Raw genomic sequence first — 71,911 nt, forward strand, 5'->3', positions numbered from 1 at the left:
CGGGTTCAAGCCATTCTCCTGCCTCAGCCTCCCAAGTAGCTGGGACTACAGGTGCCACCACCATGCCTGGCTAATTTTTTTTGTATTTTTAGTAGAGACGGGGTTTCACCATGTTAGCCAGGATGGTCTCAATCTCTTGATGTCTTGATCTGCCCTCCTCGGCCTCCCAAAGTGCTGGGATTACAGGCGTGAGCCACTGCACCTGGCCCATCCTTTCTATTTTCAAAACTTCACAGTTTTTCAGGAGTTGAGGGCAGCCTATAACATAGTGATAAAGACACAGTTACATGAAGAACATACTCCCCTCTCAGACTGCCCACGTTCATTGATTCATTCAACAAACTTTACTGATCACCTACAGAGTGTTAGGTGCTCTGTTAGGTATAGGATTCAACTGTGAAAAAGACATATTAATCTCTGCCCTTGTGCAGACTACATTCTCTCTCTTTTTTTTTTTTTTTTTTAAGGCGGAGCTTTGATCTTGTTACCCAGGTTGGAGTGCAATGGTGTGATCTCAGCTCACTGCAACCTCTGCCTCCTGGGTTCAAGCGATTCTCCTGCCTCAGCCTCCTGAGTTGCTGGGATTACAGGCATGTGCCACCATATCCAGCTAATTTTGTATTTTTAGTAGAGATGGGGTTTCTCCATGTTGGTCAGGCTGGTCTTGAACTCCCAACCTCAGGTGATCCACCCACCTCAGCCTCCCAAACTGCTGGAGTTACAGGCAGGGGCCACCGCACCTGGCCTTGTGGACTACATTCTAGTAGATAGATCAATATATATTATTCAAACTGAAAAACAAAGAATAAAGAAAAATGAACAGAGCCTCAGAGACCTTTGGGGCACCGTCAAGCAGAACAACATCTGCATTAGAGTCACAGAGGGAAAGAACAGAGAGAAAGAGGCAAAAAAAAGTGTTTGAAGAAATGATGGCTAAAACTTTCCAAATTTGATTAAAAACATTAATCCACTCATTTAAGAAACCTAACAAATGTTATCACGACATGTAAGCTCTTCTCAGAGTTAAGCCAAAAAGTAGATTATAATTACTTTTCCTTTCTGCACAACTTTTTATGGTATTAGTAACATTCTTTTTCATTTGCCTAGAATATTCTATATACTTATTATTAATTCAACTCCAAACTCTCTGGTCTTTGTTTAAATATATTCTTTTTTTTTTTTTTTTTGAGACAGAGTTTTGCTCTTCTGCCAAGGCTGGAGTGCAGTGGCGTGATCTCGGCTCACTGCAACCTCCACCTTCCAGTTTCAAGCAATTCTGTCTTAGCCCCGCCGAGTAGCTGGGATTACAGGCACCTGCCACCATGCCCAGTTAATTTTTGTATTTTTAGTACAGACGCGGTTTCACCATGTTGGCCAGGCTGGTCTTGAGCTCCTGACCTCAGGTGATCCACCAGCCTCTGCCTCCCAAAGTGCTGGGATTACAGGCGTGAGCCACCGTGCCAGGCCTAAATCTATTCTCAAGATGTTCAGTTGTCGAAGTGGCTTACAAACATCATTTTGAAAAACCCTGCTAGGTCTGCCCTGCTGCAATATGAAGTGGCTGCTCTGCAGGCCTGGTGTACAGCTATCATCCTGAGGCCTTTCTTTTTATCATTTCCCTGAGTCCCTTCCCCTTTTTCTTTTCTTTCTTTCTTTCTGTCCTTTTTTTTTTTTTTTTTTTTTTTTTTTTTTTTTTTTTTTTTTTTTGACACAGGACCTTGCTCTGTCATCCAAGCTGGAGCGCAGTGATGTGTTCATAGCTCACTACAGCCTCAAGCTCCTGGGTTCAAGTGATCCTCCCACCTCAGCCTCCAGAGTAGCTGGGACTACAGGTATGCACCACCATGCCCAGCTACACATACACACACACACACAGAGACAGAGAGAGAGAGAGAGAGAAAGAGAGAGAGAGAGAGAGAGGGTCTCTCTATGTTGCCCAGGTTGGCCTTGAACTGCTAACACCTCAGCCTCTCCAAGCTCTGGGATTACAGGTGTGAGCCACTGCATCCAGCACCTTTCTTTCACTTTTTTTAATGTTACATGTTCTGTTCCTGTATCCCATTATGTACCTTTTACTTGGCTTACTCTCTTATTTTGGTGGAGCACATTCTTCTCGTTGCCCAAGGAAGGATGCATAAGATGGAAAAATTCTGAGATCTGGAATATCGGAAAATTCCTTTATTCTGCCCTCACACTTGATTGAGAGCTTGTTTGGGTATAGAATTCTAGGTTGGAAATGTTTTTTTTCTGGTCTTGTTCCATGTTTACAGTATTTCCTACAGTCTCTTTGAGGGCATTAATTGTATTTTTGAAGTTTTTGGCTCCTACACAGTTCCTATATCCCCAAGGTCTGGTCTTTCATTTTTCTTTTCTGTCTGTGTGTTTTGGTCTCTTTTTTCATTTAGATGCCTTTCCTCAGCACTGTGATAGTTTGCTTATTTGCTTATATTTAACAGTAGAAGTAAAAAGCCAATTAGAATCTCTGAGCATAAGGTTGAAGGTTGTCAGGTCTGAGTTTCCCATGCTGGGCTGTTCTGTCAGCACCTTTAGGTCTCTCATGCTGGTCAGATTCCCTAGAAAACACTCTTCAGGCTGGGTGCAGTGGCTCATACCTGTAATCCTAACACTTTGGGAAGCCGAGGTGGACAGATCACTTGAGGTCAGGAGTTCAAGACCAACCTGGGCTACATGGTGAAACCCCCTCTCAACAAAAAATACAAATTAGCCAGAGTAGTGACACCTGTAGTCTCAGCTCCTCAGGACGTTGAGGCAGAAGGATTGCTTGAGCCCAGGAAACAGGTTACAGGGAGCTGAGATCGCATCACTTCACTCCAGCCTGGGTGATAGAACAAGCCGAGTACAATGGTGTGATCTCTGCTCACTGCAACCTACACCTCCCGGGATCAAGTGATTCTACCTCCTCAGCCTCCCAGGTAGCTGGGACTACAGGCGCATACCACCATACTTGGCTAATTTTGTATTTTTAGTAGAGACTGGGTTTCACCATGTTGGCCAGGCTGATCTTGAACTCCTGACCTCAAGTGATCTGCCAGCCTTGGCCTTGCAAAGTGCTGGGATTACAGGCAAGAGTCACCCCATCCGGCCTAAAAAGATCCTTTAAATATTCTGCTGGAAGGTCAAATCCTGGTTACATGTATTCTGACATTTCATCTGGTTTCAAGTTAGTACGCATGACTTTGGGTGGACATATTGCCCTCCATCTATACATGTTCCAGATAACAGGCCTCCAGCATCTGCTAGGATTGGGGAGAGGAAGTCCTTGACTCATAGATATGAAGGGAATCAGGTGCTTTGCAGACAGCTTTCAGCAAATCCTTCTTTGTTTAGCACCCCCTTCACTCCCACTTGAAGGCACACCTGGCCCCCCTGGTTGCTGAGATTTGGGGATTCAACTATGTCAGGTGGGCTATTTCTTGGCTTCCCCCATGAGTGGTTGGAGATTCAGCTTCCTTCAGTTGCTAAGTCACCTCTAACTAAATCCTTGGTAAATCCTCCTGATTTGTACTTCCCCAAATTTTGTTGTTCCATCTCCTCTTCCACATTCCCCATCCTTATGAAAAAATCCTTTGCTGTCTTTTTAGAGGGATTTTTAGCAGAGACTGGAATTAGAGTAAATGTTCAGTCAATTTTATTTTCCAAAGTATCTGAATGGTAACCCCAAACTAAAATCAAGCAAGTCACTCAGATATGTAAACCTAGGTATCACGTTCTAGAACCTACCAGGCCTTTAGGAGAGTAGTCACTGTCTTTGTCTGGGGTTTTAAATAAAACAAACTATGGAGAAATACAGAAAATCCTAAAGATACAGAATAAAAATAAGAAGAACTAGAGTGTCTGAGAAGAAGCCTAACACAAATAAGGTTACTTAATAGCAAGGGAGGAGCTTGAAAAAAAAGTTTCAGTCTTTTACAGGCATGAGGTTCTCATGGTAGGAGAGTAGGAATGTGAAGACATGACATTAGCTTGGAAATAGCACTTCAATTTTCTCTGTGCTTAATTTTCAGCATTTGTAAAATAGAGGTGCTACCAGTTCCCTCTTCTTGCTCTGAGTGTTCAATGAGAAAATACATCTCAGGGATTGGCCCCAAAGCAACCTCCAGGACCCCTAAAATTCCTGCCAACCCTCACAGTCAATGATTCAATGACCCCATTAATAGATTTTAATGCAGCATGAAAATTTAGATGGGCTGGTAGAAATGTCCTTTTAAAACTTGTCAAGTCAATAGACAGTATCCTTTTAAGACAATCAGAGTATTTTTTTCCCCTGTATCGGGGGTAATGGAATACATAATTATACAAACCTAAACATAATATTTCAAAACATCGCTCAAGGATATGACTAGAATTTGGGAAACTAAAACACTAAATTCAGATTTCATTCTTCTTTAAATTTATTTTCATGACCACAGTGAAGACTGTCCCTTCCATCATTGTCAGAGGCTTTTGTTCAAATGTTCCAAAGAAGCCATAAGTGGAATTTAACAACTCTTGTCAAATGATGCTACTGCCTCGATCCACACCGTGAATTCAGCAGGAGTTGTTCCTACAGAGTATCAGCAGAGGGGGTTTCATGTGGAGAGCCGGTGGGAGCATATATCAAATGATGAGTTGTGATAAACCCTTTTCTTTTTTTCAGATAGGGTCTCACTCTGTCATGCAGGCTGGTGTGCTGTGGTGCAATCTCAGCTCACGGCAACCTTCACCTCCCAGGCTCAAGTGATCCTCCCACCTCAGCCTCCCGAGTAGCTGGGACTACAGGAACATGCCACCACACCTGACTAATGTTTGTACTTTTTGTAGAGATGAGGTCTCACCATGTTGCACAGGCTGGTCTTGAACTCCTGGGCTCAAGGGATCCACCTGCCTCGGCCTCCCAAAGCACTGCGATTACAAGCATGAGCCACTGCTCCTGGCTGACAAACGATTTTTTAAAAATAAGTCTGGAAATGGTACTGTCTCCATGTCAAAGACAAATTGGAAGTTAGGCATCAGATAAATCAATATTAGGGGAATCTTGAAACAGCTGTTATGATGTTGTCCTCAAATAATACAACATAGTTCATAGTGGAGGTGTTTGATTTGGAATCTCACCTCCCTCCCTTTCTTTTTTTTTCTTTCTCTCTCTCTTTTTTTTTTTTTTTTTTTTTTTTTTTTTTTTTTTTTTTTTTTTTTTTTTTGAGACGGAGTCTTGCTCTGTCGCCCAGGCTGGAGTGCAGTGGCCGGATCTCAGCTCACTGCAAGCTCCGCCTCCCGGGTTTACGCCATTCTCCTGCCTCAGCCTCCCGAGTAACTGGGACTACAGGCGCCCGCCACCTCGCCCGGCTAGTTTTTTGTATTTTTTTAGTAGAGACGGGGTTTCACCATGTTAGCCAGGTCTCGATCTCCTGACCTCGTGATCCGCCCGTCTCGGCCTCCCAAAGTGCTGGGATTACAGGCTTGAGCCACCGCGCCCGGCCTTTTTTTTTTTTTTTTTTTTTTTTGAGACAGGGTCTCACTCTGTTCCCCAAGCTGGAGTGAAGTGGTGGGGTCTCAGCTCACTGCAACCTCTGCCTCCCAGGTTCAAGCAGTTCTCCTGCCTCAGCCTCCTGAGTAGCTGGGATTACAGGCACGTGCCACCATGCCGGCTAATTTTTGTATTTTTAGTAGAGATGGGGTTTCACCATGTTGACCAGGCTGGTCTTGAACTCCTGACCTCAGGTGATCCACCCACCTCAGCCTCCCAAAGTGCTGGGATTACAGATGCGAGCCACCGCGCCTGGTCCTTCCTCCCTTTCTTCAGGTTATTAACCTGTGTCTTATTGCAATAGGGTAGAAAGAGCATAACTTGTATTAGAGTCAGACAGATTTGAGTTGAAATTCCAACTCTGCCACCTCTTATGTGGAAAACCTTGGAAAAATTATTTAATCCCTCAGAAGTCACTTAAATTCTAGACAAATTCCTCCCAGAACTTAAAATAAATAAATAAATAAATAAATAAATAAATAAATAAATAAATAAATAAATAAAGCTTTCTGAAATGTAAGAATTTCTAGGTTGTTTTCAGGGGTTTTTTTTTTGTTCTTGTTTTTGTTTTTCTTTTTTACCATCACCAACCACAAACAGTCCTACTGCCAAAATCCGTGTACAGGTATCCGTGTGCTAACTAGTTTGTGTATTTCTGTAGAATAATAGAAAGTGAACTGCTGAGTCACATATTTTGAACTGCAAAAGAAGACATAAAAATTTTTCTCCAAAAATTCATTTCAGGTTATTTACCTATTAATTTTGGTTCAGATGCCTTTCTTTCTTTCTTTCTTTCTTTCTTTCTTTCTTTCTTTCTTTCTTTCTTTCTTTCTTTCTTTCTTTCTTTCTTTCTTTCTTTCTTTCTTTCTTTCTTTCTTTCTTTCTTTCTTTCTTTCTTTCTTTCTTTTTTTTTTTTTTTTTTTTTTTTTTTTTTTTGAGACGGAGTCTCGCTCTGTCGCCCAGGCTGGAGTGCAGTGGCCGGATCTCAGCTCACTGCAAGCTCCGCCTCCCGGGTTTACACCATTCTCCTGCCTCAGCCTTCCCAGTAGCTGGGACTACAGGCGCCCACCACCTCGCCCGGCGAGTTTTTTGTATTTTTTAGTAGAGACAGGGTTTCACCGTGTTAGCCAGGATGGTCTCTATCTCCTGACCTCGTGATCTGCCCGCCTCGGCCTCCCAAAGTGCTGGGATTACAGGCTTGAGCCACCTCGCCCGGCCTTTTTTTTTTTTTTTTTTTTTGAGACAGCGTCTCACTCTGTTGCCCAGGCTGGAGTGCAGTGGCGTGATCTCGGCTCACTGCAACCTCCATCTCCCAGGTTCAAGAGATTCTCCTGCCTTAGTATCCTGAGTAGCTGGGACTACAGGCATGCACCACAACGCCCGGCTAATTTTTGTACTTTTAGTAGAGACAGGGATTTCACCATATTGGCCAGGCTGGTCTCGAACTCCTGACCTCGTGATCTGCCCACCTCGGACTCCCAAAGTGCTGGGATTACATGCATGAGCCACTGCACCTGGCCGAGATGCTTTTCATATATAGACATTTTAAACATTTGTGAAATCAGCTGTCACTCTTCTGATAGAATGTTTCTGCCTCTTGTGGCCCACTTAGACCTCCATTAGCAAGATCGCAGACCTATTTACCTATTATGTTTTCTTTTAGCAGTAAGCTGGGTGTTGAAGGATGTTTAAGGATTGCCTTCCTTGCCAGGAAGACAAATGGATACTACTAGACCAGAATGGAACCAGCAATGACTTGGTTCGAATATTCCCTGACTTGACACATTAAGGTTGCAAAATTGATAAGCTCAACAGTTATGTGAGCCAATTTTTGCCCTCTGAGGAGGCACCATGAGAGTCCTCTCTGGAAATACTGTGAAGTGCCTCCTATCTCCCCACCATCTCCACTTCCCTCCCTACTCCCATTTATTTGTTAAATAAATACATTTTAAAACTAAATGAATCAAGATTGATATAATTGACACTTTTTGTGTCTAAATTACGATAGCCTAGTTAATCCTTTTAAAATAGCACAAAAATAAACTCAGATTATGACCTTGTAAAAAGTATAAAAATCTGAGTAGAGTTGTAATTAGTAAAGAACTAATACTGTGGCTAGAAAATTACTACAAACTCAGTCACTTAAAACGACACACATTTACTCTCTTTCAGTTCTAGAGGTCAGAAGTCAAGGTGTCGGCTGGGCCAGTGGCTCACGCCTGTAATCCCAACCCCTTGGGAGGCCGAGGCGGGCGGATCACTTGAGGTCAGCAGTTCAAGACCAGCCTGTCCAACATGGTGAAACTCCGTCTCCACTTAAAATATAAAAATTAGCCAGGCATGGTGGTGGGTGCCTGTAATCCCAGCTACTCGGGAGGCTGAGGTATGAGAATCCCTGGAACCTGAGAGGCGGAGGTTGCAGTGAGCTGAGATCAAGCCACTGGACTCCAGCCTAGGTATCATCAGCATGAGATTCTGTCTCAAAAAAAAAAAAAAATTCAAGGTGTCGGCAGGGCTGGTTCCTCCTGGAGGCTCTGGAAAAATCCATCTCCTTGCTTTTTCCAGCTTTTAGAGGCCCCTGCATTCTGTGGCTCCTTCTTCCCACGATTCCAACTTTTTGCTTCCTTGGCTGCTTCTCCTGCTACCGACCCTGACCCACCTGCTGCTTTCTCATAAGGACCCTTGCAGTTACACTGAATCTGCCTGAATAATCCAGAACAATCTCCCCATCATAAGATTCTCAACTCGATCATATCCACAGTGTCCCTTTTACCACGTTAAGGTAACATATTCACAGGAATTAGGACATGGACATCTTTGCAGGGTCACTGTTCAACCCACTACAACCATGAATGGCGCTTTTCTCTAGGAAGTGGGATTGGGACTGTAACTGTCATGTCTGGAGGGGCACAAAGGCACAAGCCATTAGGAAGAAAATAAGGGTTGTCATTAACCAATCAAAGCACACGTGACATCCAGAGGATAGCACCAAACATATCCTGAGCTTCCCTTCAGGCTATATATACAGCTTGTCGCAAATGGATGTTTGGCAGCCCTTCCTCTCCTTGAACCCCCTACCTCTGACCTCCTCCACACAAGTTCCCCTGATCTCTCCCACTCCTCTGCCCATCCCCATTATGCCATCTGAAAGTTGTTCTTGTCTTCATTCTGAATCTGCTAAAACTGACCACTTTTCAAAGCATAATTTTGATATGTTACACTAAATTTACTATGACTAACGGGAAGGAAAGAAAGGGAAAAGGAGGGGAAAAGAACATTACAATTCATCCTTCCATGCAGGGGATTTTCACTATGTTTTACATTTGTCTTTTTTCTTATAATGTTTTTTGTTTTTTGTTTTTGAGACAGAGTCTTGCTCTGTCACCCAGGCTGAAGTGCAATGGTGTGGGCTTAGCTCACTGCAACCTCTGCCTCCCAGGTTCAAGAGATTCTCCTGCCTCAGCCTCTTGACTAGCTGGGACTACAGGCACGTGCCACCACACCCAGCTAATTTTTCTGTTTTTAGTAGAGACAGGGTTTCACTATGTTGGCCAGGCTGGTCTTGAACTTCTGACCTTGTGATCCGCCAGCCTCAGCCTCCCAAAGTGCTGGGATTACAGATGTGAGCCACCGCACCCAGCCTATAATTTTTTTATAAAAGGTTTTAGTGCAAATGATAGTAGTAAAGAACACTTGCAATAAATGGTTAACGTTCTTTCAAATCTAAAGGATTGATATCTGTAATAAGTAAAGAAGAAACATAATTACCAATAAACACACAAAAGTATTCAATCACTGTAGTAGTCAAAGAAATCCAGGCTGGGCACAGTGGCACACATCTGTAATCCCAGTACTTGGGGAGGCTGGGGTGGGAGGATCACTTGAGCCCAGGAGTTGGAGAGCCTGGGCAACATAGTGAGAGACTCCATTTCTACAAAAAAAAATTTTACAAATTAGCCAAGTGTAGTGGCATTTCCTGTAGTCCCAGTGACTCGGGGGGCTGAGGTGGGAAGATCACCTGAGCCTGGGAGGTCACTGGAGGCTGCGGTGAGCCATGATCATGCCATTGCACTTACACTTGGGCAACAGAGTGAGACCCTGTCTCAAAAAACAAAACAAAACAAAACAAAGAAATTCAATACCTAACAATAGTAAGATACACTCTTTAGCTGTTGCTTACAACAGTATAATTATCAGAACAGATTAAGCAAACAGGCAAGCATACAGAGCTGGTGGGAATTAAATCACTACAAGCTTCTGAAAAGGAATACATATTAAATGCCTCAAAATGTATGTATGCATTCACCTGGAAATTCCATTTCTATGAGTATTAGTCTTTAAAACATCATTACAAATTCAAAGAGTCAGAGTCAAGGTGTTTCATTGCAGTCATGTTTGTAATAGTAAAAGTACTGTGGGCAGTCCTATCTATCTGTTCAGGCCGCTATAACAAAATACGGTAAACTGGGTAGTTTATAGACAGTACAACTTGTTTCTCACAATTATGGAGGCTGGGAAGTCCCAGATCCAGGCACTAAGAGATTCTGTGTCTGGTGAAGGCCACTTTCTAATTCGTAGACGACACCTTCTTGCTGTGTCCTCACATGGTGGGAGTGGTGAATGAGCTCCCTTGGGCTTAACTTATAAGGCTCTAATTTCATTCATGAGATCTCTGCTTTCACCATCTAATAAACTTTCAAAAGCCTCCACCTTCTAGTACATCATTCTGGGAGCTATGATTCCAACATATGTATTTTGGGGAACATAAACATTCAAACCGGCCGGGCGCGGTGGCTCAAGCCTGTAATCCCAGCACTTTGGGAGGCCGAGACGGGCGGATCACGAGGTCAGGAGATCGAGACCATCCTGGCTAACACGGTGAAACCCCGTCTCTACTAAAAATACAAAAAAAAAAAAAAATTGCTGGGCGAGGTGGCGGGCGCCTGTAGTCCCAGCTGCTCGGGAGGCTGAGGCAGGAGAATGGTGTGAACCCGGGAGGCAGAGCTTGCAGTGAGCTGAGATCCGGCCACTGCACTCCAGCCTGGGTGACAGAGCGAGACTCCGTCTCAAAAAAAAAAAAAAAAAAAAAACATTCAAACCATAGCAAATCTATATGCCAAAAGACAAGGAATTGGTTAAATCATTTATGGTACATCTATACAATGGAATATTAACCAGACATTAAAGCGCTGTTGTAGAAGTATATTTAATTATATAGGACAAACTCTTTAAAAAAGATTATAAAAGCATGTGTGTGTGTGTATCTGTATGTGCACAAGGGCTAGAACGATACAAACTATACATATACATATATATACATATATATATATATTTTTTTTTTTTTTTTGAGAAGGAGTATCGCTTTTGTTGTCCAGACTGCAGTGCAATAGCGCTATCTCAGCTCACCGCAACCTCTGCCTCCCGGATTCAAGCAATTCTCCTGCCTCAGCCTCCCGAGTAGCTGTGATTACAGGCATGTGCCACCACACCCAGCTAATTTTGTATTTTTATTAGAGACGGGTTTCTCCATGTTGGTCAGGCTGGTCTCGAACTCCCAACCTCAGGTGATCCACCCACCTCGGCCTCTCAAAGTGCTGGATTACAGGCATGAGCTACCGTGCCCAGCCTACAAACAATATTTTAAATGGGAGTTTCCCCTAAGAATGAAATTGGGGATTAGGAGTGGTAGGTAAAGTGATGGTAACTTTACTGTATTATTTGAATTTTTCTAATAAGAATGTATTCATAAATCTATTATTAAAATAATTAAGACAATTAAAGAAAACAAAAATATCCTTATAGTATATAATTCCATTTGTTTGAAAATATTTGAAGAAAAAAATGTGGATAATTTGTCTTTTTCCTTATTTATATATTCTAAATTTTTAGTCTACTTTTTTCTACTCTGTATTTTTAAACTTTTCTACTCTTTATTATTTTTCATTTTTCTACTCTATTTACTACTTCCAGCAATTTAAAAATATTTTTAAAAGACTCAGTTTGTCACCTCTCCTGCGAAGCATGAAGTACATACGTATCCTAACATCTACCACTTTCCACTGGGTGATGCCTAAGGAATTATGTAGCTGCTTAAAGACAGAGACGGTCTTATTCATTTTGAGGGGGCAGAGACGGGGGTCTCACTATGTTGTCCAAGCTGGTCTTGAACTCCTGGCCTCAAGTGAACCTTGCACCTCAGCCTTCCCAAATTCTGGGATTACAGGTGTGAACCACCATGCACAGATGTCTTATTCATTTGTGACTTTCAGGGCTTAGATGTCAGTAACTGACATCTAGTAGGTACATGATGCCTATTTTTGAAAGAAAGAGTAAGAAGCACCAAGTACATGTGTAGTCTAACATCTATGCCTTTCCACTGGGACGAGGTATTATAGAAGGAATAATGTACCTGCTTAAGGACAGAGATTCATTTATTTATCTTTGAATCCTCAGGGCTTAGAACAGTATCTGACACTTAGTAGGTACATGATGCCTATTTTGACAGAAAAAGTAAGAAGAACAAGGGGGTAGAAAGGGTGGAGAGAGAAGTCCATGTCCTGTGCCCTTCCAGCAGCGTAAGGTCCAATCAGGGGGTCTTAGGTGAGTGATGAGAAGTTTCTAGCCCTCAACCTCCTTATCTGCATAATGTGAAGAACAGTACTAATGTGATAAGGTTGTTGTGAGGAAGACAAGAGCCCCTGCCTAGTAGACACTCATTGAGTGTGTAAGTGGTGGTGAGGTGGGTCGTGAAGGCAATTTAATAATGATCTGGCACCAAAGTCCAAGAGAGAGAGTGAGGAGCTCCTTCCAGCCTCTTTTGCAACGGTAAATCTGGGAAACGTGGTTTCTTGTGCAACAAGGAATGACTCTACCAACCGAGCAGGTGAAGAAACCATCATAATGGAATCATTTTAGGGGTCTCACCCTCAGAAGTAGTCAGAGGCTGAAACCATCTCTGTTGACTGGACATTTCAAATCTATCTTGATCTTAGACCTGCCTGGCATCCCCTAGTTGACTCTTCTGATGATTATTTCAAAACTATTCTCAGCCACACTCATCGAGTCAGAGGCTGGAAGTGGGGGTGGGTCAGAAAAAAAAAACAACCCTGCTTGAGCTCTCCCTTAATAATACCTGCTGTCTCCTTTGGACAGTTGATGTCAAATACGGGTTCTCTGAAATTTAGAGTCTAAAATGCTATCGGCAGGTCCTTTTCCAACAGGGAATTATCTCCCAAATTCTCCTCACCGTGTAACAACGAGGAGGAGAGACCAATGAGTTCTGAATTTACCAATGGACTTGCACATGATATGAGCAGAAAAAGTAACCTTTGGGTACTCATTTTTTCTAGACAATGGCCCTTGCCTTGACCTTGTGGCTCCTCTATGAAGAAAACTAACTTCGCACAGGGGGACTGGTTCAGCAGAGGCTAGAACGGCCAGATGCCCTTTCTCCCTGCCTCACAGGTCCTGCAGATCCCAAGCTGGCATCTGTCTCCATCTGTTCTCAGATGAAAGGCCATCTTAAGATGTGTTGGGGACTTTGGGCTTGTGGAGGCAGGACTGAGACCCCCCACCCAGTCTTGGAGATGGTGGGTGGGGGACCTGTGTAGAGTGAACTACAGGGCAAGGGGCCTTCCATTTCATGCTGGGAACTCCTGTTTGTGATCACTGCGTGTGGGTTCCTTAGAGATGACATCTGATTGGAATATGAAATACCTATTTTATGGAAGCTCTCAAGGCAGTGCAGCTCTGAGAGAAGGGCTTATGATTCTATCCTTTTAGCCACAAGAACATGCTATGTGGAACCCCTTTCCTACCCTATCTGTCAGGAAGCAAGTTCAGATGCCAGGAGCTGCCAGACAGAGTGGGAAAGTGAGTTGGGGCATTTGTCTCACTTGGACCCCCGCACCCATTCAAGGGGGGCTGAACCTGGGTCAGCTGCCCCGGCGGGTGCAGGTTCCTGACTAGGAGCACTTTAAACAAGTCATCAAAATGGAAAATTGCTCCCCGTTTATATGGATTAAACTTTTAAAATGTGGCCATGTGACCGGGGACCAGAAGATGTGGCACTCTCCTCTCCATGACTGTGTGTTGGAGCTTAGGTGGCCCACAAGCCTGGCCCTGAGCTCTGCCATCCTGCAAATGAGACCGTGAATACCACTTACTATTTTCAGACATCTATGGAACATTTACTCTCTGTCAGTCATGGCCCAAGAATCTTATAAGCATCATTTCATTTTATCAGTCAATAGATAGTGATTGAGAGCTCGTTCATATCAAGCACTGGTATCTAATCCTCACAACAAACAGGTGAGGTGAAAATGATTCCTCCCATTTTACCAACCATGAAACTGAGGTGGCTTGGAGAGAGGTTAACTGATTTGCTCGATGGCCCACAGCCAGTAGGTGGCAGAGCTGCAATTCAAACAACGTCTGTCTCTCTTCAAGGCTGTGCTTATAAGCACTTACCTACCCCTCTCACAGAATCTTTGACACTGAGTTCCTTCATGGACCAGGGAAAGACTGCGCAGGCTTGTCCCAAAACGAGCTGCTCCATCCGCGAGGGATGAGACCAGGAGTCAGGGAGGAGAGGATCACAGGGCCGGTCCTAACTCACTCTGACCTGGCAAATGGCTTCCCAAAAACCTCAGAGAATTTTTATTTGATGGACAAGATCAGCATTGGTTCCCCCGATGTTTACCAACATCATCCACTTTCCAAACATTCTTTCTTCTTCCGATCTTGGTGCCACCTGGTTGAGAGTATTGCCCAATATTCTTGTAAGCCTCAGGCCCAACCACATTCTGGGTCCACCTCTCCCACTCCCCAAACCAGTCCCCAACAGCACATGGCATCTGGAGTTGGCTTTGCTGCCCTCTCTGTAACAGGTGAGCCCTGGGGAGATGAGGAGGACCCACCCTATTAATCTGCACCTCTCCTCCCACTTCACACCTTGGCCAGCTCAGTCCTTGGGGCCAGGTTTCTGCCTCGCTTTCCTGGGTATAGTCAGATAGCTCTGCCGGTACTGGAAGCCATCTGTGGCTTACCTCCCAATTAATCAGCTCTTGTCCGGGGTCTCAGTCCTACCCCAGTGTCTTCAGCTGCAGGTGGGGATCTTGCTCCAGATGTGATGGGCCACTCGGAATCACCACATTTCCACCCACCCAACTTAGTCTCCACTGGCCTCTCTTTCGAAGGTGTTTGGAAATAAAGAATAAGATTGCCAGACAGGTAAGCTATGCAATTCACACACGGTAGATGCAGACAGAGACCAGGAAACCTCAATGGATCCCAGGCCTGCAGAACCCATGCTAACCTGATTGAATGTGAATTTTAACTTAAGAAAGAAAAGGCCAATGAGAAGACAGGTGGGTTTACAATAAAAGGTTAGAGAAAGAAAATCCCAAGACAAATCCTGGCAGTGCCCATCCAATCTGTGTCTAGGAATAGGGCCATTTGATCAAGAACTTGATGCAGCCACGGCCTTGTAGTAAGGTTATCTTCTAGGAAAAAGTTTGCGTCTGTCCATCTTAGCCTGCTACCATTGTTAACCCATCTAACCAACTTCCTTGCTCCAATTCCAAGCTTGCTAAATAACTTTCTAATAGGAATACTGATAATTCTGGCAAATCTACTTTTTGCATAGCTTAACTAATATGAAACCATGTGTTTATCAGGTCAACTGGACCACTACATTCTAGTTGTATATCAGTGAGCAGCCATTCTAGTTTTATACATCAGCCTGTCGTGATCTTGTTAAGATGAGTCAGAATACCTAAGTTGGATTAACTCGGGAGGAAAATAAAATTCCTGATTCTTCAAAGCAGAAGACCAGCTACATCCTGGTCACGGGTAGACTCACTTTGGTGGCAATTGCCTTGTAGAAGTTGGTCAGGCTTCCCGTCTGTGAGCTCGTACCACTTATGCCACAAACCTGGACCCTTTAAAGACCGCTAGCCACTGGTTCCAGCCCAAAAGGTCCCCCAGAGCCCTTGGCCATGGTGACTGGGCTACTGGCCACCCTAAAATGGATTTGCCTGCACGTCTCAGGACGTCACCAACCTGGTGCAGAGGTCACCCAACAGGGCAAAGTGTATCTGTTGAGCCCAGACAGGGTGCTCTCTGGGCACTGGTGCAGCTACTGAGGGTCTTTCCAGGCCCAGCCCTCAGGCTTCCTCATCAGGGCTCGTGTCATGAATTATGAACAGTCAGTCCCTCATGGAACAAATAATAATCCCGGAATTACACATTGGTTCAGAGACTCTACTAAGCGTTTTCACATCCTTTCATCTGAGTTTTGTAACAACCCCATGTGAAAGGCTGGTAAGTATTTTTAGATTTGCTTTACAGTGGAGAATACTTAGGCTTAGAGAGGATAAATGACTTGCTCAAGGTCACACTGGTAATAAGTGTCAGGACATGCTCCCGACCACGTATCTGAACAACTGTAACCCCCAGTTTCTTCACCACACCAGAGCAGCTGCTCACACCAGACGGGCCCATGAGAAGGGCATGAGAGCATCATTGGGTCAGCCCCAAAGGCATGGCAGCCCCTCAGAACAAGTTACAGACACATGTGGCTGCTGCGGGTGCACCAAGGGACCCAGCTGTGTCAACAGCTCTGCACTGCACCCCCAGCTGATGTGGGAACTTACTTGCTTCTGTCCTCCACCCACAAGCACTCCTGTAAACACATTGTCTCCAAGATTTCCTTCAGACAGAATTTCGTATTCAGGCAAGGCTTCCTTAGGCTTCATTTAGCTTGAGTGTCTGGGGCACTCGTGGGGCACTGAGACTTGAGGATAACAATGCTTCCAACAAGTAAAGTGATGATCACTGATTCCACCCAACTCGAGGACAGAACAAAGGAAGATGGCCAGGAACACAGCAAAGCAGCTTTCTAATCACCCTTCACTCACTAAGATCCACAAATACATAAGTGGCCAACCACTGAGTTTCCACTTCCAGTCTCTCCCTCCCTCAGACCTGCAGCCCTTTCACCTTCTCCTAAACCACCACCCCCTAGCCCCACGCCAGCTGCAACTTGGATGTTCTCGTGGGACAGTACAGGCCTCGAGAGATTTTCTCCAGTGATTTGTAATAAACAAAGAGTTTTCACCTGCTGAAACAGGTGACTGCCAGAAGTCACCTAGTGTGACTTGGCGAGTGTTCCAATAGCCCTGGAGGAGCTCATTTGCAGAGGAGAGAATTGAGGCTGGAAAACTGGGGCAGGGACAGAGGACCAGATTCCACAAACAAGGAGAAAGGGCAGGAAGTGGCAAAACTGGGAAGGGAAAGGAAGGGAACAGAAGAGCGGCCCAGTTCCAGATCACCAGCCAACACCTGCACAGCAGTCCCTGCGTCACTTCACAGCCACCGTGCTGTGACTAAATGGAGGAGGGGCACCAGCGTTGTGGGGCCTGGCCAGCTCTGAGGTGCTGGAAGGGAGCAGGTGCTGACCTCATGCTACTGATGCCAGGGTTCCGATCCAGGAGTTTTTCTATTTTGTCCCGGGGAGTCCTCCCAACAGTCCAATCAGAGGAGTATAAGATGTCCATCTTGAAGATAAGGAAACCAAGGCTCAGAGAAATTGCTCAGGGCCACACATGCGTAAGTGACTGGGAAAACACAGATGCAGCCATCTTTTCCGAAGTGCAGGCTGTTTCTGCTCCATGCCTCCATCACAGCTCGTCCCTCAGCCTGAGATGCGTTTCCCATCGTCCACCCAAACACCTTCTCATTGCTTGAGTCTTAGCTCAAGAATCACCTCCCCAAGAAGCTTCTCACATCCTCTTTTGGCCCCCACAGTCCCATGTGGGGACTGCGTGCGTTTCTTTCTTACACACATGCAAGCCTCGCTGTCGGCAGAGATGGTGTCCTACGCAACTCTGCCTTACCTTGGCTTCTAGCACAATGCCAAATGGCTGGCTGGTGAATGAATGATGAAGGTAGTGGTGTGTGAATCTACGCCTCCCAGCTCTAGCTCCCCTGCTAGTACCACGGTCCCTCCAGCCCCGCCTCTTCCCGGTGAGTCTCAAGCACCTGCATCTGGCAGTCCCTTGGAGGAAACAAGTGCCTTTTCACAGCCCCAGCTTCTGAAGGACACCCCACCCCACCCCATGCCAGATAACTAGGCCTCGGGACTTAGATGATCTGGCCTAGAGAGGAGCAACTTTTTGGTCCCCAAGGCTAGCCTCATGCTTGCAACTTCAAGTTTTCTCTTTTAAGGGGCTCAGTGGAAGCCATAGCTGCACCAGTGGACGTGGAAGTAAAAGCATTCGGGGCTGTGTTTCCAGCTGCCCAGGACGAGTTCCCCACTGCCTTAGGGGTACTTCCACAGAAGGGAAGCAGCTTTATTTTCATTCAAACGCCTTACCAAATCCCTTCGCCACTTCCCTTGCGGATCTACAACCACCCCCTCTACATTCCCAGTGTCTCATGGGGGAAGCCCTTTGTAGGATATTTGGAGCAAGAGAGACCCGTGTTCAAACCCCGGTTTTACCGTTTCCTAGCACTGTGGCCACGCGCAAGAGAACTCACTGAGCCTCTGTGCTCTCATCTGTAAAACGGGGACAATGCTGCCTCCCTCTGGGTCATAGTCTGTCCTGTGCTGCTATGACAGAGTACCACAGACTGGATAATTTATAATGAAGGGGGATTTATTGGCTCATGGTTCTAGAGACTGGGAAGTTTCAAGATTATGGGGCTGGCATCTGGCGAGCACCTTCCTGATGCATCATAACATGATGGAAGGCATCCCATAGGGGAGAGAGAGACTAGTGGAGGCCAAACTGACCCTTTTATAACAAACCCACTCCCGCAAGAATGGCATTAATTCATTAATGAGGATGGTGTCCCCATGGCCCAAAAACTTCCCTTTAGAGACCTCATCTCCCCTCCCAACATCACCACACTGGGGCTCAAGTTTCCAACACCTGAACTGTAGTGAACACGGTTAAGCCATAGCACGCTCTGCAAGGGGCAATTTCACCTTTAAACATGGATTTAAATGTGGGTAACACCCCAAGCCTGCGGTGGTAGTCAGGCCCTTCCCGCTTCTTGATGGCCCAGTTCTGGGGTGACTTGGGCCTCCTTCCAGCATCAGAGGGCCTCTGACATCAGTAACAACGTGGGCAAGTGAGCGTTTTACCCTGCAAGTGAGCGTTTAAACCTGATGGGCTCCCTCAGTCTGAGGTGATTTCTGTGGTCCTGAGTACACGTGGGGATGAATCAGGCAACCCCTCACAGTTTTTAAATTTTTTCACTTATGTATTTAGTTTCACAATCAGAAACACCAACCTACAAACCTCTATAGGAAAAGGAAAAAAAAAAAAAAAAGATCTCAAGGTGAAAAAGAAGACTCTGCTCAGCTTCATTGCTGAGGATCCGCTTTCCCCATCAGAGCCCTGAGGGGACAGCATCAGCGTCTTCTTCCAGTGACTTTTCCCCCAATACCCGAAGCAGGAAACATCCGAGCCCCAGAGCAAGCCCAGCCTGACTCTGAAGGTCTCTCTGACTGCCCGGCTTGGCCTGTCCAGGGAGCTCCGACCTATGACCTGTGCTCACCGAAAGCATGTGTCAGCGGCAGCTTCCAGTTCTGCCCAATATAGAAACAGTGCCGGGTTTTCCAGCGAGCTGTGAAGTGACTGTTGAGAACGCTTAGCCCCTGGCAGGCGCAGCAGGCCTGCTTCATTCATCGCAGCTCAGACCTTCAAACTGGAGCTCCATCCATCACTGCCTCCTGCCATGCCAAAGTCGAAAACCTGAGCTCCAGGCCCGGCGTTTCCCGGAGTCACATGGACTGCAATCAGCAGGTCCCTTTGTCCCGCGGCCTTTGCAGGAAATGTGGCTTACTCCAACATTTCATTCCCAAATAGAAGTCTAGACTAGGGGGAAAAACTCCATATCTCTATTGATTGTGCCTAATGAAGGGAGGTTAATTTGTGGTCTTTGGCCTTAGCTGTTACTAAAGAAAATGGAGATGGTTCTTTTTCATATTTTGTGATGGATGGCAAAATAAAACATTGACTTCTTTTTTCTTAGGAAATATGACTGCTGAGTCTTAGAATGGCTGGGTGGAATGTGCGAGACTAATTAGTGCTCACTTATGTATTTAGTTCACAATCAGAAACACCAACCTACAAACCTCTATAGGAAAAGGAAAAAAAAAAAGATCTCAAGGTGAAAAAGAAGACTCTGCTCTGAAAAGCCCTTGAGAATTAGATTATAGATGAAAAAAGGCCGATTGTCCCTTGGGAAACGTTCCTTAAAAATTCAACTCACCATTGTGAGCAGGATTTTATCCTAAAGAGTGTTTCATTCCTTTGCTGAGAAGTTGATTAAAGTAAATGCTGGCTAACTGAAATGAATGCAAGAGCTACGTGGACTCCTGGTTTTTGATGAATTGGTCACTGTGATTGAGTTGCAATGAAAACATCATACCATGCCCTGTGTTGATGGTATTTTGGGAGAATAAAGGAGGAGGGACAGAATTGAGAGCATGGGGGACATTTTGTGGGGAGAAGAGGACTTCGGTGGAAGCAGAAGCAGGTGCAGGTTTCCCCAGATATCTTGGAGGGCATTGAACTTCCCACAGTTCCTGAGATGGGGTGAACAGGCAAGCCATTTCAATCAAGTATTAAAAGAAAGGGTGAGCCTGTAGGCTGCAGGGTTTCAGCATCCTACAATTCCCATCATTCCTGATCATGGTTTCCATTCCAGAGGTGGCCCCCTCGTTCTCTATTGTGTGGTCATTGCTCTCAGTACACATGGCAGACACCACTGGTTGGCCAATTTGACCCCCAGCCCCGATTCCCTTTCCCTGAGCCCCTTCCAGCAAGGGTGGCATGTGACAGAAATCTAGAGGGTGGAGCACCAAATTTAAGTCTGCCCTTTGAGAACTGCTTTCAAACAGATAATTTTTAAACTGTTTCACACCGGGAGAAAAAGACTTGTATTCAGTCACTAATGCTATTTACAAAATCTCAGGCAGAATGATTTTGTACTCATCTATCTCACTTTATACTTTAAAGAGAATAAGTACCCTTCCCCCCAAACCTCCGTGAAACTCCAGCACATTTCCATCTATGTGTTGACGACTAGGATGAATACATTTCCTTCCACATGGATGGAGTTAAATCTCTAGCCCTTATTTTTAACCCAGCACCGTTTCTGAATCAATTTCTATGGTGAGAGAATACCTGGACATTTAAATCTATCAAAAAGGAGTAAATGAGCATTTCAGATACATCTATCAAGAAGAAATGCCCCTTCTCCCCCATCATTGTGGGGCTTTGTCAGTCGCCTGTCAGATGAATGTCCGCGTAAGTGTTTATTAATCACTCCTGCGCTCACTGATGGGCCTGAACACTTTGCTCCTCTATGTCTCTGACACGCACCAAGTATGCAATGGGTTTCTTCTGTCTGTCTCTTGAGCACAGTTGCTTACTTTGTTAAAGTTAATTTCCACTCATTTCTGGCTTTGATGGGAAGATTCCTTTATCAATTCAATTCATGTGTGTTGTCTGCAATCAAGGCAATATTGTCTGCTAATGTGAGGTATATTCCATGCTCTCTCTCTATTTTATGCTAACACCGTTCCTCTGCTGGTCCTGCTGGAGAACTGGGAGAAGAGGCTGCCTCCCTGGCTCCATGAGTGACTGAGCCAGCAGCCATTTCCCCCTCTGAGTTCCCTGGCTAGAGAAATGGTGAGCTGCTCTTTTTTCTGGGAGTCATCTGGGTTGGAAAACAAGTCAGTGGGAAAAAGAAGGTAATGGGGCCGTATCATGGATTTGCTATTCCCATTGCTATCTGTAGGAGCAAGCCTTATTCTGAAATCCAACAGCCTTTACACCAGGTCCTTACAGGGGCTCTCCGCCTACTCTTCCTATGTTATCTCTCTGTTTCCACAAAATTCCTATTCTATCCCCAACACAGACTTGTGTGCATCTTCTCACATCGTCCTGTCCAGCTTCTTTCTCTTCCCCACCTTACCCATGCATTGCATCCCAGAGCCCAAGCTCTGCCCTTCCTGAAGGACCATCAAGCCTCCCTCCTCAGAAGCACTCCTCTCTGTCCTGAGGCTGCGAGAGCTCCTCTCTGATGCTCCTGGAAATAAAACATTCATCAAGATGTGTCACTCTCTGTGCTACACTGCCACGGCAGCATCCAGGAGCAGACAGAGCCAAGCAGTGGAACCAGGCAGACCCAAAAGTGTGAATATGGCTCAGAAACAGAACTACATGGTCCTGGGCAGACACTAAATCTCTGTGGATGCTTCTTCATAAGTAAAATGAGTCAAATAATCTCTATCTTGTAGAGCTATTGTCAGCATTCACAATAATGTATGTAACCCAATTACTACAGTTCTCAGATAATGTGGGAGCCCAGTAAGTGGTAGCCATTGTTGTAAATCTCAGCTAGATAGCAAGCCTCTACAGGGAGTATGGTGGGGATGATGCTTTTCTGTACTATGGAGGATGGAAAGCTAAACCTGCAAGTCTCAGACTCCCTTGCAAGTAAAGTTCAGATTATACATAAGGTTCTAATAGTTAGATGTATTTGCACAATATCTGAAAGACAGAAGTGAGGGAAGATATATCAAGAACTGTGAATGGTCTGAGGTTTTACTCTACATGCAAACTCACAATTACTTGGCCACAGCATAATAGATACTGGTAGAAGACACAAGATTCCTGGGTTAGAGACAAAGGACTTTATTACTGACAGCAATGGCAACATCCCCATTTTCTTTTGCTGGTCCCACAGGGCAAAGTGAAGACGGCCAGCTGAGACCTGCACACAGTGGGTTACATCAAAAAAGAGGAACCCTGAGCTTAGAAAAAGCAAATATTTTAAAATGAACAGTGGGTGTACCCGTCTTTTGTTCTGGAGGGAGACACTGTGGCTGTCTCTATAGCCAAGGCTCTTTGGTACACAAGCATCTTTGAAAACACAGTCCAGAACAAAAGCAGCCAGGGCCTTTGCAAGCTATACAGAAACACAAAAGACCCATGGAAAACTGTCTCCCAACAAGGTCCTCTTCCTGCAGCCAGCTGTTGCTTCTGGCAAGGATAGTCGTGGTGATTTTAGGTTTTCTACAGCCACATTTCAGAGGTCAATCACCAGCTTCATCATGTCAAAGGAAATTATAGAAACTTAAATTCCTAATTCCACAGCCCAGCTATAACTTTCATTTTGAGCTCAATTGTTCCAACTCTCCTCTTTCTTGATTGTGTAGGCTAGTTAGGTGTTACCAAACTTCCTGAAGGCCCAGCCTAGAGTCAGCTGACCCACCCAGAGTTTCTGCTTCCCTACTGACAAATTTAGATAGAGACTAAATACCATCTTCCTTCAAAGCTCCAATATCTTCCACTATAAACTTCTGATGATGGTGAAGATGACAATAATGATGGGGATGAGTAGGAGATAGCAAAAGAGAAAGGAAGAGAATAAAGATGGCAGAATAAATCAGGAAAAAGAAAAGTAAGAATGAGAAGACAATCATTATTTTTCTCATTCTTTCCCCCCAAATTACCACATGTTCTCCAAAGCTCTTGGAGTCTCTATTTACCATATTTATTAAAAGGAGAAGCAGATGTCTTCATTTCTAGAACCCCAGAATCCTCAACCAGAGCTTTTGTTTTTTCTTTGATTCACATTTTGCTCTCATTTCTCTGAGACACAGTGGAGTTTCTTAGCTGCTCTTACATGGGGCTGGTCACATCCTTTGCTGGACTAGAGGAAAGTGGAAAGTTTCCCAGTGGAAAGTTACACAGTACCAAAGCTATTCTCATACCTGCCATAGCATCTCACCAAGATAGAAAGGAAGGAAAAGGTCTATGTCTTTAGCCTAAGCCAGGGTCCCTGGGCCCTTTCTGGAATGGGGCTCTGGCTAACTGGACTACTCCCAGTGAACTTTTGTTCAGTGCATCTGGGACCTTCTGCACAGTTCTGGTCCCCTAATAATGAGCCAAAATGTACATCCCCAGTCCTATGTAGTAACTTCCTGAATTGCATCTCTCAGAAATGCCTTCTGAATTCTTCACCCCTCTGTGTTGCACTGTACTGTTTGGGAGTTTAACTCAGGCCCTGGCATGGGACTTTGCCCTTCCTATGCAATGCCAGTGGCTGGGCCCTGGGGCTTGCATGAAATCACCCATATGATATGTGCGTACGATAATAGCTAACATTTAATGAGCACTTACTATGTGACAGACACAGTCCTAAATGCTCTTATAATTCATTTCAGTCTCCCAACAATTCTATGAAGCAGGCACCATTATGCTTCATATTTTATAGATACAGCAACAGAAGCTCAGAGAAGTTAAACAATTTGCCCAATTCAGAGCCAGGATTTCTTCAGAGACCCCCCTTGAACAATTATGCTATCCTGCTCAAAGCAGAAATTCAATTAAAATTTATTGGATGAATTAGAAGAAGAGTGGCAGAAATTTCTGATTTTACCCATTACTCATTCTTCCCTTCATCTTAGTAGCAACAACCACTATCATCTAAGATTCTAGCTGAGCCTCTGCCTACCTGGCTGGGCTCTTCTCTCTGCCTCAGTTGCCACATCTGTAAAATAAAAATAATAACAATACCTCTTTCAAATATTTCTTAAGTACATGAACTCCTGGTTGAGAAGATTACTAACCAAGAACTGTCCCAAACTATAATATATAACAAGAAATACATATTTTAAATCGCTAAATTGTAATTCATTTTGTTGACTGTGAAGATTAAATAAATTAGGATATATGCTTAACATATAAGTAGTAAGTTCTAGTCAGTTGATTGATTTCAACTGAATGCTATTCTATAAATCTCTCTCAAGAGAGGATTGGGAAACTCCAGAGAAACACCCCCTTCAGACTCAGTCATAAAATAGAATGACATCATATTTTAACAATATAATGAGACCAAGTGTGGTGGCTCATGCCTATAATCCTAGCACTCTTGGAGGCAAAGGTGGAAGGATTGCTGGAACCCAAGATTTTGAGACCAGCCTAGGCAAAGTGGTGAGACTCCATCTCTGTTTAAGAAATTTCTTCTATTAACAAATAATTCTTAAAAATAAAAAATAATTTTTAAAAGGACAATAAATGAACCACTGGCTAGAAATATAAAATCTGCATATTATTTGTGAGATATCATAGTTTGGGACAGTTTTTGCTAAGTAATCTACTTGACTTGATTTTTAAATATTTTCAAATTTTCCTCCCACAAACCAATTGCCACCAAAAGAAATATTCACAGGAGAGTATCAGTTCCACCATTGTCTTCCTGAAGTGTTTGTGTTAAACAAATCAACAGGCCATCCCTTTCCTCTGAAGCCAGCTTGACAAAGTTCCTTCCCACGGGACTCAGCCTCTGAGAGCCCTAAGTGTGGTACAAATCTTTGCACCCATCTCAGAAACAAGAAATGAAGAAAAAGAAGCTGAAAAGTTGGAATGGGTAATCTTAGAACCTGCCCCATTACTGACGCCTTAGGTTGCAGTAGTTGGGGGAAGGGGGATAAGACAGTGTCTGCCCCTACAGGGCCACTTAATTTACAAATAGACTCCCTGCCAGAGTGCATATGTGGGAAGTGAATTCCTAGCAGTCAGACTTGTTCAAGAGGTCCCCAAGACAGGACAACAAGTTGGAGAGATCTCAGAGGCTGTTCCCAATGCTTTGATGCTTAATGAGTCATGAAAGCTTAGGAAAGTGCATCTGCTGTACAAACTAGGCAAGGTAGAAATGCTATCTTCTTGCCATCCCAGGATTGAGCCAGCTAAGCTTAGCTCTCAGGCTGTAGCCAATGTCAACTGTCCCGTGATGTTAGTCCTCGCTGGAGAAGTAGAGAAAAGTGACTGTTCATAGGAATTCAGTTTATTCATTAACTCTACATTGTGAGCTAGAAGCGGGACTTCTCTCTGAGGCATGGAGCCTCCTCAGAGCGGATCTGCTGACAAACAATCATCAGTGGATCTCACCGGTTCTATTTTCTTTCCTTCTTACAAGGCCTGCTGTACTAGAGATGTTAGCTTAGTACTCCAAAATGACACAGAGATCTGTGTAGTTACAATTACTCAAGAAATGGTGACAGACTCAATGTTCTTTGTGGGAACCACCAGGGTTTTTGAGAATAAGGAACACTAGTCAAATGGTGAAGACATTATCCTTTGGAATTGCACTTAGCTGCAAGACAACATGGCCCCAGAATCCATTGGTAATGCATCAGCCTGTCTGCATTAACTAGGGGAGAAATACTCAGCTCCCTGCCAGGGTCGTAGGCATGGCCAAGAAAATCCTGGAGCAGCCGCTGTAAGAATCAAGGCATTTTGGCAGTAGCCTTCTCTGCGAACCCCTCGCTTTCTTTCTTCTGAAAATGTAGTGAGGGCACAGCCAGCACTGGTCACTGTGGCTCTGAGAAATTGCAAATTCAAGTACTTTACTGAACAAAATGGGAGCTTGGCTGTGTTAGTTAAAGGTGCGTGTGGAGGTGAGGGCGATGGTCACATAAATCCCCAGGACCTTTTAAACCAGTCCACTCTGCTCTGCTCTGCTCTGTATAACGTACCACAGAATTTCTGCCTGCAACAAGTTCTCAGCAACTTCCGTTCCAGTGGCTTGTCTTTGCTTTCTTTGGTGATTTGGAGCCAAGGCTGTCAGAAAGTACAAAACTAGAGGAGGGGATGTGACTTGGGTCTGCTCCGATAAAAATGGGCAAAGAGGAGTGTGTGTGGAGAGAACAGAGCAGCCACAGGACAGCACCACCGTCTGCGGGTTTATTGCTTTATGCTGCCACCTGGCTGAGCCCTGAGCTTGAGGCTCCTGCTGGCAGAGAAAAGAAAAGGCAGAGAAGAGAGCGAACAATTACACTGTGAGGTCTCAACATCAGGCTTCCTGATGGGAATCCTGTCTGAGGCCACAGACCATCATATCCAGCCTCCTGACTCAAGTGTCACTATCGCTTACTTGTAAGGGGGAAACAGGAACTGTTTCTAAAGGTGGACTTAAAGGGGAGGGGTTCATTCATCAACGGACAACTACTTTAGGTGAGACTGGTTCTGTCTGTCTCTAATCCACCATGTTTTCTTCTTCTTTAAATCCACACATTTGTCGCAGGGAGATCCTTAGTAAGATGTTTCATACTCCTCTTCAAGGTCCCTGAGTGGAATTCCCTCACCCCTGAAGAAATTATCTTTGCTTCCAGTACTGTCAAGGTGGAAGAGAAAATGAAATGGTTTGGGGTGAATAACTTAGGCTGGAACTATGTCCAGAGAAGGCCTCGCCAACGTTTCTGCATCCTGTCACCCAGGAAAGAAAACACAGAGCTAAAATTTACCGAGGCCACACTCGGTCTTGGGCAGCATCTCAGCATTCTACGAATGCATAAGGAATAAACAGTGGTCCCTGGAGCAAGATGTAGAAGGAGGCAGTAGGTCTATCTCAGGCTCAGCTCATGGACTCAGGAGAAACCTCCCTGGAAGGAGAGAATGTCATTGTTGTCAGGGTGGTGCCAGCTGGCAGACTGTCCTGTGGGCACTTGCAAGGCATCTCATGAAGGACTCCCAGGGAACCATATGGGAACGGGAGGAATTTTGCAAGTAAGGCCAGAGGTCCTGCAAACTTCACATAGAAACTCTAGGTTGTTATTAACTTCTTCTACCTAAACCCAATGAATGAGAAACCTGGTACTTACATTCAAGTTACACATACACTAGCCCTAATCCTTTCAAGATAGGTGAACTACCATTCCAATTTTACTCTAAGAAAACTAAAGAGCTGAGCACTTATGAAATCTTATGACGCTCATCTAGATGCAACTATGATCATTGAATAGGTGTGCAGAGATGAGATTCCTCTAATTGCCATCAACACTAACATTAAACATTTATTAAATATATACAATGTGCCAAGTGCTATGATAAAGGTTGGTGACACCTCTGTAAATAGCCTTAATGCCTTCCCTTAAGGGCTTGCAATCCAGTTGGAAGGCAACAAGAGGATAGCCTGGCAACTATGCCATAATTACATTGATTCCTTCATTTGGCTTGATGCTTACTATCTGATTGGATGAGGGGTTGGAGACCATATTAGTTATATTTAGATGCAGATGTAATAGAAAACTTAAATAATAATAAAAAAGATGTTTACCTTTTGCTCACATAAAATAGGTAGGCAGCTCCTTGATCTCTCAGGGACCCTGCTTCTTCTCATCTTTCTCCTCTATTATTCTCATCACAAAGCTCCTATTTTCAAGTCATCTCATGGACCAAGATGGATGCTAAAAAAATGCACCATCCATGCAACAAGAGGAAAGGGAGAGGAAAATAATAAAAACTGCCTGACAGCTGCTGAGGCTTTCCCCAAAGTATCTCCTCGCCACTAAGCTTTCTGCTTCCAACTCATTGGCCATCATTTGTTACAAGGACGGCTCAGATATTTGGTACACACTATTGCCCTAAATAAAACTGGGGTTCTGTTACTAATGAAGAAGGGGAGAACAGATACTGGGTAGACTACTAGCAACTTCTTCCATTGGTGATAAAGAAAATTAAGTAGGAAAACAGAAAATGACCTATTCTCTAAAAATTAGAGATCCAGGAATCCAAAGGGTCTCTCCAAATTATTTGAGCCACCATGTTAGCAATGACCTGTGGTTAGCAATGACGAACCACATAAATGCCTCCACCCTAAAAATAATAAAAGAACTCCAGGATTGGGAGGTTTCAACAATCTTTCTTGCAGCCACCTCTAGAATACTGCTCATCTTTGTGGAAATTTTTTTGCACATTTCTGTTGCAGCCTTTGAGGTAAACAGCAAAACCACATTTTAAAAAAAATTGAACCATTTAAGTTACCAGCTGCCTATAAACACAGCCACAATTCCCTTAGGTGACATGGTCTCCTAGGACCATATTATGTCAATTAAAAAATGTCAATCCTTTCCAGGCAGGGAAGGACTTTACTCTTTGAAACTTTACTCTTTTAATGCCTCTGGGTGAGGATCCAGTTTTATGTCCCAACTTAAAAATGGCTCCTCTTTTGACTTATGTGAGGTATCCAGAGTAGACAAATTTTAGAGACAGGAAATAGAATGGTGGCTACCAGGGGCTGGGAGGAGAGGAGGAAATGGGGAGTTGTTTAATGAGCGCAAAGTTTGGTTTGCACGGTTAAGTTCTGGAGATCTATTGCACAACAATGTAAATGTAATTAGCACTATTGAGCCACATACTTAAAAATAAAGATGGTAAATTTTTTTTTTTTTTTTTTGAGACGGAGTCTCGCTCTGTCGCCCAGGCTGGAGTGCAGTGGCCGGATCTCAGCTCACTGCAAGCTCCGCCTCCCGGGTTTACGCCATTCTCCTGCCTCAGCCTCCCGAGTAGCTGGGATTATAGGCACCAGCCACCTCGCCCGGCTAGCTTTTTGTATTTTTTAGTAGAAACGGGGTTTCACCATGTTAGCCAGGATGGTCTCGAACTCCTGACCTCATGATCCGCCCGTCTCGGCCTCCCAAAGTGCTGGGATTACAGGCTTGAGCCACCGCGCCCGGCCTGGTAAATTTTATGTTATGTTTTTCTTACCACAATTTCAAACTTCTGTCAAATTATTTTTTTAAACTAGAAGAAAATATTTTTTAATGATTCATCTTTTCCAGTACCTTCCCATCCTCCCTGCAACTGACTTAGAAGTCTAGAGGCAGAAGCTGGGTGCAGTGGCTCACACTTACAATCCCAGCACTTTGGGAAGCTGAGGTGAGTGGATTGCTTGAGGTCGGGAGCTCGAGACGAGCCTGGCCCACATGGAGAAACCCTACCTCTCTTAAAAAAATTAAAAGTAAAAAAAATAAGCCAGGTGTTGTGGCAGATGCCTGTAATCTCAGCTACTCGGGAGGCTGAGGCAGGAGAATCGCTTGAACCTGGGAGGTAGGAAGTTGCAGTGAGCTGAGATCACTTCACTGTACTCCAGCCTGGGTGACAGAGCGAGACTCTGTCTCTAAAAAAAAAAGAAAGAAAGAAAGAAAAGAAAAAGTCCAGAGTAGAAGAGGACAAATAAAAGGCATATAATCTGAGGCAAACTCCTACTCCCCCTCCTGCCTTGGCTTAATCCCTTAGAGATGGGTCTTTTAATAATAATCTTATCTAACAATGCTGCCTTCTGGTTTCTGTTCTACTTCCAGTGCTGAGCTTTTGGCTCTAATCAAATGCCATCATCACATGGAACCTTGGACACACTTTTAGAAGAAAGGACCCCAACTTGTGTTCAGAAAACCTGGTCTATTCCACTTAGGCCCTTACCAACTGTGTGATCTTGGATAAGTCACTCTCTTTCCTTGAGTCTCAGTTGCTTCATCTCTAGATGGGGTAATAAGGTGAAAGGCCCAGTCAGTGTAAGTTGTCTCATAGTAACCTGAGTGTAGAATTGCCAAATAAAACACAAGACATTTGAATTTCAGAAAAACAACAAATAATTGTTTAGTATAAGTGTATTCTATACATTTACCCAATATTTGGGCCCTAATAATACTAAAAAGAATTTTTCCATTGTTTATCTGAAATTAAGATTTAACTGCGTATCCTGTATTTTACTTGCTAAATCTGTCAGCTCTACCTGGGTAGATTGCCTTATTTCGTATTTTCTCCTATCTTGTTCACTTCTCTTTTTCCTCTGGCTATCTTGCCTTTCAGAGAGTCCTCCCTTCACCTGCCTTCTTAATATGGGAGTTTCCTAGGGATACATCTACGACCCTCTGGGGTTTTTTTTCTCTATGCTCCCTCCTTGCTCCCATTTTTTCAAGACTAAAGCTACTTTTTTTTTTTTTTTTTTTTTTTTTTTTTTTTTTGAGATGGAGTCTCCCTCTGTCACCCAGGCTGGAGTGCAATGGTGAGATCTTGGCTCACGGCAATCTCCACCTTTGGGGTTCAAGTGATTCTCCTGCTTCAGCCTCCCAAGTAGCTGGAATTACAGGCACCCACCACCATCTCCGGCTTTTTTTTTTTTTTTTTTTGTATTTTTAGTAGAGACAGGATTTCACCATGTTGGCCAGGCTGGTCTCGAACTCCTGGCCTCATGATCCACCCACCTCGGTCTCCCAAAGTGCTGAGATTACAGGTGTGAGCCACCGTGCCTGGCCTAAAGCTACCATTTTTGCGTACCTCGATTCTAGATGCATGTCTCCATCTCTAATCTCTCTGCTCAGCTCTAGACTCACATTTACATCTACTGATGGGACAACCACAGAATGCTCCAAAGGCTAAGGATTAAAATGCAACACATCCCAAATATGACTTAATGCTGCACCCCCAACAAGCAAAAGTGTGTCTCACTCTTGAGACACACTTCCCTATCTCTGCCTTTGATATCTCCACCCAACCATTCCCGTAAACAAGCAACTAAGTTATCATGTGTGTGTGTTTGATCCCTCTCTCTTTCATGCCCTGCTCTTTGACACACACACACACACACACACACACACACACACACACACACACCTAATTGATCCTACTCATTCATCTTTACGTTCTCTCAAATATTTCCTTTTTCTGGTCCTACTGCCCTGCATCTGTTCAGATAGTCATCATCCATCACTTAAACTAATACAATCTCCTCACTATATGTTTCCCTACTTTTGTTTATTCAATAATATTCATTTGCAAGCTGACTCTGCTGGACCCTGCTCTGGATTCATTATGTCCCCACCCATAGAACTTCCTACTGCCTCCAGTTATATTTCTTAAGTTCAAATCTGACTCTGGAGCTGGGCATGGTCGCGCATGCCTGTAATCCCAGCACTTTGGGAGGCCAACATGGGTGGATCACTTGAGGTCAGGAGTTCAAGATCAGCCTGGCCAACATGGTGAAACCTTATCTCTACTAAAAATACAAAAATTAGCCAGGTGGAAGCAGTGTGTGCCTGTAAGCCCAGCTACTTGGGAGGCTGAGGCAAGAGAATCACTTGAGCCTGGGTGGCAGAGGTTGCGGCGAGCCAAGATCACGTCACTGCACTCCAGTCTAGGTGACAGAGTGAGACTCTGTCTCAGAAAAACAAAACAAATAAATTTTTTTAAAAAAAATCTAGCTCTGTCACTCTTCTTGCTGAAAAATCTCAGAACAGACTCAAGTTCAAACCAGTTAGCATGGCCCTTCATGACTTGGCCTGGCCTCCCCTTCTGGTCTACACCCATGTCTGGCCACCACTCCTCACCCCTTCCTTGGCCACTCCCATGCCTGGCTCTCAGCTCCTCATAGCATTTCCCTGCCCCTCTGCTCAATTGAACAACTTGCTCTCTCCTGAAGGAGTTGTCTGAGTCCCTCCTGGTCTGGTCAGGGGAGTAGTCCCTTTCTTTACAATGAGAATTCCCACTCCATTGCCTTCAGCCAAAAAGAGCAAAAATGATCACTGATCGTTCCAGAACATGTACCACATATACCACATCTGGTTCCTTCCCAACCAACCCCTTCTTTTATATACCATGAAAAGATCTGGATGACAACCCCTAGCCTTGAGCTATCAGTGGGTTCATCCAACTTCTTCAGGGTTCATCCACCTCTGCAGAGCAGGACACTGGAACTGCCTTCAGTGGGACCATCTTGTTTCTGAAGGAGCTTGAGAACCATCAGTGGAGGGCTGGGGGCACACAGATTGGCTTACCCATCTGCCATTCACTCAACAAACACTTTAAACTCCTCTGATGACCCAAGCCTAGGGCTGGGAAGTGGGCTGGGGGAGATTCAGACAGCCCTGCCCTGCAGGGCCTACTGAGTGGGTGGCCCCGTCCGTGCCATACTCCTGAGTTCTAGGTGTCTCCAGCGGGCACAACAGAAGCTCCTCCCAGTCATCCCGCTTCCTCGCTCAGCTCTCTTTTATCCACTCATTCATTCTCCAAATATATACCAGCCACCTACTATGTGCCAGGAGCTTTTCTGAGTTGGGATGCAGCAGTGCATAAGATGGACAAAATCCTTGGTCTTCATAGAGCATAAATTTCGGGAATGGGAGATAATAAAACAAATGATCAAAAAACATGGGAAGTTAGAAGGTGCTTATGTAGCAAGGAACCAAACAGGGAGTGTGGTGGAAGTGGGGTGCCATTTCAAATAAGGTCGTTGGCCTCCCTGAGAAGGAAAGTGACATTTGAAGAAAAACATGAAAGAAGGGAACAGGCACCACCACTGCCACCCTCCCTACCCTCCAATTTGTGTAGTTTTTGCTGCAAATATCTTAGAGCTGCAATTCTGGGAGAAAAATAATGTGTTCTTTCTACCCACAGGAAAGGAGACAGAATGAAAGAAGGCAAGCCCGGGACAACAGAAATTCTTTCAATGTTGAACTGTCCCTGATGGACACTTGAAAACCGTCTCCGGCAGCAGACCCGACCCGCCAGGCCCAGAGGCTCCCGGGCCCCTCCTGGGGCTGTCAGGCTAATCCCGCGGCGTCCTCCCACCCCGCCCCGCCCTGGGGGACGTTTGCTCGGGTGACTAAAGTTCAAACCCGGCTGAAGCAAGCCCTGGGAGGCGCTTTAAACAGGAAAGTGGCGCGGCCGCCCGAGAGAGCCCCGGGAGAGGCCCCCGGAAACCAGGCGGCGGGCAGAGGCTGCGGGGTGGGGAGGCCGGATTGGCTGGGTGGGGAGGCCGGGTTGGCTGGGTGGGGAGGCCGGGCTGGCAGGGCGGCCCGGACCTCCCGGCTGCCGCGCCAGCACCTGCCCCGGACTCCGGCCTCTCAGAGGCACGGAGCTTTCTCTGCGGAAATGGCCAGGCTCCTGGGCTCGCAGGCTGCCCTGGACAGCCAAGCAGGGAGCCCCGTCTCCGGCCGCGGCCCGCCGGGCTGAGAGACCGCGGATTAAGTGCGCCTTGGTTCTCTCAGGGATGCTATTTTGCTCCGGCCCTGGTCTCTCCCGCGCCGAGTTGCACAACAAACCATTTAAACATTTCAGCACAAAACCCGATCCATTGTGGGGCCGCACATTAAAAAGTGTTATTCGCTTTGAAGTTTTTGTCTAATGGCTCTAAACTGAAAGAAAATGTTTTCCTATTACTTAATTCAATCATAGCGAAGAGACTTGGTAAAAAGCCCACGGATTTTGCCCCAAAGTGTGACAGAGTTCTCTTTGTGTTTGCTTATCCTTCGCTGTCACACACTTTAATTCGCCTCTCTTTATCTGGCATTCAAAACTTTCTTCAATGACATTCAATAAGGTCCAGAGGCTGGAGGGAGGAAAAAAAAAACCTGGTTATTCCCCCCCCGCCCCACCATATTCTTTCCCAGTAGCTTTGGCCTTGCTCGCATTCAGGGTCTCTTAACCCCTTCCTCCCCGAGCGCGCGGGACATCTCCCAGTGGAGTTCCACACTGGCCACTCGCGGGCTACCAGCTCCGGGTGCAGTGCCCACCCTTTACACCCCTGGGCCCCGCCCGCACTTGCGCCCTTCCATCCTGCCTCTGCCCAGCGGAAAGCCCCCTCTCCCAGCCCGGGTACCGCTCTTGGCTCCCTCTCAGTGTCCCAGCCCAGCTCAAATTTCCCAGAGAGCAATTAGAATGGGAATTAGGCTGCATTGATGCATTCCATCTGATTTGCGGGCACCCCCTAGAGTGGGGGAGCCTTGGCGCTGAGACCCTGGCTCAGGGAGCAGCCTTGCCCCCGACCCCATGCCAAGCAACCAAGAAAACATTGAACCCTTACGCCTGCTAGACTCCATGCCCTCCATGCAGGTTACTTCTCCCATGGCCCCATTCCCTATTACAGAAGCAGTTAGTATCTCCCAAAACAAATTCTCTTTGATTTTTCATTAGTTATAATCTGTTGCTGTTGTTATTGCAAAGATGCTGCCAATGTTAAAAGCCCACGCAGATGCTTCGGGTTTGGGCAGTCTTATTCCTGCGCACTGCTTCCCCAGACCCCCTAAGCTTCCCCCTTCATTTCTCACAATTTCATTCAGGGATCAGAGCAGGTGACTGCAGCGATTTGGTTCCAATAAAATCGAAAGTAAACATCTCCTGTGAAAAGTCCTGGGCTGTAAATTCGAAATGTTTATGCTAATTTCCCATTGTATGGAAAAAGCTCCTGGGAGAAACTGCTTTGAGCCCGAGAACGATTTAAAAAGCTGGAGCTGTGTACATAGCGCCGAGCGTTTGAAGTTGTTTAACCATTGTGTGAACAGAAAGAAGAGAGTGACGCGGCAGGAGGAAGGAGCCGGGTCTTGGGGAGAGCAGAGGTGGGTCAGGGTGGGCAAAGGCGGGTCAGGGTGGGCAAAGGCAGCCGATGCCGGGAATGCAAACTGCCCTTCGCGCAGTTCCAAACTGAGAGAAGACAGTGGTTTCCCAGCGCACTGCTGGAAGTGTGCGCGAGTAGACAGGGTGCGGGCAAGATACGCTGGCAGACAGTCCGCACTCCCCACATGTGGAGTGCCAGACCTAGATGGGCGCCATCTCGGCTTTCATTCCCCATTCCCTGTCTCTGTTCCTAAAGCTCAGCGACTGTTTTTCCTCTTTTACACCCACAGCCCTGTCATTTGAAGGAAAGGGCTGGTTGGCCAGCATCTACAGAACAAAGACTGGGCGTTGTAGGCAGCACCAAAATTAAGACTGTTTGAGAAACTTAGAGAAAACCGGCGATGGGTCTAGGGCTGGATAAGGAATAATGAGACCTTCTCTTCCTTCCCCACAGACACCTCCTTCACGCGGAACCCGGTCCTCCTGCTTCCGACGCAGGAACGATTCCACAGGTGGAAAATCTGAGACCGGCTGGACGGACTTTCGGGGGTGCACGGCACTGAGCTGACAGGGTTGACTGGAGAGAGCATACTTTTGAGGTGTAGGGACGATAATAGAAAGAAGGGGACCAGGACCAAGTGGACAGAGGATATGAGGGTGTGCGCCCATGGGGATCTGTAGAAGCGAGGACGCGGGGGTGCAAAATCAATAAGTTGAAAGGGCTGATCGCCAATGCAAAGCCAAAGGGGAGTAAGAAATAAGGAGAAAGAAAAGAATATTAAATCGCGGGAGAATGAGAAAATAAACCCGCAAAAGGGAGAGGAGGGGGCGAGGGCGCCTGTTACGGCGTGGGTGGGGTTGACAAGAATAGAGTACATTATGCAGTTCATTTAGTTAACAAGTGAAATAATGAGGAAGCGTGCAGAGTGAATGCCAAGAGAAAAGGCACAAAAACCCTATTGAGAGGCCCCGGCCGCTCCTGGCGTAGCCCATCACATGGCAATAGTCCTATTTAAGCTGCGCCGCCGGCGCCTTTCAGCACCACTAGCGCTGGCCAGCACCCCGCGCTCTTTGGGCGGTGCCCGCGGCAGCAGAGGCTGCGGTTTCAGCCTAGGTCTCAGCCGCGCCTTCAGCCTCGTGGGCAGAGGCAGCTGTGGGATACCGCGGCCGGGGAAAGCGCGTGGAGAGCCGGAAGGTGCAGTGGGAGCAGAAGGTGGGCTGGCTGCGGGGCGGCCGCGCGCTGGGGCCATGCCGCGCTCCTTCCTGGTGGACTCGCTAGTGCTGCGAGAGGCTGGCGAGAAGAAGGCTCCCGAGGGCAGCCCGCCGCCGCTCTTCCCCTACGCCGTGCCCCCGCCGCACGCGCTGCACGGTCTCTCGCCTGGTGCCTGCCACGCGCGCAAGGCCGGGCTGCTGTGCGTGTGCCCGCTCTGCGTCACCGCCTCGCAGCTGCATGGGCCCCCCGGGCCGCCCGCGCTGCCTCTGCTCAAGGCGTCTTTCCCACCCTTCGGCTCGCAGTACTGCCACGCGCCCCTGGGCCGCCAGCACTCCACTGTGTCGCCCGGGGTCGCTCACAGCCCGGCCGCCGCTGCCGCCGCCGCCGCCCTCTACCAGACGTCCTATCCGCTGCCTGACCCCAGGCAGTTCCACTGCATCTCTGTGGGTAAGCGGGGCCGCCGCGCAGTGGGACAGGGCAGAGGTGATCCGAAGCAGGATGGAGAGCCAGGGATGGACGAAGAGGGACCCTGGGCTTTCTGGGGGCGGTGAGGGTCATGTTGGGGACTAAGGGGGGCGCTTGGGGTGGAATGCAGATAGAGGGCCAGGACACAACGCCAGGAGGCGGATGAGGGCGGACGTTCAGGTCCTGGAGTGGGGGCCGGGGTTAAGTGAGGGCTGGGATCCGGGGCTCTCCATGAAGGGGAAGGAGTTCCAGGGCTGCATGACTCCGGGAGAATCAGGATCTCGGAGCTGGACAAGGAGGCGCTCACTGTAGCTCTGCTGTGGGTAGTGTTGGGGCGAAGAGGTGGGTAAGAGGTCAAAGTCGTAGGATTCTGGCGGCCGCCTACCTAGGTATTGGGTCCACAGCACAGAGGTCTGATCGCTTCCCTCCCTGCTCTGCCACCTCCAGATAGCAGCTCGAACCAGCTGCCCAGCAGCAAGAGGATGCGCACGGCTTTCACCAGCACGCAGCTGCTGGAGCTGGAGCGCGAGTTCGCCTCTAATATGTACCTGTCCCGCCTACGTCGCATCGAGATCGCGACCTACCTGAATCTGTCCGAGAAGCAGGTGAAGATCTGGTTTCAGAACCGCCGAGTGAAGCACAAGAAGGAGGGCAAGGGCAGCAACCATCGTGGCGGCGGCGGCGGGGGTGCAGGTGGTGGCGGGAGCGCACCGCAAGGCTGCAAGTGCGCATCGCTCTCCTCAGCCAAGTGCTCCGAGGATGACGACGAATTGCCCATGTCTCCGTCCTCCTCAGGGAAGGACGACCGGGATCTTACGGTCACTCCCTAGGCGCGCGTCTCCCTAAGTTCCCCACCCCAAGACCTCCCTGCGCCTCGGTAACTAGTCCTGGGACTCAGCGCTGGTTCCCAGGCACCCGCTGCCAAACCACTGCCTGGCATGGATTTGGCACGGTTTTGCAGAGGTCCCGGGCCTGGGCAGGGCTGAGAGCTTGGCAGAGACTGGACCATGGTGTCCCCGCCCCAGGGCTCGCTCGCGTCCAGAGCCAACTCCAAGCTGTGAACACTGTAAGCGCTTGAGTCCTCCTGGGCAGTGCAGCACCGCGGCCCCAGCCTGCAAGCCTGCTTGGCGCAGCGCCTTGCTGGCAGCCGGCGCCTCCTAGCCCGCCCTCTCTGGGCTGGCTTGGGTTTCCTCGCTTACTCTACTGTCCTCCGCTCTCGGTCAAGGTCGGCGGCCTTGGATGCTCGTTCGCTTCTCTTTTTAAAATCTCTTTTTGTCCCTCCCCACCTCTTTACTGTGATTATTTATTTACTCGGCCCCCGCCCGCCAACACACACATTTATGAACCCCCCTTTTATTTCCTTTTCCTTTTCCCTTCCCCTCCTCAGGGAGCCTCCTCCTTCAGTCAGTCCACGTGTCCCTTGATCTGGCCTTGCTGTCCTCAGTCCCCACTCTTGATATGGCCTTGCTGTCCTCTGGTCCCACTTGATCTGGCCTTGCTGTCCTCAGTCCCCACTCTTGATCTGGCCTTGCTGTCCTCTGGCCCCACTTGATCTGGCCTTGCTGTCCTCAGGCTCCTCTCACAGATGATAAATTTCGCCCCTAGTATCCATACTGGAGAAACCGATTCGCTGTTTCCGACACGCTCTTCATTCCTCTAAACATAGGACCCCACTCTCCGACGCTGGCGACCCCACTCTTCCCTCTGGACTCTGGTCTGCCCCAGCCTAGCTGTGTAATTGTACGGCCTCTGCAATGCCAGAAGATATTTATTTATTTATTTATGTACAAAATTTTAAATAAACTTTTTTTTTCTTAGAAATGCCCGTGGCTCTGAGCCCAGAGGCCTTCGCTCTGGAGTAGACAGGCGCCAACCTGGATTGGGCCTCCCTGCTGGGAAGGGTTGGGGATCCAGTTGCAGGGTCCGAGCCGGCTCCTCGCCTTACAGCTCAGCCAGTGCCTCTCGGCATCCTCAGCTCCGCTGAGAGCCCGCCTTCCATGCCAGCCAGGTGCACGCAAACGATTGTCCCGCTCCCGGCCTGGCGCACAAGCGTCTCGGAGCTCCAGCTAAGTCGGAAGGGAAGGAGGGCGCTCTCCCTGGACTGCACCCTGAGTCCCAACCCCTGCAGCGCCTCCTTCTCACCTGGGATCCAGCCCCACTTCCATCCCTCAACGTTTCGTTGTCCCGGCTGGCAGCAGGGAGGGCAGAAACCACTCCCTCCATAAGCACAAGAAATCCGTCCTTCGCTGCGCTTGGATTAATAACAATTAGTTAGGGACAAATTTCCATTCTGCGGGATGGTGCAGACTCCTCTCAGAGGGTTCTCCTCGCTTTGTTTTAAGGCAAATTCCTTTAGCCCAGTCTCTGGTCACGGAACATTCCGGGGGAGGAATCTGAGAACCCAAAGTGATCCTGCCCCAGGGAGTCCCCGAGAGGGACTCTGCATAGCTGGAGCCAGTGGCTCTGGGATCTCATGTTCTTACCAATTCTCGTTACAATCCTATATCCCCCTACTACTTAGAATCCACACCCCAGCTCCCTTTGAGGACATATGCGGGTCTTTTTACTCTCTAAGATGGATGAGGAGAAGGAAGTGCGTGAGGTTCTGCAGAAACGGAGAGCGCACAGCCGGGAGAAGGAGTATTTCTGCAGTCAGTATTTCTGCAGCCAGACCTGGGAAACTACTGTCCGCGTTCTCGTCGCTCCCATTATTCTGTGTCCAGGAAACCTGCCAGACCTTCTTTTCCTGCCAGACCCCTACACAGACACACATACACACACACACACCCGGGGAGCACTGAACTCCCCTTGTCTAGGCAAAGCAAATGCGTCTTTTCCAGTAGGAAAGACGGTCCACCTGAGGTTGCTCAACATTTTTGGAGCTCATTTCCTTGCCCCCACAAAACAGCTTTATTGAGCTATTCACATTAGCATCCAGTTCATTCAATCAAAGTGTGCAATTCCACAATTTTTAGTGTATTCACAGAATTGTGCAACCATTGACACAATCTTATTTAAAAACATTTTTTTGTCATCCCAAAAAGAAATCCCATGCCCATTGATAGTCGCTGCCAATTCTCACTCTATCCAGCCCTAGGCAACCACAAACCTACTTTTGGTCTTGCATTAGTCAGGGTTCTCCAGAGAAAAGAACAAATAGGCTATATGTAGTTATGTGAGGAGGTTTATTCTGGAGACCAGGAAGTACTGTGATATGCCATCTACAAGCAGGAGAACTCGGAAAGCCAATGATGTGATTTCAGTGAGTCCAGCGGGCGTAAGAACCAGTGGAGCTGATGGTGTAACTCCTAGTCCGAGGCCCAAAGCCTGAGAACCTGGGAAGCCGCTAATCTAAGACCCGTACTCCGAGGCACCGGAACCAGGAGCTTGTGGGGCTTATTTCTAAAACTTTCCGTCTTTCCCTTCAAATGAAGCTGAGCATGGGGATGGGAGGATCTCTCTCCAGTTCCCCTGGAACAAGCGCAGGCACGATCTGGCTCCCCATGAAGAAACTCTTGCCGGTTCTTCCTGGAGCTAGGCACCTGAGTTGTGCGCTAGACTGATGAGGATCTCCATCAGTCTGAACCCCGCTTTAGATGGGGACCAATTCTCCACCATCCCAGGAGGCGACACTGTGCCAATCTACTGCCAATCTAAACGAAGCCAAGGTGCTTTAGTGCATACCAGTGAATAGAATCACAACTAATGTTTTACTATCAGTGATGAAGCTGCTGCTTTCTGAGTTTTGCTCGTTTGCACGTTGGTCTAGGGCCCTAGGGTGAGTGCAGTTGTGCACTCTTAGCTCCAGCACCACCGGCCAGTCTCCCTTTGGCTGGGATTTGGGGACGGCAGCACGATTGTCTAGCAACGAGTTCGTTGTGGGTCTGAAGGACTGGCTTAGAACTAGTTCCTCTCTTGTATTATAGGATGGGGTGGTCTTGTGTACCTGGGACAGGCTTTTGCCAGCACTCAGTGTCAGGCATCTTGATCAGAAATGCACTTTCGAGCCTGCCAGGGAACAAAGTTTGGAGGGGATAGAAACGGCGTTGGGAGAAATAGAAAGGACGGAGAAATAGAAAGGATGAACATGCACACCCGGCTCTCCCCGCACCCACCTCTTCTCCCCGCCCCGCCTAGGGATCCCTCCTGTTCCCAGCTGCTCCCAGAGTCCGCAGATCCACAACTGTGAGCCAGGTCTGCGCGGGGCCAGTTCTCCCAGGAGTGCACGTTTCTTCCTCTCGGCTTCCCAGGGATTCATTTCCAGAAGACCAGGCTTTCAGCTTTCTGGTCTGCTTCAGCGGGCAGCGGTAGGAAAAAAAGCAAGCCTCCTTGTGGCGATCCCAGTTGTTGCCAAGGTAGTAACGGAAGCGCAGTGCTGGGGACTTGGAGGCGGCTGCGGCGCACCGGGGCTCTCAAGCATCCCGCCGCCAGGAGAGACTGCGACCGGCGTTCGAGTCCCAGCACACTTTTCGCTCAAACACTCCTCACCCTGCAGCCTCTGACCTGAATGCAGAAACAGTTTGCGTCTTGGGCCTCCGCTCGGGTCAAAGCCTCTCCTCTGCCGCTTTGGTTGACCGCCAGGGAAGGGCGTGATTGTGACCCGGAGCTAGCTCCTCCTCTGAGGAGACCCAGTCCAGGCTTTAAACCACACTGCTCTGAGCTGGAATTTGGGACTCACAAGGCAAATTGTGAAATTAGAACCAAACTGAATTATCAGGATGATATTTTCTGGAAATTGCCTTTTAACGTGGCTAATCCACGTACAGGTCCCCGAGTTTATTTTAGGGACTGTGTCCTTTTCTCTGTGCATGTAGTGGCTAGGATTGTGGGCCCTGCAAAAACCTGGCTTTGCAATCCATGTCCACCATTTCCTAACCTTGGGCAAGCCACTGGTCCTTCTTAAACTTCACTTTCTTCCTCTGTAAGTGGGGATTATGTTAATAGTTCCTCTGCAGGGTTGCTGTGCAATATTAATGGATAGAATTCCCATAAAATGCTAAGCAGAATGTCTGCCATGTTTCAATAAATGTTAACGAATATTGTAGTTGTTGGTGTTGCAGTTGTTACTTGCAGTGTCTACAGCTGCGCCTGGGGCATAGTAGATGCTGAATTATTTAATGAATGCTGAAAAGTGACAACTCATACTCAGACTTAGACACAAATCTACCGCTGAGGAGGGGCTAGGGAACACATGCAAGTGCAAACATTTCCTGGACTCCGTAGAGTTAGTGGAAAATAAGGAATGCTCCCCTCTGCCAAGTACCAGGTGCTGGAATCGCTTAAGTCCAAACAGGGAACTCCTTTTTGCCTTCATTTAAACCAGTTCCTCAACCTCCACTCTACTGAGATTTTGGGCTGAATAATTCTCTGTTGTTGGGGGGGCTGTCCGCTGCATTCCATGGAGGTTAGCAGCACACCTAGCCTCTACCCACTAGATGCCAGTAGTACCTTCTCCCAGTTGTGACAACCAAAAATGTCTCCAGACATTGTCAAAAGTCTGGGGGGGATATATCACTTCAGGCCAAAAACAACTGATTTCAACCTGTATCATTTCTGCAGAAGTCCACAGTGGCCAGGATTTGGTGGCCTGGCTCTGAGCACACCTTTCTTCCTTTCTGCCAGCTATCCTTTCATTGGACACCTGTACCTTCTACATCTGGGGTACTAGACGGCTCTGCAATGTAGTGTGAGAGGAGGAAGGAGAAAGAGAAAGTGGGGGAAGGGCAGTTGGTGGAAACAGCAAAGCTGAAGGCCTTTCCTGCATAGTGGGGGCATGCAGCTAGTCTGCACAGCCTAGGGCATGCCGGTTGAAAGGGTGAGTCAGTCAGTGGCTTGTTGGCTGAGCAGAATGTACAGGGCTTCTAGGGTCTTTCCAAGAATATCCTATCCATATGTTTCATAGCCCTGTAGACAATAGGCTCCCTCTACAGTCAGGTCCATGAGTACCCACAAGGCCAACATTTGGGAGAAAAATTTTAGAAGCCTGAGGTGGCATCTCCCAAGTCTCTCTGTCTCCCTCTTTTTCTCTCTCTCTCTCTCTCTCTCTCTCTCTCTCTCTCTCTCTCTCTCTCTCTCTCTCTCTCACACACACACACACACACACACTCACCACCACAATTAGGGTTCTTCTTGAAGCACATATAGGCATTTGTTAATGCCTTCTCTCTTGAAGGCATTGTTTTGTTAATGCCTACATGTCTGATACTGAAAATCAATTCCTTTTTATTAAAGCCTCTCATACTTGATGCAAACACAAGTAGCCTTGCAAACAGTAACCACTGAGCACTGACAGTCATTCACTTTTTCCGAGAAAAGGCTCTGGAATGGCAAAAGAGTAGAGGGATGCTGAGGATAGAGGACCAGGTACATGGAAGAGAAGCAAGGGCAAGAGAAGGGTGATCATGGTGGGAGGACTCTGGAAGTCTTACTGCACCAATCAGTGCAGTGAGACCATTAGTCCCCCACCCCCAAACTGGAAGGCTGAGCCACTGTGTTTACTAGCTCCTTCAGAATCCAGCTTTACCCACAAAGTAAGGAATAAACCAATTCCAATGAGGCAAAAACTCATGAATCCAGCCTTTCCCCAACCTTGCATGTAATCATCCACAGGTGAGTTTGTTATACTAAAAGGAATGTGTATGTATACATTTATGTGTGTGCACATGTTGGAGAGACTGAAACAAGGGGAAGGTGGGAAAAAGAAGTTGGTGAGTGTAGGAGAAGAACGAGATTTCACTCAAGTTAAACAGCCTGGTGTAGTGATCATGTTGTCACTATGAATCCAAGCCCTGGTGCAAGAAAGCTCCTTGGAAACTACCAAGGAAATTCCAGGGCACAACCTGGCTTCCAGGGTTTTACCTGGGAGTGGCTCAAGGGAGAAAGTGCCTCCCTTGGTATGTTGGGGAGACATTTGACTTGGTATCCATTTCGGGCAGTAGTGGGTAAGGAAGGTGTGGCATTCAAGAATCTGCCCTGCACCACCCAGTCCAGGGGGCACTGGTCAGAGTGGGCATGAGTCTGGGGCAAGCCAGGGCTCCCTCAGGGGAGCCATGCAGGGAGGAGGCCCCACTCCTAATCCAGTTGGCTTTCAGGCTGTTGGATCCCAGGACGCAGGGTCAGTCCAGGGGCCACCCCCATTGGTTCACTGTCCACAGAGAAGTGCCAGAAAGAAGCAGATGTCTGATCCTTGATTCCATAATGATGCGAATTTTTTTTTTTTTTTTTTTTTTTTTTTTTTTTTTTTTTTTTGAGTCGGAGTCTCGCTCTGTCGCCTGGGCTGGAGTGCAGTGGCCGGATCTCAGCTCACTGCAAGCTCCGCCTCCCGGGTTTACACCATTCTCCTGCCTCAGCCTCCTGAGTAGCTGGGACTACAGGCGCCCGCCACCTCGCCCGGCTAGTTTTTTGTATTTTTTAGTAGAGATGGGGTTTCACCATGTTAGCCAGGATGGTCTCGATCTCCTGACCTCGTGATCCGCCCGTCTTGGCCTCCCAAAGTGCTGGGATTACAGGCTTGAGCCACCGTGCCTGGCCAATGATGTGAATTTCTAAAGTAGCTCTGTTATAGGCTAACTTGAATTATTCCAAAATTCATATATTGAAGTCCCCAGTACCTCACAATATAACCATATTTAGAGATAGGGTCTTTAAAGAGGTAATTAAGGTAAAATGGGCCTTAATCCAATATAATGGTGTCTTTATATGAAGAAGAGTTTAGGACCCAGATACACATGAAAAATGCCACGTGAAGGCATGGGGAGAAGACGGCCATCTGCAAGCCAAGGAGAGAGGCCTCAAAAGAACCAAGTCTGTCTATGCCTTGATCTTGGACTTCCAGCCTCCAGAACCGTGAGATAATAAATACCTGCTGCTGAAGCCCCCCGTCCGTGGTATTTTGTCATGGCACCCATGCAGACTGATACAAGTTCTGACCTAGGTGAGAGCTCTCTGGACCTCTGTAGGCTACTGTAAGAATATGGAAGATTGTAGAGGAAAGAGTATTGGGCTGGTAGTCAAGAATCTGACATCTATCCTGGATTGTGCCGCTAACTAGTTCTGTAACTTTGGACAAATCATATAATCTTCCTGGACCTCTGATTCCCCTTCTCCAAAGTTAAGGGGTGTAACAGGCATTAGTTTTGGTTTCTGTTTTTGTTTTCTTCTAACCAGCATCCATTCCCTCTCCTTTTGGTAACAGAATCTAGATTTTGTTTTGTCAAATGCAAGCTAAGGTTAGTTCTGGAAAAGAAAAAGCACCCACTGAGGCAGACATTTGCACACAGTGGGAGTTCTCCATGGGCAGGTTCCTGTGTTCCTCTTCAACATCCAATGGAGATTAGAAACTGACTACCTGCTCCCCTAACAGCTAAGACATAGGCACAGGACCTGGGCCCAACTAACTGGACATTTCCCCTAGGAATATGAATCTAGAGGAGAGTAATGCAGAGAAGCACATCACTTAGAGATGATTTCCTATGGCCGTGAAGTTTAGAGCTTCCACATAATGGCAAATGACCTGTGACAGTGTGGAAGGGATTGTCCAGGATGGGAACCCCAGAGATGGCCTCTAGCAAGATTGTACATGGATGAGGCCTTGGCAATCTCTTCCCTCCCTGCCTGGTATCCAGGCCATTTTCTCCAGCTTTACCATTGATTCTGTGAATTATCAGATGGCCTTCTCTTCAATACTTTTTCTGCTTAAGTAGCCAGAATTCATCTCTGTTGCCTGCAATTGAGAATTCTGAGTGATGCAATGATTCATAACATAGATAAGCTGTTTAGAACCTGCACAGGATTGTGAACAGAGAAGTGTGATGGTTCCGTCAGTAGAACTAAGCATCAGTTCTGAACAGGTGGTCAATATTACTTAACACGGAATCCCTTCGACCTTGGTATTCGTTGGCTCTTTTAGGCTGTTGCCCATACATTCCTTTTGGACACACTGGGGCATTTAGACTTGGTTTTATGGTTTGAATATTTATTTTCTCTGAAACTCATGCTGTAACTTAATCCCTAATGTGTCAGTATTGGGAGGTGAGGTCTTTAACAGGTGATTGGGTCCATGGATTAATCTATTCATGGGTTAATGAACTAATGGATCATCATGGGAGTAGATCTGTTATAAAAAGCCAAGTTGGCCAGGCGTGGTGGCTCATGCCTGTAATCCTAGCACTTTGGGAGGCTGAGGTGAGTGGATCACCTGAGGTCAAGAGTTCGAGACCAGCCTGACCAATATAGTGAAACCCTGTCTCTACTAAAAATACAAAATTAGCTGGGTGTAGTGGCACGTGCCTGTAATCCCAGCTACTTGGGAGGCGGAGGCAGGAGAGAACCCAGGAGTCAGAGGTTGCAGTGAGCGAAGATCGCACCGTTGCACTCCAGCCTGGGCAACAAGAACGAAACTCTGTATCAAAAAACAAACAAAACAAAACAAACAAACAAAAGCTCTCCCGAGAACCGCCTCTTCACATAATGCCCTGTCGGAGAGTCCTCACCATGGCAAGAAGCCCCTCACCACATGCTGGTGCCATGCTTTTAGACTTCTCACCATCCAGAACTGTAAGAGATACATTTATTTTCTTTATAAATTATTCAGTCCTAGGTATTTAGTTACAGCAGCAGAAAGCAGACTAAGACACTTGGGTGGATGGTTTCAGAGTTCATTACCCAATGGTGATAACATGGGTCACAGTTGGATCATGAACTGGCCTCACCCTGGATCAGCACTGGGCTTCCTGGGGGAAGCAGAAATGGTGCTTCCTCCCACTCTACACACCTGCAGGAGGAGCCATGCCCAGGCCATGCCCCTTAGAGATGGTTGTCCACCCCGTGCACACATTTCTAGATCAGCTCAGTCTGTGCTACTTTGCTCTTACTCACCAGGGAAGAGATGCTCCCTGAACTTCCTAATATGACTCTCTGTGGCAGTTAAGAATGTCCTAAGAGTGGTCAATAATTCTTTTTTTATTTTATTTTTTTGAGACGGAGTCTCGCTCTGTCGCCCAGGCTGGAGTGCAGTGGCCGGATCTCAGCTCACTGCAAGCTCCGCCTCCCGGGTTCACGCCATTCTCCTGCCTCAGCCTCCCGAGTAGCTGGGACTACAGGCGCCCGCCACCTCGCCCGGCTAGTTTTTTTGTATTTCTTTAGTAGAGACGGGGTTTCACCACGTTAGCCAGGATGGTCTCGATCTCCTGACCTGGTGATCCGCCCGTCTCGGCCTCCCAAAGTGCTGGGATTACAGGCTTGAGCCACCGTGCCTGGCGAGTGGTCAATAATTCTAATCACAGCCCTTTTATTGCAAGTGTCAGGACCTACATTAAGCTAAAAGGTATCTATGGGCTCACAGAACCATTTAAGTTCAGGAATGGAGCTGTCCTCAGGAGCTCCAAGGACTTAAATGACATGTTGAGGTGTCTGGTCCTCCTCATCCAGCGTCTTTGCTTCTTTCCACGTGTTGGTTTGATTCTCTCATCCTATGGACAAGGTGAGACTGCAGCGGGGTGGTGGGCAAAGGGTAGGAGGACAGGGTCAGCATGGCAACAACCAGTTTCAGACTTAGGTTATCCCAGCAAAATGGCCCCAACAAAAGAGCAAAAGTATTTTTTTCTTCTCTCTCTAAGTTCTCTAGTGATAGCAAGAGGCCTGTGGCAGCAGCCCCAGAGTAGTGGTAGGCGTTGTCCAAGTGGCAATCCCAGAGGTGACCATTCTAACCACAGATTGGCTCTGCCTGGTCCCATGCCATCCTGTGGCTGTGGTCAGGGGTGGCACTCTGGGGGAAGTTCAATTGGAGGCTCCACTAGAACACAGGAAATAGGGGGTTGGGGGGCCTGGAAGGAACAAAATGGATGCTGAGCAGACAAAACTAAGACATCCATTCTGGGTACCAACCACTGCTTCATGTTATAGTACAGTATAAATTGTGGTCCCTCAGGTTCCCTTGGGGGTCCAAGAGGTCAAAGCTATTTTCATACTACTAAGACATTATCTGTCTTTTTCACTGTGTTGACATTTGCCCTGATGGTGCAAAAGGAGTTATGGGCAAAACTGATGGTGCCTTAGACAAATCCAGGCAGTGGGGAAAGAACTGTACTGGTGGTCACTGTGTTCTTGGTCCCCACACACCCAGGGTGAAAAAGAAATCCAATTGCACCCAAGAATCTTCTCTACAAAGAGGTTAACATGATAATTTCATTAAAGCTCAACTTTGAAGATATGGTTTTTTAATATTCTGTCCGGAGCCGTGAGGCCCGGAAATTGCCGCGGCCTCTGTTGCTTAAGCTCTGCATTGCGGAGACAAGATGGCGCACTTCCTGGTTGTTCATCATCAACTTTTCCCGTGCCTGTGAACTTTTCCCGCGCGCGCGTAGATAACTTCCCACACCCGGGAAAGACTAAGTCTACCGAGCATACGCCTGGTGACATCTCTCATTATTCTCCTCCCTGTCTCCTCTGCCGCACTTCCTCTTCCCTGCCAGCCTATATAAGGCATTGCACCGCCGCCATTAAACGAGACTTGATCAGGATACTGTCTTGTCTCCATTTCTTGTGTCTCTTGTCTCTCTAAACTCCCACCCCCTCCTCCAAGGTCTGTGTTAACGATCCCGCTGGACGGGACACGTGGCGCCCAAACGCGGGGCTTGGATAGGAGGGAACTGCGTGAGGAAGAGGGCGCATAGAAAGGCCAGCGACTAAAGTGAAAGAAAAATCCCTCAGACCGTCGCGGGAGCCTGCTGCGTCAGAGTTGAGGGTAAGTTACACGCCCGAAATGGGACAAGAATTAAGCCAGCATCAAATCTACGTAGGACAATTAAAAGAGGCTTTAAAGACACGGGGAGTAAAGGTTAAAAGTGGTGACTTATTTAGATTTTTTGATTTTGTGAAAGATACCTGCCCTTGGTTCCCACAGGAAGGAACCATTGATATAAAAAGATGGTGGAGGGTGGGAGACGCCTTTCAAGATTATTATAATACCTTTGGGACAGAAAAAATTCCTGTAACCGCCTTTTCTTATTGGAATTTAATCAAGGATCTAATAGATAAAAAGGAGGCCGATCCACAAGTAATGGCTGCGGTCGCCCAGACTGAGGAGATTTTAAAGGTCAGTTCTCAGACCGACCTCGGGAGCCCCCCGCCAGACAAAGAAGTAGATCTTATTTCTCTTGAAAGTGATGACGAGGGGGCCAAGGCTCCTTCTGTAAAAGACAAAATGATGCTAGGCGAGAAAAGGCCCAAAAAATACCCAATTCTGCAAACATCACAAAAAGATAAAAGTAACGACAATCCTGACCTTTCAGATGTACATTGGGATGACTTAGAGGAAGAGGCAGCTAGATATCATAATCCTAACTGGCCTCCCTTTTTCTCACGTCCGCCTCCCTATAACGGGACACGTGGCGCTTCTGCACCCAACGTAATGGCGGTAGTCAATCCAAAAGAGGAACTCAAAGAAAAAAATCGCTCAGCTTGAAGAGCAGATTAAGCTAGAAGAGTTACATCAGTCACTAATCACTAGGCTGCAAAAATTAAAAACAGGAAATGAGAGTGTAACTAATTCAGAGAATATGGGAGGCTTCCCTCGCCCACCTCAGCGGCCCGGACAACATGTCCCAAAAGGAAGATTTTTTTTTTTTTTTTTTTGAGACAGAGTCTCGCTCTGTGGCCCAGGCGGGAGTGCAGTGGCCGGATCTCAGCTCACTGCAAGCTCCGCCTCCCGGGTTTATGCCATTCTCCTGCCTCAGCCTCCCGAGTAGCTGGGACTACAGGCGCCCGCCACCTCGCCCGGCTAGTTTTTTGTATTTTTTAGTAGAGACGGGGTTTCACCGTGTTAGCCAGGATGGTCTCGATCTCCTGACCTCGTGATCCACCCGTCTCGGCCTCCCAAAGTGCTGAGATTACAGGCTTGAGCCACCGCGCCCGACCAGGAAGATTTTCTACTAGCCGAGACAGGGAATCCTCCCCTAAAGATATCTTCCCGGTAACTGAAACTGTAGATGGACAGGGTCAGGCCTGGAGGCATCATAATGGATTTGATTTCACTGTCATAAAAGAAATAAAAACTGCTGTTTCTCAATATGGAGCTACTGCTCCATACACTCTTGCTATAGTAGAGTCTGTGGCCGCTAACTGGCTTACTCCAACAGATTGGAACACACTAGTCAGAGCAGTCCTCTCAGGGGGAGATCATTTGATTTGGAAATCGGAGTTTTTTGAAAATTGCAGAGATACAGCCAAAAGAAACCAACAGACAGGAAACGGTTGGGACTTTGATATGTTAACTGGCTCGGGTAATTATACCGACACTGATGCTCAGATGCAATACAACCCTGGACTATTTTCACAAATCCAGGCGGCCGCTACAAAAGCCTGGAGGAAACTCCCTGTTAAAGGAAACCCAGGAGCTTCGCTCACTGGAGTCAAGCAGGGACCTGATGAGCCGTTCGCAGATTTTGTACATAGTCTCATAACAACTGCAGGAAGGATTTTTGGTATTGCCGAGGCGGGTGTAGATTATGTTAAACAATTGGCTTATGAAAATGCCAATCCAGCTTGTCAAGCGGCAATCCGACCTTATAGAAAGAAAACAGACTTAACTGGATATATCCGTCTCTGTTCAGACATTGGGCCCTCCTATCAACAGGGTTAACAATGGCCGCAGCTTTCAGTGGACAAACCGTAAAAGACTTCCTTAATAATAAGAACAAAGAAAAAGGAGGGTATTTTAAATGTGGCAAAAGGGGACATTTTGCAAAAGATTGCCGCGGGGATTCAAATAAAAACTCCGAAGCAAAGGTTCCAGGCCTTTGCCCAAGGTGTAAAAGAGGAAAACATTGGGCTAATGAATGTAAATCTAAAACTGACAGTCAGGGAAATCCTTTACCATCCCAACAGGGAAACGGGATGAGGGGCCAGCCCCAGGCCCCGAAACAAGCTTATGGGGCGGTCAGCTTTGTTCCAGCCAGCAGCAACAATCCATTTCAAGACTTAGTAGAGCAACCCCAGGAAGTGCAGGACTGGACCTCTGTTCCACCTCCCACACAGTATTAACGCCTGAGATGGGAGCACAAGCTTTAGGCACTGGAATATATGGGCCTTTGCCTCCTGATACCTTTGGATTAATCCTGGGAAGAAGCAGTGTCACCATGAAAGGTCACAAGTCTTTCCAGGAGTAATCGATAACGATTATATTGGAGAAATTAAAATTATGGCCAGGGCTGTTAACAGTATCATTACTGTTCCTCAAGGGGATAGAATAGCACAGTTAATCCTATTGCCTTTGGTTAAAACTACTAATAAAATCCAACATCTTAACAGAGGAATGGGAGGTTTTGGATCTTCAGACATATATTGGGTACAGCCAATTACTAATCAAAAGCCCTCCCTGACCTTGTGGCTAGATGGCAAGTTGTTTACAGGGTTAATAGATACAGGGGCTGATGTAACCATCATCAAACAAGAGCACTGGCCCTCTCACTGGCCTACCACAGAGACTTTAACTAACTTAAGAGGAATTGGGCAAAGCAGTAATCCCAGACAAAGCTCTAAATACCTCACCTGGAAAGATAAAGAAAATAACTCAGGTCTCATTAAACCATTTGTTATCCCTCAATTGCCTGTTAATCTTTGGGGCCGAGACCTACTCTCCCAGATGAAAATTATGACGTGCAGCCCTAACGATATAGTTACTGCACAAATGCTAGCCCAAGGTTATAGCCCCGGAAAAGGACAGGGAAAAAGGGAAAATGGTATTCAACAGCCTATTCCAGCCTTAGGACAATCTAACACAAAGGGGTTTGGAAATTTTTAGCTTCGGCCATTGACATGCCTGCACCCCAAAAGTGCGCTGACCCCATAACATGGAAGTCGGATGAGCCTGTTTGGGTTGATCAATGGCCTTTAGTTAATGAAAAGCTAATTGCGACCCAACAGTTAGTGCAGGAACAGCTAATGGCAGGGCATATTGCGGAGAGTAACTCTCCCTGGAATACACCCATATTTGTTATCAGAAAAAGGTCCGGTAAGTGGAGACTCTTACAAGATTTAAGGGCAGTAAACGCTACTATGATCCTCATGGGTGCCTTGCAGCCCAGACTACCCTCTCTGGTAGCAATCCCTCAAGGATATTTTAAAATTATCATAGACCTTAAAGATTGCTTTTTTACAATTCCCCTTCATCCTGCTGACCAAAAACGATTCGCCTTTAGCTTACCATCTATAAATTTTAAAGAACCAATGAAGCGATACCAATGGAAAGTGTTACCTCAAGGTATGGCCAACAGTCCCACCTTGTGTCAAAAATATGTGGCTACAGCCATACACTCAATTAGAGAGACATGGAAACAAATATACATTATACGTTACATGGATGATATCCTCATAGCAGGAAAAATGGGAGAACAAGTTCTACAGTGTTTTGCTCAACTCAGACAAGAACTAACCACAGTAGGGTTACAAATAGCTCCAGAAAAAATACAACTACAAGACCCTTATACATATCTAGGTTTTCAAATAAATGGACCTAAAATTACCAATCAAAAGGCCGTTATCCGTAAAGATCAGTTACAAAACCTTAATGACTTCCAAAAGCTCCTTGGAGACATAAATTGGCTCCGGCCATACTTAAAACTCACCACGAGAGACTTAAAACCTTTATTCGACACCCTGAGAGGTGACCCCAACCCTAAGTCCCTTAGGTCGTTATCAAAAGAAGCTCTTTTATCATTTAATAAAGTAGAGGCGGCCATTGCTGAGCAATTTGTTACTAACATAGACTATTCACAGCCATTAACCCTTTTAATATTTAACACAACACTAACACCTACTGGTTTATTCTGGCAAAATAACCCTATTATGTGGGTCCACTTGCCTTCATCACCCAAAAAGGTATTACTCCCCTATTATGATGCCATAGCAGATTTAATTATTCTAGGGAGAGACAATAGCAAAAAATATTTTGGAATTGAACTCTCTACGATCATACAACCTTATTCTAAGCCACAAATCCATTGGCTAATGCAAAACACTGAAACGTGGCCAATTGCTTGCGCCTCTTATGCCGGTAACTTAGATAACCATTACCCGCCAAATAAGCTTATCCAATTTTGTAAACTACATGCTTTTGTCTTCCCTCATGTCATCAGTAAAACACCTTTAGACAATGCATTATTAATATTCACTGATGGGTCATCCACAGGAACTGCTGCATATACCTTTGCTGACACCACTGTTAAATTCAAAACCAGCCATACCTCAGCTCAGTTAGTAGAATTACAGGCCCTAATCGCGGTGCTGTCAGCCTTCCCTAATCAGGCTCTTAATATTTATACCGACAGTGCACACTTAGCTCACTCAATACCTTTACTTGAGACCGTAGCACAAATCAAACATGTGTCAGACACAGCCAAGTTATGTTTACAATGCCAACAATTAATACATGACAGATCAACTCCCTTCTTTCTTGGACATATTAGAGCTCACTCTGGATTGCCAGGACCCCTATCCAAGGGCAACCAAATGGCTGACATGGCAACCAAAACAGTAGCCATAGCTACAAACACAAACCTAACCCAAGCACAAGCCACTCATGCCTTACATCATCTTAATGCTCAAACTCTAAGACTAATGTTTAAAATAACTAGAGAACAAGCAAGACAAATAGTCAAACAATGTCAGACCTGTGTAACACACCTACCAGTCCCTCACTTAGGAATTAACCCAAGAGGACTAGTTCCCAACATGATCTGGCAAATGGATGTCACTCATTATTCAGAATTCGGTAACTTAAAATACATCCATGTATGTATAGATACATTTAGTGGATTTATACTGGCCACCCTACAAACAGGCGAAGCTACCAAGCATGTCATAGCTCATCTACTACACTGTTTCTCTATAATTGGAAAGCCTAAACAACTAAAAACAGACAATGGTCCTGGCTATACATCCAAAGCCTTCCAAGACTTCTGTCTTAAATTACAAATAAAACACATTACTGGAATTCCCTATAACCCTCAAGGACAAGGAATAGTTGAAAGAGCTCACCTATCCTTAAAAACCACCATTGACAAAATAAAAAAGGGAGAATGGTACCCTACTAAGGGCACCCCTAGAAACATTCTTAATCACACACTCTTTATTTTGAATTTTTAAAATTTAGATGATCTGAACAAATCAGCAGCTGATCGATTCTGGCATTCTGATTCCAAAAAACAATTTGCCATGGTTAAGTGGAAAGACCCATTAGACAACAGATGGCATGGTCCAGACCCAGTGTTAATCTGGGGAAGAGGCTCAGTTTGTGTTTTTTCCCAAACTCATGATGCAGCCAGATGGCTGCCAGAGCGACTGGTAAGACAGGTACCTAACAATAGTCAATCCAGGGAGTAACTCTCTCCCTGAGAGTACCCTTTCCTTCTATTACAGAGATGAACTCCAACTACAGGCCCCTCTGGACCTTAGTGCTGACTTGCCAAGTATTCCAGGTTCATACCGGTTTCGGTAATCCACGTGAGGCCCTTACATATATACAACAACGGCACGGTAAGCCCTGTGATTGCTATGGGGGATATGTGACCTCCCCTCCAAATAAGTACCTCTCAACTGTGTCCTGCTCCGCTCACACAGCATACCTGCCTAGTGACTCCCTCAAATGGAGGTGTGTGTCAACCCCTAGGATATCTGATGGAGGGGGCGTTACAACTTGCCCTTGCGACACATTTAAGGCTACTATGCACAGCTCCTGCTACGCCACTTATCAAGAATACACCTCTGGCAATAAGACATACTATACTGCTATCTTAGCTACAACTAGAAACCCCACTATAGGGGCCAGTAATGTCCCTACAGTTTTGGGAAATAACCATAACCTTGAAGTGGCTGGCTGCACTGGTACAATAGGCCAGCCTGTCTGCTGGAATACTCATCCCCCTCTCCATACCTCTGACGGAGGGGGCCCACAAGATAGGGTCCGGGAAATTATGGTGCACAAAAAACTTGAAGAGTTGCAAAAATCTCTATATCCAGAAATTCGCTACCACCCTTTGGCTCTGCCCAAAATCCAAGGGAAAGAAAAAATTGATGCCCAGACTTTTGACCTCCTCACTGCTACTCATAATCTGCTCAATAATTCCAACTCTAGTCTAGCCAATGACTGCTGGCTATGTTTACCGTTAGGAGATCCCGTTCCTCTTGCCATACCCAGCAATGACTTAAACTATACATCCAATACTTCCTGCACCATAATTCCTCCCCTTCAAGTGCAGCCCCTAGAATTTTCTAACTCCCCTTGCTTCTACTCCCCTTTCCTCAATAACACCTACGACATCGATGTAGGAATCGTTGAATTCAATAATTGTTCTATCACAACAAATATTTCCCAATCGCTGTGTGCCCCAAACAGTTCAGTTTTTATATGTGGCAATAATAGAGCGTATACCTATTTGCCTGTAAACTGGACAGGACGTTGTGTCTTAGCCACTCTTCTGCCAGATATAGACATTATCCCTGGAGATGAACCTGTACCTATTCCAGCTATAGATCACTTTTTGGGAAGAGCCATAAGGGCAATACAATTTATCCCCTTACTTGTAGGATTAGGCATCACTACTGCCGTAACAACTGGGGCTTCAAGCCTCGGGGTCTCTGTTACTCAATACACCAAATTGTCTCGCCAATTGATCTCAGATATGCAGGCCATCTCAAGTACTATACAGGATCTACAAGATCAAGTAGATTCCCTGGCAGAAGTAGTGCTCCAAAATAGGAGAGGCCTAGATTTATTAACTGCCGAACAGGGAGGTATCTGCTTAGCTCTACAGGAAAAGTACTGTTTCTACGCCAACAAGTCCGGGATCGTCAGAGATAAAATCAAGCGTCTACAAGAAGACCTAGAAAAACGACGAAAAGAAATGACTGATAACCCGTTTTGGACTGGGTTCCATGGACTCCTCCCCTATATTATACCGTTCTTGGGCCCCCTGCTTTGCCTATTGCTCTTCCTCTCTTTGGGACCTATAATCTTCAATAAGCTCATGACATTCATTAAGCAACAAATCGAGGCCATCCAAGCCAAACCCATACAGGTCCATTATCATCGCCTTGAACAAGAAGATCACGGTGGTCCATACTTACGCTTGCCGTAAACCACCTTCCCTGTGTGCTGAACTGGACAGCCAATGACGGGTAAGAGAGTGTCATCTCTCACTAACCTAAGACAGGAGGGCCGTCATAGCTACTGCCTAATCCCATGATGGGTACCAGTGAAGAGATGTGTCACTCCAACCTAAGACAGGCACAGTTCCCGAGGGACTATCTTCTAGTCACTAATAATATAAAAAAGGAGGACCTGTCCGGAGCCGTGAGGCCCGGAAATTGCCGCGGCCTCTGTTGCTTAAGCTCCGCATTGCGGAGACAAGATGGCACACTTCCTGGTTCTTCATCATCAACTTTTCCCGTGTGCGCGCGCGTAGATAACTTCCCGCGCCGGGAAAGACTAAGTCTACCGAGCATGCGCCTGGTGACATCTCTCATTATTCTCCTCCCCGCCTGCTCTGCCGCACTTCCTCTTCCCTGCCAGCCTATATAAGGCATTGCACCGCCGCCATTAAACGAGACTTGATCAGGATACTGTCTTGTCTCCATTTCTTGTGTCTCTTGTCTCTCTAAATTCCCACCCCCTCCTCCAAGGTCTGTGTTAACAATCCCGCTGGACGGGACAATATTCTATGTGACAAAATGGTAAGTTTTCATCTGCTGCAAACCAAAGTATACCAAAAAAAAAAAAAAACAGTTGCCTCTCGAAAAAAACACACATAATTTAGTAGCAAGCTGAACTGGCTGCTTTTCTCATGGGAAACCATTTTACTTGAAAAAAGAACTGACAGAAAAACTGGTTATTCAGACTTGGGTATTGGGCAGATATTTTCTTGAAAACAAAGTGAGCCTGTTTCTTTAAGAAAAACTGCTGAAGTAGGGCCGGGCGCGGTGGCTCAAGCCTGTAATCCCAGCATTTTGGGAGGCCGAGATGGACGGATCATGAGGTCAGGAGATCGAGACCATCCTGGCTAACACAGTGAAACCCCGTCTCCACTTAAAAAAATACAAAAAACTAGCCGGGCGAGGTGGTGGGTGCCTGTAGTCCCAGTTACTCTGGAGGCTGAGGCAGGAGAATGGCGTAAACCCGGGAGGCGGAGCTTGCAGTGAGCTGAGATCCGGCCACTGCACTCCAGCCTGGGCAACAGAGCCAGACTCCATCTCAAAAAAAAAAGAAAAGAAAAGAAAAGAAAAACTACTAAAGTATTTGCTGTCAATGATAAAATTTGAGGTTTCATTCAAAAATTGGAATGCTGGAATACTCGTATTCATCACTGTGAACTTGACAGGTTCTCAACACTTGAAGACTTTTCTGATGAGATTGGTGGAGGCATTAACAAATACGGTTTAAAATATATTATGTAATGAAATATGCCAACATATGGGTGCTCTTTATTAACTCAGTGAACTAGTATTTCCAGATGACCAAGGTATGATGCTACAAAATTCTGCACAGGTAATGATCCATTCAAACATCCAGGTAGATCAGCAGATTTTCATGTAACAGAGTGCAAACAAAAAATTTGATTCCAGATTCCACATCATAACATTTAAGACATTCAAGTTTTGATGTAATACCAAGAAAAATATCCACAATTATATTAAAAGGCTATCAAAATACTCCTCCTGGCTGGGTGTGGTGGCTCATACCTGTAATCCCAGTACTTTGGGAGGCCAAGGTGCATGGAACACTTGAGACGAGGAGTTCAAGACTCTGTTGCCCAGGCTGGAGTGTGATACCAGCATAGCTCACTCCAGTCCCGAAATCCTGGGCTCAAGTGATTCTCTTGCTTCAGTCTCTCAACTAGCTAGAACTACAGGCATGTACTACCATGCCCAGCTAAGTAAAAAAAAAATTTATAGATAAGGTCTTGCTATGTTGCCCAGGCTGGCCCTCCACATTTTAAACTAATTATCTGTATGAGGCTGATTTTCTTCATATAGTTCAAGGAAAACAACACATTGCAAAAAAAACTGAATGCCCGTTAACATCCCTCAGGTGATCTTAGAATTCAGCTATCTTCTATTAAGCCAGATATTAGAGGTTTGCAAAAATATAAAGCAATGCCACTCTTCTCACTAATTTTTTTTGTTTTGGAAATTATAGTTATTTTATACAAATATGCTATTTAAGTGAAAAAGGAATAAATTTATTATTGTTGTTTTAAGTAAATCTATAAATATTCTTAAATGTTGTGTTTTCATTTCAAATACAGTCAATTTTATTTTTATTTTTATTTATTTTGAGATGGAGTCCTGCTCTGTCCCAGGCTGGAGTGCAATAGTGCAATCTCGGCTCACTGCAACCTCCGCCTCCTGGGTTCAAGTGATTCTCCTGCCTCAGCCTCCTGAGTAGCTGGGATTACAGGTGTGTGCCACCATGCCTGGCTAATTTTTGTATTTTTAGTAGAAATGCGGATTTCACCATGTTGGTCAGGCTGGTCTCGAACTCCTGACCTCAGGTGATCCACCTGCCTCAGCCTCCCAAAGTGCTGGGATTACAGACATGAGCCACTGCGCCCAGCCCAAATACAGTCAATTTTAATAGAGATAGCTCACATAAACAAAAACCCTTTGGTGGCCTGGTGCCCTCAATAATTTTTAAGAGTGTAAAGGGGTCTTCAAAACCAAAGCATGTGATGGGCTATTGTAGTGTATTAATAACAACAGCAGCCAGCACTGCCGGACACCTGTTAACCCTCTGAATCCTCATCAAAGCCCCATGAAGTAGGAGTTATTGTAATCCTCATTGCCTAGATGAAGAAACTGAGGCACAGAGAGGTTAAGTGACTCCCAAATGTCATGCTGCTAGCATGTGGAAACCTTGGAACTCCAGCCCAGGAGTCTGACTCCAGAGTTCGCATTTCTAACTTGTTCAAGATGTTGCCTCTTCTCTATCAGCCAGTTATGAGACTGTTAATTTGTTTTCCACAGGGTGACCATCTGACCACCCACTGCATTTCACATAATCAAGAGGCCTCAGACATCATGGCCCTCTCTCTACCATCCCCAATATCCAAGCCTGGTAGCTGCACCACTGATTTAGAAAAGAAGACACCAAACCATTTTCAAAGATGCATTTAACACAAAATCTGGCTATTTCTATATAACATCTTCAAAAGTGACTTTCCTGAAGGTCTCTTATACTGCTTTCCTCTGGCACAAAATAGGCAGTAAAATCTCTTTACCCATATTGAACTATTATCAAAATCTAGCATACCTGCTCCTGAAAACTTGCAGGATTACCAATTCACATCATTTTTTTTCCTGCTACACTCTTTGTTTTTGTTTTTGAGTCAGGATCTTGCTCTGTCACCCAGGCCGGAGTGCAGTGGTACAATCACAGCTCACTGCAGCCTCAACCTCCCGGGCTCAAGTAATCCTCCCACCTCAGTCTCCCGGGTAGCTGGGACTACACGTGCATGCCACCATGCCCAGCTAACTTTTTTATTGTTTGTAGAGATGGGGGTCTTGCTATATTGTCCAGGCTGGTCTTGAGTTCCTGGGCTCAAAGGATCCTCCTATCTTGGCCTCCCAAGATGTGGGCTTACAGGCGTGAACCACCCCTCCTGGCTGTTATACTCTTAAAATTGAAAAATTGCTGGTAGGTGTTTGTGTTTTTACCACCTGTGCCATTATGCCCAATGCCCCTAGATAAATGTCATCTCATAGGCCACAGTGCAAGGGAACTCCAGCTGCAGGAAAGTCACCCATCAACATTCCTCTGGTGATCCTGGCTCAGTCCGACGTGCACGTGGAGCTCTCTGTGTTGCCTGATCTATCTGTGGCCGTGCAGTTTCTCTTCATAAACTTGGCCTAATATACCAAGCATAATATGACACACGGCTGAATAACCAAAATCTCATTTCCCTCAAGTATCTTTTAATTAAAATGTTAATTTGGGCATGCATAAGTTAATTCCACTTCAGCTCAGAAAGAAGAGTAAAAGGATTTTGAAATTCTTTCACCAACTTAAGGCATTTTGGGGATACGGTTTGTATGAAATATGTTTCAGAAAATGAAGTTGTCATGCATTGTATGTGTAAATAAACCTTTCAACTCACTGGCAGGATAGAGGCTCAGTAGGCCTGGAAAGGCCTTCTGGGTATTGGCATGCAAATGAGCGTGTCAACAGCGGTTAGAGTGTACCTTGGGGTGGTAAACAAGCTGACTGTCATGGGAAATGTAGTCAGCTCTGCTCTGTTTGAAAGTGTCTTGCAAATCCCTTGTTTGGTTAGTTTTCTGAAAGTTGAGTTTGTGAACTCAATAATACAGCTTAATACCAAACTCCCAGTCACATGGTTTTTGGATGTCTGACAGGGTTGTGCACACCATAAAGGGCCGTCCAAGCAGGCATGCCCAATCAGGTCTGGAATGCACGGGGCCTGAAGCACAAACAGAAGGCTGAAGAAAGATGTCGGCCACAATTAGAACGCGACAGAGGCGAGGGTTCCAACCTGGATGTGCCCATGCCCTGTGGCTGCTTCTTGCCTTCCCGAATGCTCTCCCTCTGCCCGGATGCTCTGTTCCTCCACCCCTAGCCTGGACACCTCCTGCTCAGCTTCCTCTGGGAAGCCCTCCCCACCTGTCCAGGTGGAGTTAAGGCCTTCCACCTCATCTACTCTGGACAGCACTTCCTCCTTTACTCACGAGTGTGTGTGGGCACGGTTTCCACGCTAGGCGCTTCGCTGGGCTCTGACCACAGTGAACAGCACTCTGTGCCCATCTGTCCCTTCTAGCTAAGTTGTGCTCCTCAAGGCAGGAGACAGAGGCTTCCTCATTTTCATGTCCCCAGGGCCTGGCACACAGTGGGCACTCAGCAAGCACTGGCTGTGCCTAGGTTCATGTTCTCCTTCTCACCTGGAGCAAGATGAATTCAATAAGAACACAGAATCTTTGCACTGATTTTCTTAGTGCATGCTCTCTCTTTCCTCTGCCTCCTGCTTACAGACCCTGCCCCTGCAACTCTCACATCCTCCAGCTCACCACAGGGGTCTGGCTCCTCTCCTAGCTCCTTAAGGGTCACCTCTCCACAGCTCCACTGCACCCCTTTACAGAGATGCCTCCCCTTTGTCTTCAAATTAACCCTGATACCTTTTGCAAACCCTTCCTTTAAAAACCCACTTCTCTGAAGAGCCCATTGTCTGAGAAGCCAGCCCCAAAGTTTCCTTTTAGAGAAAAGGAGATCAGCTTCCCCACAGCCACATGTCTGTCCCCTTCCAAGAAGGGGCAGTTTGAGCCGAATGAACAGAATGCAAAGGCTGCTGCCTGACGGGTAACCTACCTGTCCCCCGAGAAAGCTGGGACGGGCACACAGGTGGAAGATGGCTTCCACTTCTGCACCAGCAAGGAGATGTGACCTGAACTGATGAGGGAGCAGGGATAGGGAGTAAGATTGACGACGTGCTCCCTGGCCCTGCATGTGATACTTTTGGGGTAGAAGTTTGGTCTTGGAGCTGCAAATGTTCGTAGTCTCATTAAAAAATAATCAAGGTTTGTTTTGTCTGCCTTCTATTCTCTATGTCTCTCTTGTTGTGGAGACGAATCGTGTGTCTCCATGTGGGGCCAAATCATGGCATAACCTATTGTGATGGGCTGAATTCTGTCCCCCACCAAATTCATATGTCGAAGTCCTGAACCCCAGTACTTAAGAATGTGACTGTATTTGAAGATAGGACCTTTTAAAGAGGTGACTAAGTTGAAATGAGGCCATTAGGGTGGGCCCTAATCCAAGCTGACTGATATCACTGTGAGAAAAGGAGGTTAGGACAGAAAGAGACACAGAGAGGAGAGGCCCTGTGGGGACACCACAGGAAGGTGGCCCTCTACAAGGCAAGGAGAGAGTCTGCAGAAGAAACCAAAGCTACTAGCTCCTCAACCCTGGACAATCAACCTCCAGAACTGTGAGAAAACACATTTCTGTTGTTTACTATCAGGCCTGTGGTATTTCTACTGTGGCAGCCCAAGTAAACACATATGTGCATTACGTGTTCAGATCTGCTCTTCGTGCAGAAAGACCTCCTGTGCATGGGGTCAGCTCCTCTGTCAGATGTGGGAACTGTGACGGCTGTCACAGCATCAAAGGACAGCACGTAGCTGCCTCTCTGGGGCTGTGACCAGGCCTGGCTTCTCTAGGCAGGCCCAGGCTCAGCCAAGCAGAGGTAAGGTGAACAGTCCCAGAGCCTTCAGGCAGCATCTCCAGCAGGGACTGAGTTTCCTCCACGTCTCCACCTTTTGCTGGACAGGCCACCATCGTTTCAGCCTCTGCTCCTGGCCTCTGAAACTGACTCAGTGCAAGAGGACAAGCTTTGATTCCCTATGATTTCATCCCCAACCTGACCAAACAGCACTCCCCACTCACTAGCTTGTACCCACCAAATTATCCTTAAATGCTCTGATCCCTGATTCTTGGGGAGACTGATTTAAATAATAATAAAACTCTAGTCTACCATTTTTTTAAAAAGCCACTGAGCCAGTGATCCTTTCTGGAACATCCCAGCTGACTCAGACCTCCCCTCCCTGCTGATGTGCGCATTGCTCATTCAACATAAATTCGTTGAGCACCAACTTGTCCATGTATCAGGTGATGGTGAGCAGAACTATGGATTTATGAGGCTGACACTCCTGAGAATATGAAGGAGAAAGATTGAGCAAATCACCACACGCTGGAGGAGAAGCCACAATGAGATGAGGAGAGCAGAAGAGGGAAACCTAACAGGGCTTGTGGGGACTTGAGATGTTCAGGTGTGAAGGAGTTGAGGAGGCACAGACAAGGTGGGGAAGGAAGTGATGGGAAGTTCCTCCCGTGCAAAGGACCTGCAGTAAGAAAGCACAGGATGCTCCAGGCACTGAAAGAAGGCCCAGGAACTGGAGGATGAGGAGCGGTGGCAGTTCCTGGAAATGTAGGGCTGGAGAGGGGGTGCTGAGCCTGGCTGATGAGAGTGAGCATAGTGGTTTTTGTTTTAAGGGCGATGGAATTCACTGCAGGGTTCTCAGCAGGGGAAGGGGATGGAACTCACTGCGGGGTTCTCAGCAGGGGAAGGGGGATGGAACTCACTGTGGGGTTCTCAGCAGGGGAAGGGTGATGGAACTCACTGGGATTCTCAGCAGGGGAAGGGGGATGGAACTCACTGGGATTCTCAGCAGGGGAAGGGGGATGGAACTCACTGGGATTCTCAGCAGGGGAAGGGGGATGGAACCCACTGTGGGGTTCTCAGCAGGGGAAGAGTGATGGAACTCACTGGGATTCTCAGCAGGGGAAGGGGGATGGAACTCACTGGGATTCTCAGCAGGGGAAGGGGGATGGAACTCACTGGGATTCTCAGCAGGGGAAGGGGGATGGAATTCACTGCAGGGTTCTCAGCAGGGAAAGGGGGATGGAACTCACTGTGGGGTTCTCAGCAGGGGAAGGGGGATGGAACTCACTGTGGGGTTCTCAGCAGGGGAAGGGGGATGGAACTCACTGGGATTCTCAGCAGGGGAAGGGGGATGGAACTCACTGCAGGGTTCTTAGCAGGGGAAGGGGGATGGGACTCACTAAGAAGTTCTAAGCAGGGAAAGGGTGATGGGACTCACTAAGAAGTTTTAAGCAGGGGGTTGGCACCATCAGGTTGTGGTTGAAGGACTGACTGTGGCTGCAGTGTGGAAGAGGCGGGTGAGGGAGCAAGAGTGGGCAGGGAGCCAGCTCCATGGCCGGGCCCTTCAGAGGCAGCACGCAATCCCCCGCACGGGCCTCAGAGGTCCTGCAGGTACACACCTGGCTGGAGAACCAACGCCTGACTGCTGTGATTTGAGGGAAGGTCTCCACCCTGCTGAGAAACTTCCCTCTCATTTCCCTGCTGCAGAGCCAGGATCCTACACAGAAGATCCACTCTTTCCATGAAAGCCCTGACCCCCATAAAATGCAAACCTCTCTACATGACAACACCTTAGCCTGAGCAGCCTTCATTGAAGAGTTACCGGAAAAGTGCTGACTGGACAAGTGGGGACCAGCAGGAAGGCAGTTTCCTGAATCTCCCTGGTGAAAGTTCTTCTGAGAGAATCCAGACGGGCTTGGCTGCAGGAGGCAGAGTGCCTCAAGTTTCAGTCAAGAGAACTCAGGAGAGCTGGGAGCACGTGGTGGATGTGGAAGAAAGGAAGGGCTGAAGGAAGGCCTTGATCCTGCAAGTTCTTTATTATGATGATTTCTGTTTTCCACATGAGATTTAGTGCAGAGAGGTGGAAACAACTTGCCCCGGGGCACAGAGACCAGAGTAGCAGTCAGGACCCAAATATTCTGAGCTTGGTACTGCATTCCACCTCAGCAACAGGCCTTGAGAGCCAGCTCTGGAGAAACCAAGCAATGGGCCCTGGGTCTGTGGTGATGAGCTGCAAGGACTCACCCCAAATACCATCCCATCAGCAAGTGACTGACACATAGCAGAAATGTGATGAGTATTTGTTGAATGAATGAATGAGTCATCATACGGACAAGTGCTTTGTAAACAGTTAAGACGCTGGACCTTTGGAGATTTTTAATAGCTTCAGTCTCCTTAAGCAAAAACGTCCTCAAAAGTCTCTATTTTAAAATGTAAATAAGGCCAGGCATGGTGGCTCACACCTGTAATCCCAATGTCAATGCTTTGGGAGGTTGAGGTGGGAGGATCACTGGAGCCCAGGAGTTTGAGACCGGCCTGGGCAACATAGTGAGACCCTATCTCTACAAAAAACGTTTTAAAAAAAAAAAAATAGCTAGACTTGGTAGTGTGTGCTTGTAGTCCTAGCTATTTAGGAGGCTGAGGTGGGGGGATCACTTGAGCCCAAGGAAGTTGGGGCTACAGTGAGCTATGATTGTGCCACTGCACAGCATTTTGCCTGGACAACAGAGCAAGACCCTGCCTCCTAAATAAAAAATTAGCAGGCAAACAGTACTGCCAGGGGCAGTGCCTCAACCCTAAAGCCCTCTTAATCCACATTCACTCACCCAACATGGTTTATTGAGCTCCTTCCATGCACTAGGCCAGTGGTTCCAGGGATACTGCGGTGAACAGAATAGACGAGGTTACTGCTTTCATACCAGTGGGGGAAAAAGACCTCAAAAGCAAGTAAACACATAAATGAACAAGCTAATGATAGGCAGCCATGGCATGTGACAGGAAGAAAGGAAATGGACATTTTATATACAGTACGGTAGTCACCCCTTATCCTCAAGGGATGCGTTCCAAGAACTCTAAGGATGTCTAAAACTGCAGATAGTACTGGACCCCATATATACTATGCTTTTTTCCTATACATACATACCTATGACAAAGGTTTAGTTGAAAAATTAGGCACAGCAAGAGATTAACAACAATAATGGGTCATAAAATAGAACAATGATAATATGCTATAATAAAGGTTAGGTGAATATAGTCTCTCTTTCTCTCTCTCTCAAAATGGTTTATTGTATGCTACTTACCCTTCTTATGATCTGTTGATCTGATCACCAAGAGAGCTACTACATGACTATTAAATAAACACTACCCATTGGCTAATTAACAGGAGAGAGAAATTGTCTGATCAGTGCTTTTTTTTTTTTTTTTAGACGGAATCTCACTGTGTCGCTCAGGCTGGAGTGCAATGGCACGATCTCAGCTCATTGCTGGATCTCCACCTCCTGGGTTCAAGCGATTCTCCTGCCTCAGCCTCCTGAGTAGCTGGGACTACAGGCATGCACCACCACGCCCAGCTGGTTTTTGTATTTTTAGTAGAGATGGGGTTTCACTGTGTTGGCCAGGCTGGTCTCGAATTCCTGAGCCTCCAGTGATCTGCCCACCTCGGCCTCCCAAAGTGTTGGGATTACAGGCATGAGCCACCGCGACCTACCTGATTGGTGCTTTTAAATGATTGCCCAGGCTCCTCTGAGGATGACAGGGTATAGAGCAAGCTGACCAGGAGCAGGGAGCCAGGTAGGGCATGATGAGGGTGGTCCAGGTAGGGCATGATGAGGGTGGTCCAGGGGAGAGCTCATGGCGGCCTGCACTAGCCAGGTAGGGTGTGACGGTGGTGATACAGAGCTCATGGCAGCCTGCACTAGGGTGGTAGCTGGGGGTAGTGATTCGGATATACTTCAAGGCTAAAGTCACTACTTGCTGATGGATTGGATGTCAGGACAGGAGCAGAGTCCTGGGGATCTATTAGGTGTTTGGCTTGAGGGTCAGGTTAATGGTCTTGTCATCTACTCAGATGGAAAAGGCTGGTGGAGAGAAGTCGGGATGGGGAAGAATAGGGTGTCATTCCAGGGTTCCATTTGGCAATGTTGAAGATGCTTTTTTTTTTTTTTTTTTTTTTGAGACGGAGTCTCGCTCTGTCACCCAGGCTGGAGTGCTGTGGCTGGATCTCAGCTCACTGCAAGCTCTGCCTCCCGGGTTCACGCCATTCTCCTGCCTTAGCCTCCCGGGTAGCTGGGACTACAGGCGCCGCCACCTCGCCTGGCTAGTTTTTTTTTCTATTTTTTAGTAGAGACGGGGTTTCACCATGTTAGCCAGGATGGTCTCGATCTCCTGACCTCGTGATCCGCCCGTCTCGGCCTCCCAAAGTGCTGGGATTACAGGCTTGAGCCACCGCGCCCGGCCGAAGACGCTCTTAAGACATCCAGGCGAGATGTTGAACAGGCAACTGACACAGGCATTCATAGCTTTGTTGGAAGAAATGAAATAAAATAAGAACACAAAGGGAGAGAAGAGCTCTTCATGAGAAGAAGCAGGTAAGAAGAGGAGCCTGGTGGTTCACAAGGACAGACTTCTCTCTTGCCACAATTTCCAGTTCTGTTATGTTCCTAAAAGGATTTCTGAGCATTTGCCACGTGCCAGGCAGGACCTTAGCAGAAACAGGAGAGGCTGCCTGGTCTCAAGCAGCTACACTCCAGGGAGAAGCGACAGCTGTGGAACATGGAAATGGCAGATCATTTTGCTATAGACGAACCCGAGAGGGAAGGGGAGACAGGGCGCTGGACAGGTCAATCTGGCAGTCTGAGAAGATACTTGAGATTAACCAAAATGATGGGAAGGACAAGGCCATGCGGGGGGGCAAGCACAAAGAGCCCTGGGCCTGCAAGGGCAGAAAGGAGGGCAGCGCCCAAGAGGGAGCATGAGCCAGGGCCATTGCAGACCTAGGCAGGGCCTCAAAGGCTGGAGGGGCTCTAGGTCACACCTGCAGGATGAGTAGCTATTGGAGGGTTTCAGCAGGGGACTGATGCTCTTGGGATCATGCCTTGGACAGATGGTTCTAGCTGTAGGGTGGACCATGGGTGGTAGCAGGGAGCATGGGTGGGACAGAGTCAAAAGGTTGTCTCCGTGATCCAGAGTGAGATGCCGGGATTTGCTCAGCCTGGTGTGCAGGTGACAAGGGGCAACAGACTCAGACATATTTTGGAGGTCAACGGATCATCCTTGGGAATGTGAGATATCAAGTTGAGAGTCAACAGAAAAGCCAGACTGGAAATCCTGGCCTGAATGACAGAGAGGAGAGGAGAGGGCCATGGGAGCCAGAGCACCTCAATGTTTAGAGTCTGCAGAGAATGTGGGGGAGGAAACGCTCATGGGTTGCAGTCTAGGTGGAGCAGGGTTTCTCAACCCTGGCACTGTACACATTTGGGGCCAATTCTCTATGGTAGGGGATGTCCTGTGCACTGTGGGATGCTTAACAGCATCCCTGGCCTCCACTCACTAGTGCCAAATGGCCCCGAGAGAGGAAAGTTACTTTCCGTGAAGAACCACTTAGTTGGAGAAAATGAACAGGCAGCAAGAGGCAAGCTTACCTAAGGCTTCAGAGAGTGGACTCAGAGAGTCTGACCACCAGGACACAACACAGTCTCTTCCACCTGCTCACTGGGTGACCTTCACCAGCCGTGTAACTTCTCTTTGCCTTGAGTTACTTTATCTGTAAAGCGGGGAACATAGTGTCACCACATTCTGGATGTTATAGGGATCATTAAAGAGGTAATACAAGGAAACTCTTAGAATAATGCCTAGTACATTGCTAACAGTTAACAAAAGTTATTTCGCAAAGTGCTATGACAGGGGATGAGTAGGGAGTGTGTCTCCCACTCCCCCAACCCCCCCCCACACACACACACATGCACATGCACAGGCGGAATTGGTAGCCCCAGCTTAGCTCATGGGCTCGCTCAGCTGGAGGAGGTCTCAGTTGAGCGCTTGAGAAGGATTAGGAGTGCAGCAGGGGAAGAGTTTTGGGTGGACAGGATGAAGGTGTTCTAAAGACAAAAGAAGTATTTGAAAATGCCCAGAAGAGAGGTTGGCACTTTCATGAAGTCACAGTTAGTTCAGCATGAGGGAGGGCTGAAGAATTCCCTGGTGGCCCAGGGTGCAGTGGGCAGGGTGAGGGAAGCTTGAAGAACCAAGGCCGGAAAGGTAAGAACGAACATCACATGAGGAGTTGGGCATCCCCTGGGTTCCATGAGAAGCCACAGAGGGTGTCAGGCTGACAAATGACATGACCAGACAGCCATGGAAATGTCACTCTAGGGGGACAGCAGCTTGCAGGGCAGAGCCATCCTTGACTCCCCTTCCTGAGCCTCCATGAGGACATCTGCTCCCAGTGTCCCCTACCTTGTGGGATCTCCTTCCCTTCTTTCACTGGCTCTCCTGTACTTACCCTTTTTCCTGGTCCTGGACTCTTCTACTCCTTTCTTCACACTTTCTTAAGTCCCTGGCTTTCAACACCACCACGTGCTAAGGACTCCCAAAGTGAGAGTCATTCATTCATTCAGCTAATCTCTGATGGCCAATGAGGTGCCAGGCATTGCTCTTGGTGCTGGAGCTAGAACAGGGAATAAGGCCAAAGCCCTGCCCTCCTAGAAACTCTTCTTCTGGTGCAGGGAGACAGGCAATAAACAACACACCTAAAAATGCAAAAGTCGGCTGGGCCCATGGCTCACGCCTGTAATCCCAACACTTTGGAAGGCTAAGATAAGAGGATCCCTTGAACCCAAGAGTTCAAGACCAGGCTGGGCAACAGACCCCATCTCTACAGAAAAAAAAAAAAAAAAAAAAAAAATTTAGCTGGGCATGGTGGTGCACACCTGAGGTCCCAGCTACTTGGGAGGCTGAAGCGAGAGGATCACTTGAGCCTGGGAAGTCAAGGCTACAGTGAGCTATGACTGCACCACTGCACTCCAGCCTGAGTGACAGAGCAAGAACCTGTCTCAAAAAAAATACGTAGCAGTTACTTATTATTTATTTATTATAGATGGTGGTGAATGCTATGGGGGTGTGGGGAATTATAGACTTCTAAGGGAGAAAAAGAGTGTTGTGGAGAGGGTGCTGCAGCTTTAAACAAGGCTGTCACAGGAGGCCTGGTGGAGAAGGTGGGATCTGAGGAAAGCCCCTATGGCTAGAGTGGACAGGGGCTAGCTCAGGCTCCCGCAGGCCTCCCCTTTCCCTGAGCCCTGGGAACTCACACCAGGCAGATGCCTGCCACCACCTGTTCACCTGTTTCTTCAGTCAGAGAGTGGGAGTCAGCCTTCCCAGCCCCCTCATCCCCCATCCTCAAGGCCACCAATTTTACCTCCTAAAAAGGCACTGGATCTATTATTCACCCCCTCTCTTAGCCACTGCCCTCTTTCCTGGCTCATCCAGCCTCTTCCCCTGTCTCCCCGCTCCCATGCCCTCAAGCCAGTGTGATCTGGAATATACTTATCATTCAGATTCTGCCTTGCTTAAAACCCTTACCAGGCTGAGCACAGTGGCTCACACTTGTAATCCCCCAGCACTTTGGGAGGCCAAGGTGGGTGGATCATGTGAGGTCAGGAGTTCGAGACCAGGCTAGCCAACATGGTGAAACTCCGTCTCTACTGAAAATACAAAAATTAGCCAGGTGTGATGGCACATGCCTATAATCCCAGCTACTTGGGAGGCTGAGACACAAGAATTACTTGAACCCAGGAGGTAGAGGTTGCCATGAGCTGAGATTGTGCAACTGCACTCCAGCCTGCAGCCTAGGCAACAGGGCAAGACTCTGTCTCAAAAAGACAAAAAACAAAAAACAAACCCTTACCAGGATTTTTATCATAGCTGAACTTTAAACTCCTTCCTGTGGCTTTCAAGTCTTCCTTGCCCACCCGCTAACTAAGGCCCATCATTTCCATGCTCCTGCCTTCCCTCCGTCCCTCGCTCTGCTTCAGTCAGGCTGGTCTCTCTCTGTCCCACCTCAGGGACCTCGCACGTGTTGTTCCCTCTGCCTGTAACACCCTTCCCAGCTTTCCTCCTGGTCACTTTCTTCTTATCCTTTGAATCTCGGCTGATACGTTGTCTCCTTCCAGAGGCCATTGCTAATCACCCAACTAACTAGCTCCTTGCCCCCTCATTCTTTGTTTTTACATTACATTCTCTTTTGTCCTTTTCACAAAATTAATTTAGTATTTGTCTGTTTCCTTCACTGACATTAGACTGTTACTTGGTGAAGGCAGGAGGCCTGTCCTGGACACTGTGAATGTGCAGTGCAGTTTCCTGAGGCAAGCAGAAGTGCAATGCATTAATGCAGAAGCGAATGAATGGGTTAGGAAGCAGTTGCAGTCACTCAGCTTCAAAATGTAGCGGCCTGAGTTGTGGAAATGTGAAGTGGGTGGACTTTGAGATCCATTTTGGAGTAGGAACCATCCAGGTCTGGTGCTTGCTTAGACCTGCCCCAAGAATCACTCTGAGAACTCCTCAGTAAGATGGTAGGACCAGGCTGAGCCTTCCTGGGCATTCCTGCGTGCTGCAGCTCCTCCCGCCCACCTCCTACAGCCCTCCTGCCCCTAAGCACATGAAAGTCATCCCTTCTTCAGAAAACTGGAAAAAGGTTGGAGGACTTTGTTGTTGGAAAATGCCTTTGAGCTCATCTCTTCTCCCAAGCCCTGGTTGTTTTCCAGCTGGGGAAGCAGAAACCCAAAGAGGTGACATGATTGGGCCAAAGTCTCCCTCCCAGTGCGTGCATGAGTGTGACTGAAACCTCACTTCTTCACTTGCAATCCCTGTGCCATCTGCCTCTTCTTAACGAGAGCTTTGTCCAGCCTGGGCAACAAAGTGACCAGCTTTACCAAAAAATTTTAAATTAACTAGGCGTGGTGGCATGAGCCTGTAGTTCCAACTACTCGGGAGGCTGAGGTGGGAGGATCACTTGAGCCCAGGAGGTTGCAGTGAGCTGTGATTGTGTGACTGCACTCTAGTCTGGGCAACAGAGTGAGACTCTGTCTCAGAAAGAAAGAAAGAAGGAAAGAAGGAAAGGAAAGGAAAGGAAGAGAGAGAGAGAGAGAGAGAAAGAAAGAAAGGAAGGAAGGAAGGAAGGAAGGAAGGAAGGAAGGAAGGAAGGAAGGAAGGAAGGAAGGAAGGAAGGAAGAAGAAGAAAGAAGAAAAGAAAGAAAGAAAGAAAGAAAGAAAGAAAGAAAGAAAGAAAGAAAGAAAGAAAGAAAGAAAGAAAGAAAGAAAGAAAGAAAGAAAGAAAGGACAGCTTTGTCCACAATTTAAAAAACACCCCCCAGGCCAGCCCATGGAGCTGGAGCAAACATTTCAACCATTTGGACCAGGGACAGTCCCGTGCCACAATATAGGTGTTCACTCCCGTGGGAGGGGAGTGTCTTAGCTGTGACTTAGCAGGGAAGCCTGAGGGGCCAATACTCAGCTTTATTGGCCATGGGGGGTGGGGTGACAGGGAGAACTCTGAAAGGAAAGTTGGTCATATGAACAGGAGGGCAGACAGCCGGGTGGAGTGGAGAGGCCGGGGACTGCTCTGTCTGTGAGATCAGAGAAGACTTCAGCTTCATCTCTCCAGAACAGGACCCTCTCACAGAAGCAAAGGGGTGGGTTTGAGCAGCAGGAGGCTGGAGTTATGAAACCACCACTCATTCATTCATAGAGCATTTGTCCTGAGTGTTCTGTTAGGCAGCTATTCCCCAAGATGCTGGGGAGTCAGATCTGAATAAGATACTGGGAGGGAGACTTTAGGAGACTCCAAGCCTGGAGCAGACAGAGAGGTCAAAAGGCCTATGCGATACCCCTAGGACAAAGGCATTCGCACCTGGACCACACAGTCACTGAACCGCAAGGAAGCTGGATAAAGAGGATCGGGGGAAACATCATGCTAAAAGGAGAGACGAGACGAAAGAAGAGAGAGGAGAGGCTTACAGGGATACCGATACTTTCCAGCATTGCTTTTCTCAGGAGATCTGGAAGGGATCTATGCACTTTATATTGTTCATTCCATCCACAAATATTTACCAAACACATAGTACACTCCAGGAACCATGCTAAGCACCAGACAGTATAGTTCTCTGTTCACAGAAAGGCAGAAGCAGCCCTGCACCCTGGCCTCCCAGTGCAGTGATTACCCAGTATCTCCTGAGGCTTTCACTGTGAAGCCAGTCCTGTCTGAAAAGCTCTGGAGCATTCATGTTTTATTTATTTATTTTTG

The 71,911-nt window shown here is 47.0% G+C and overlaps 1 protein-coding gene across 1 annotated transcript; it reads left to right on the plus strand.

The window, feature by feature from the left end:
- Window positions 1-35,928: 35,928 nt before the first annotated feature.
- Window positions 35,929-37,234, plus strand: GSX1 (GS homeobox 1). Its single transcript, XM_010362480.2, has 2 exons — window positions 35,929-36,382; window positions 36,848-37,234. Exons 1-2 carry the CDS (start codon window positions 35,971-35,973, stop codon window positions 37,228-37,230), a joined length of 795 nt encoding a protein of 264 aa, XP_010360782.1. The 5' UTR covers window positions 35,929-35,970; the 3' UTR covers window positions 37,231-37,234.
- Window positions 37,235-71,911: the final 34,677 nt, after the last annotated feature.

Source organism: Rhinopithecus roxellana, chromosome 18, assembly GCF_007565055.1.
Source record: "Rhinopithecus roxellana isolate Shanxi Qingling chromosome 18, ASM756505v1, whole genome shotgun sequence".
In the NCBI taxonomy this organism is placed as follows: domain Eukaryota; kingdom Metazoa; phylum Chordata; class Mammalia; order Primates; family Cercopithecidae; genus Rhinopithecus; species Rhinopithecus roxellana.

Excerpts from the sequence above, each read along its gene's own strand:
- GSX1 (XM_010362480.2), top strand. The coding sequence starts at position 35,971 with ATGCCGCGCTCCTTCCTGGTGGACTCGCTAGTGCTGCGAGAGGCTGGC. Across the intron at positions 36,383-36,847 it reads GTTCCACTGCATCTCTGTGG|ATAGCAGCTCGAACCAGCTG; the intron begins GTAAGCGGGGCC and ends TGCCACCTCCAG.